The following is a 72,089-nucleotide window of genomic DNA, read 5'->3' on the forward strand; positions in this document are numbered from 1 at the left end:
CCAGCCCAACCGCCAAAGAGCATGAAAAGGCATAGCTGTAGAGCAACGATGGGACCAAGACTGTTCCCCTTGACCAGGCAACGCCCAAGCAAACGGTCATCATAAGCGAAGACCTTACTTCACATGACGAGGAGAGACTCCTCTCATGTCTGTCCAAAAATAAGGACGTCTTCGCCTGGTCCGCCCTTGACCTGGTCGGAGTCAGTCGCGCTATCATCGAGCACAGCTTGGGAATCGACCCTTCGGTGAGGCCGAAGAAGCAGCGGCTGCGCAAGATGTCTGATGAGAAGACAGAGGCCACCAAGGCCGAGGTACACCGCCTGCTTGAGGCCAACTTCATCGAGCCAGTCGCCTACCCTACGTGGCTCGCCAACGTAGTCATGGTGCAAAAGAAGAGCGACAAGTGGCGGATGTGCATTGATTTCACCAGCCTCAACAAGGCCTGCCCCAAGGATAATTTCCCACTACCTTGGATCGACAAGATCATCGATAGTGTGGCTGGGTGCGAAGTCATGTCACTCCTTGATTGCTTCTCCGGCTACCACCAAATATATATGAAGGAGGAAGACAAGGCCAGCACCAGTTTCATAACACCTTTCCACACGTATTGCTTCATCAGAATGCCGGAGGGACTTAAGAACACTGGGTCCACATTCTCTCACCTCACCAAAACGGTGCTCGAGGGCCAAGTCGGCAGAAACATATTTACGTATGTGGACGACATCGTCGTCGCCAGCAAAAGCAAAGAAGACCATCTGGCTGACCTCGCAGAAACGTTCGTGAACATGCGGGACGCACGACTTCGCCTAAACCCCGAAAAGTGTGTCTTCAGCGTTCGCTAGGGGAAGATACTTGGCTACCTGGTGTCGCACCGCGAGATCGAAGCCAACCCGACCAAAATCCAGACCATCATCAACATGACGCCCCTGCAGTCAGCCAGAGACGTCCAACGATTGACAGGCAGATTGGCCGCCCTTAACAGATTCATTTCCAAGTCCGCAGAGCGAAGCCTACCTTTCCTCAAAACGCTACGCGGCGCAAAAGACTTCGCATGGGGACCAGAGCAAGCGACGGCCTTCGCTTCACTAAAGCAGCACCTGTCAGAGCTGGCGATTCTTACAAGCCCCAACCCCTCGCTACCCCTGTTGCTCTACGTCGCAGCTTCGCCGCACGCGGTCAGCGCAGCGCTGGTTCAAGAGTAGGACAGAGAGGTAACGACCAGACAGTGTCCAGTTTATTACGTCTCCGAAGTGCTCACGACATCCAAATGCAACATGACAGAACTGGAAAAAATCGCCTACGCAGTTGTTATGGCTTCGCGCAAGTTGCGCCATTATTTTGAAGCGTTCAAGGTACGGGTCACCTCGGACAGGGGACTCGGCGAATTGTTCAGAAATCCGGGGGCATCTGTCCGGATCGCCAAATGGGCAGCCGAGCTTTCCAGCTACCATATCACCTTCTAGCCCAGGACAGCCATCAAGTCACAAGTCCTGGCAGACTTCATCGTCGATTGGACCAGGCCAATAACACAGCCGGACACGTCTGCAGAGAAGGTGTGGACCATCCACTGTGACGGCGCATGGTGCCATGCGGGGGCAGGCGTAGCTGCAGTCATTACTTCACCCACAGGGGTCAAGCACAGGTATGCAGCACGACTCAGCTTTGCTTTAGAGTCCGACAGATGCACCAACAATGTAGCAGAATACGAAGCTGTCATCCTCGGCCTTCGCAAGCTATGGGCACTTGGTGTCACCACCTGCATAATCAGAACAGACTCCAAAGTGGTTGTCGGCCAAGTCGAGAAAGATTACGCAGCAAAGGACCCCGCACTTATGCAGTATCTCGCGACTGTTCGTAGTCTCGAGAGACAATTCAAGGGCTTTACCTTGCAGCACGTGGACCGAGCCAAGAATGAGGAGGCCGACGCATTGGCCAAGGCAGCCTCCAGAGGCGAGGCCCTGCCCTCCGACATGTTCTTGAGAGCACCTAGAGGGGGGTGAATAGGTGATCCTGTGAAAACTTGAAACTTAAAGACACAAAGCTTGATTAAGTGTTAGCACAATTAGATCAAGTGACTAAGGAGAGCTCTTGTGAAACACAATTGACACAGTGAGAACAAGCACAAGAGACACAAGGATTTATCCTGTGGTTCGGCCAAGTATAACACTTGCCTAGTCCACGTTGTGGCGTCCCAATGGACGAGAGTTGCACTCAACTCCTCTCAAGTGATCCAATGATCAACTTGAATACCACGGTGTTCTTCTTTCTTTACTCTTTCCCGTTTGCGAGGAATCTCCACAACTTGGAGCCTCTCGCCCTTACAATGAGATGATCACAAAGAAGCACAAATGTAAGAGTGGGAAGAGCAACACACACAAATCCACAGCAATACGCACACACACAACCAAGACTTGAGCTCAAATGAATAACACAAGGTTCACCACTACCACGGAGCTCAAATCACTAAGAATGTCAATCGAGTGCGCAAAGACGGAGTGTGAATGATCAAGAATGCTTAGAGTGTGCTTGGTGTACTCCTTCATGCGCCTAGGGGTCCCTTTTATAGTCCCAAGGCAGCGAGCCATTGAGAGCAATCCAGGAAGGCAAATCTTGCCTTCTATCGACTGGTGCACCGGACAGTCCGGTGCAGATTTCTTTCCTGTTCTGGCGCAGCTGACCGTTGACGATTTGGAGCCGTTGGCGCACCGGACACTGTCCGGTGCACACCAGACAGTCTGGTGCCCCCATCAGACTGTTGGCCCGGCCACGCGTCACGCGCGGATTGCGCGACCGACCGTTGGCTCACCCGACAGTCCGGTGATTTATAGCCGTACGCCGCCGTCGAGTTCCCGAGAGCGGCTAGTTGACCAGCGCCAGCCTGGCGCACCGGACACTGTCTGGTGCACCACCGGACACTATCTGGTGCACCATCGGACAGTCCGGTGCACCCAGACTGAGCAGAGCCTTGGCTGCTCGAGCCAAGTCTTTTCCATTTGTCTTTTCTCTGATTCTAGCACTTAGACAAATATGTTAGTACACAAAAACCAATGTACTAAGTCTAGAATCATACCTTTGTATTGATTTGCACTTTGTCCACCATTTGGCATAGTTTAACACATAACCATTTGTGTTGGACACTTAATCACCAAAATACTTAGAAATGGCCCAAGGGCACATTTCCCTTTCAGTTCTACCATGTCATCGGCACGCCAGCCGTCCGCAGCCTAGAGGGCCTCCAAATCACCAACGACACCGAGGGCCACCGCATAGTCAACCTCATCATGACCAAAGACTGGCGGGCACCAATAACCCTGTTCCTGCAGGGATACTACCATCCAAGCGACATCAACGAGGCCAAACGCCACAAACACTGAAGCCGGGACTTCGCACTCATCGAGGGACAGCTTTACAAAAAGGGGGTCAGTCAACCCATGCTTAAATGTGTCACCGAGACCGAAAGCGTCCAGATCCTGCGCGAAGTCCACAGCGGAACTTGCGGCTCTCACGTAGGGCCTAGGGCCCTAGCCGCCAAGGTGATCCATCAAGGCTTCTACTGGCCTGCTATGATTTGCGCCGCGAATCGGGTGACGAGGTCCTGTGAAGCCTGCCAGAAATTTTCTCCACGCTCAGGAAACCCTTCGCAGTTCACAAAGCTAATCGCCCACACGTGGCCTCTTCAGCGCTGGGGCCTGGACATTGTCGGGCCGCTACCCACGACCCAAGGGAACCTCAAGTTCACCTTCGTCGCCATCGAGTATTTCACCAAGTGGATCGAGGCAAAAGCAGTATCCACGATAACATCGAAGACCGCCCAGAAATTCTTCTGGCAAAACATTGTTTGCCAATTCGGAGTCCCGTCCGAGCTCACAGTTGAAAATGGCAAACAATTTGACATCCAAGACTTCAGGGACTTCTGCTTCTCCATCGGCACCAAGCTTGCCTTCGCCTTAGTGTACCACCCGCAATCCAACGGCGTCATGGAGCGCGCCAATGGCAAGATTTTCACGGCGATCAAGAAAATGCTCCTCGACGACAAGAAGGGTAAATGGGCCGACCTGCTACCTGAAGCAGTCTGGGCACTGAACACGACCGAGTGTCGGGCGACCGGATTCACTCCATTTCGCCTGCTATAAGGATCGGAGGCCATGACCCCGCAGGAAATCAAACATGGGTCCCCGCGGACAAGCGCTTCAGCCGTACCCGACGTCGACCAGCCAACCTCCAAAGATCTCATTGACGGAGACCGTGTCTTCGCCTTGCAGGCCCTCAACAAATACCAAGCCCAAACGAAGGCCTGGCACGACCATGCAGTCGTCCCAAGATAATTCAACAAAGGGGACCTCGTACTTGTCCGCACAACCCGGACAGAGTCACGGGGTAAGCTGGAGCCAAAGTGGGAAGGACCATTTATCGTCAAGACGAAGTCGTCTCCCAGCGCGTACAGACTAACAACGCAATCTGGCAAAGACCTGGACATTCCTGGAATATAGATAATCTCCGCAAATTTTTTGTTTGAATCCTCAGGGTCATCATGCCCTTGTAATTCACCAAACATTATTATTCCGGCCCGCACTCTTTTCCTCCCGGGGGGTGAGGTTTTTAATGAGGCGGAGCCGCGCAATATACCCGTAAAACCCCCCGCAAAAATTAAGACACAATATGTCGAAAAAGACCGCATCGACAGTCTTCGGCATTCGACCACACCAAAGTCACCGCGAGGGGCAGCGCTAACTACCCTCGCGTGCGACACTCCGCGCAAAAGTCGCCTAAGGGTGCAGCCGGACTAGCACAACAAGTGCGTAAAATCGAAGTCTTCCTCAAAAGACTATCCGTGCAAAAGTCGCATAAGGGTGCAGTCGGACTAGCACAACAAGTGCGTAAAATCGAAGTCTTCCTCAAAAGACTATCCGTGCAAAAGTTGCCTAAGGGTGCAGCTGGACTAGCACAACAAGTGCGCAAAATCGAAGTCTTCCTCAAAAGACTATCCATGCAAAAGTCGCCCAAGGGTGCAGCCGGACTAGCACAACAAGTGCGCAAAATCGAAGTCTTCTTCAAAAGACCATCCGTGCAAAAGTCGCCTATGGGTGCAGTCGGATCCTCCGTGCAAAAATCGACTACGGGTGCAGCCGGACCAACACAATAAATGCGCAAGATCAAGTGCACAAGTCGCCTACGGGCGCGACCGGATCAGCGAAGGCACGCAACCTTATCATACAAATTATAGTTACATACATGCACCGAGGGCATCACACATTACATCGGCTCAACCTTCGGGATGATACCCATCTCCCTATAGTTGAACAGCATTATCCTCAATTCATCGCCCTCAAACAGACTTCGCAGCTCTCCCTCACCTACACTCGCCCCAGCCGGCGAGGCCAGCAATTCCCGCTTGCCAGTCCTGTCCACACGAAGACGACCACCCTCCACCTCAACATGATGATGCCTATCACTTCGCGACAACTCACTCACTCTCCGTTTCGCCACTGCCCTTCGCCGCCTATGCCCAGTACTCGCACTCGGAAGATCCTCATCACCCATTACACACGGAGAAGCCTCCGCCGCAGCCACATCCAATGCTGCAAAGTAATCCAAATCCTCATCCAAAGACTCCTCTGTCCACACAATCGAACTCCCAGAATCATCAGACTCAAAACACTAAACACAGAATCATCTGAATCATCTTCAGCAACCACGGTTGAAGCCGCCACAAAATTAGCAGTGTCGGTAGCGATTGCGTGCGCAGGCCCAAAATTCTGAACCTGCACAGCAACCAAGGTTCAGTAACACAGACAAAATTTACAAACTCCCCAACACCTACTAAGCCACCTGCGAAGGCCCAGTCGCGGCCATGGGGTCTTCGGCTGCCGGCTCCGCCACCACCTTCGGGGGATCTTCGGGCGTCGGCGCAGGGGCTGGCAAAGGGCCTTCACCGGCCACAGTAGGCATGGGTGCAGCAGAGGAGCCTTCACCGGCATCCGAGGGCAGCACCGGGTTGACCTCAGCCTCGGGCAGCGCACCTACCAGATCTCCAAGGTCCTCGACATCCTCGGCACGTGCCATCTGCAGCAACACCACACTCATTCAGGAAAACCACACATACCAACACATAACCACACAAAACAAAAGATAACCTTTACCTGCTCTCTCGCCCGGTCAGACCGCTCCCTAAACGCCTCCCGACCGTGCGGACCCCACATCCTATCGAAGAGTGCCCCCGCTGACTGCTTTACCATAGAGTCTTCGACCTTGAAAATTTCACGCTCAAAGTTCTCGTCTAATTGGTCGAAGACCTCGTAGTGTTTGCACCCCTCGCGGGACAACGCATTCATGGTCCCCTCGCAGGTGACGAGGGAGGCGAAGGACATGAAGCCCTTCACAATAGTCGGGAGCACCAGCAGCTCCTCCTGCAACCATTCGAGGAAGCAAAGGCCTGCCTCTTGGTCGGGTACTTCGAAGTCTGTAGTCCGCGCACCCAGATCGCGGTACGCTTCCACGAGCTGCGCATGCGTCCGCTTGACTTCCGAGCGCGCTGAGGCCTCGGCCTTGTCCACCCGACCGCGCAGGGCGTTGAACCTCGCCTCCCACTCCTCGGCGCGTTGGCTGGCGAAACTGTTCTCCGCCCGTGCCACTTTAGCCTTCGCTCGCACAGCCTACGCTTCAGCGACGGCCTGGTTAGCCTCCCTCCTCTCTTCCGCCAGCCGGTGCCGGAGGTCCGTCTTCTCGGCCTCCAAGGCGGCCACCTTCTCCGCTAGCCTGCGGTTTTTGCTTTCCACAGCCGACTTCTCCCGGACAGCATCTGCATGCTGCGCCCGAAGACTCTCGACTTCGGCAGCGACGTCCGCAGTCAGGACACCCGACGCAACACGATCGGTGAAGTCGGTCGCCTGACAAAAACACATGAGACCCAAACCTTCATGGAAACAACAAACATCGCAGTCCAGCACAACTTACTTGCTTCAGTTGCTGCGTCAGCTGCTTCGACAGCTGCTGCGACACCTCCCTCAGCCGCTGGGACATGGTACCCGCCACGTCCTTAGCGGCAGCGGCTGTCAGAATCTCGCCGCTCGCGCAGAAGGCGACCCACGGGTCCTGCGCGGCTCCCTTCGCCCTTACCATCGCCGATGGCGAAGTGGTTGCCACCGAAGGCGGGACAACAACCAGTTGTCCCTCACCCGACCCTGCAACATATCTCCGGTCAAAAAAAATTTACCAAGATAATCCTCGACACTGATATTCGTGTCGAAGTCAGCAACACGTCTACCCGTTGAAGGCAGCTTCGCGGGCGATGGCACCTCCCGTCCCTTCACGGGTCCGCCTGGGGGAGGCTTGGTTCCGCAAGAGGCTGCAGTCTTCGCGCCTGTCGACGCCTTGCTGGGCCCGGGGGTAGCCGGTTTCGCAGCCGGCACCGGCTTGCTACTGCCGGAGGCAGCAGCCTTTGCGCTCCCCCGCACCCTTTTCGCCTCGTGCATGGGATCTGCCATCCTGACGACCACTCAGCGCTTCTACGCAGCGTCTTGACGGTCCTTGTTCATCACTGCCGACACAACAGCAGCAATATTCCGTTCATAAGGAAACACCCTCAAGTCACGAGCCATGCGAGACCTAAAGAAGTCTTCGCCAGCCGCATGGGGGATCGGAACGTTCTTGGGCCACCGACCCCCGGTAACCTCCAGCATACGCGCCGAAGACTCCCGGAGCTCGGGCGAAGACATCCTTCCCCCGAGGGCTGCGCACGTCCCCATAAACTCCACAGCAAAACTATCGGAGACCCCTAGTTCCCCCACCGCAGTACCTAGTTTTCTTTTCTTAGTGGCTGGGGCGGCCTCCTGCGCAGGGTATTCTTCAATCATAGTCGCTGGCCCTTTCCCGCGGCGATCGACAGCGTCATCCCCGAGATAACCGCCGTACGGTAAGCGATTCAACTCGAAGACCCTATTCAGGCGATCGTTGGATCCGCGAATATCCCAGCTCCACAGGGCCTCCGTCCTCGGCACATAACGCCCCACAATTTGCACCGCCCCATCCTCCGCTTCACGCATGACCGTGGCAGGATCCCGGCCTCACACATCCAAAGCAAAAAGTGGACTTCGCACTTTCCGCCCACCCAGGGAGGGCATCTCGCGAGGGCATACTTTGCCCAACGCCCATCCATGCGCCAAGGGCCACACCCCATACCCGATGAATTACTCAACTAGATCGCGCCCACTACTCGTACGGGCAACGATCCAAAGGGCTCCTACATTCTCATCATCCTCCGCTACATCAAATGGCGGGTACATCACATAATAATGGGAGCACATAATGGCCGCGGGGAGCCCTGGGTGGTCTTCGACTTCGGCCTCTAAAACATAGAACCAGTAATCCCACCAGTTGCCCCATTTATTACGGGCACAGGGAACCAACTCCACGACTTCCATCGAAGTCTTCCCGGACTTCGGCGTGAAAGTGCACGATCCAAATTGTGCAATCTTATGTCCAATTTTTCTTTTCTGCCAGTGCGGACAGTATTGCTTGGCGAAGACTTCCACCAAAGGCTGACCTCCATACGAAGTCATCGTCAAGACGTACTTCGCTAGAGCCACCACGGCGTTAGGTGTCAACTGGTGGACTTGGACTTCGAATCTCTGCAGGACCTCCGACACAAACCGATGCGCAGGCAGACGAAGGCCGGCGGTGAAAAATGCCTCGAAAACAACCAACTCGCCCTCGGGCTCAGGAACCTCCTCTACCCCCGGGACACGCCCAACCCCGCTGCCAAAATATCCCAACTGTTGCATATCCTGCACGCGGACCGACGAAATCCACGAAACGCCGAACTCCACCGTATCACCCAGTCGTAACTCTGTCGCCGCCACATTGCTCGAGGTATCTTCGGACGACGCCTCGGCCGTCGGCGTGGTCGCAGCAGACGAGGAAGAAGACGGCATGGCTACGTACCGTCGGCGGCGGCGTGCGGTCTGCTTCACGCGGGCCAGATCTCCGACGAACAGGAGCAAGGAGGGCAGGCGAGCAAACGAGCAGTTTCAAAAGGAGGCTAGGGTTTTCGTGGCGCGCAGAAAGGTAAAACTCAACCTGCGCCGCCCCCACCCCCTTTTATACACAGGACGCGACGCTTCGGGAAACTCGTAATCCAACAGTACGGCGTCCATCAACGGTCACATCAAAAACCACCGCGGAACCACTTCGAGCGAGGGCAACGTCTCCACCATCTAGCGACGTCTTCGGCACCAGATGACTTAGTCGAACTGGTCCCTCGGAGGGCAAATGTTGGGGCGAAGGCGAAGACGCTACCCTTCACTCGATGCCTTCGCCAATCTCGCTGCATCAACGGAGGCGAAGCGACCGGTAGTTTCCACCCTCCGTCCAACACGCTACAAGATGAAGGCCTACGACGAGGTCGCCCCGTCCCGTGTCCTCGTCCAACACGAAGGCCCACGTGGAATTTGGCCCATTGTAACAGGCCCCGCGCGGCTGAGTGTATTACGGGCCCGATTTATAAAAGGCTTTTCTGTAATGACAGTCTGTAACCCTGCTTTATGGGAATATTCCGGGGATGACCTAGGCGCCTGAGGGCACATGTGTCCTTAATCCAAGATGCTGGGCACTCAGGCACCTATAAATACCCCCGCATAGTGCCCTTGAGAGGCTAGATTAACATAGCAATTGCCATCCCGAGCTAAAACCTTGTTTGTCCTCCACTTACTCCCCCGTTGGATCATCTTGCCCAGGAGAGCAAGTTCCAACAAATATGTTAGGCCGAAGGTCCTTGGTTTTTAGCTTCATCGCCCACTCTTAGTCTCCTGTCAGAAGAAGTTCTTCATCCCAAAGTCGAAGCTTCCTGTAACTATTCATAATCATGCTGAAAACATATGATTAGACCCATTTTTGAAGACCTTCGGAAGAGGAGGCCCCCAACAGTAGCCCCTCGCAGTATTAATTTGTTTCCTTGTAACAAATTTAGACTGCGACATGGACGAAGGCATTTAGCCGAAGGTCCGAAATAACACCTTCCCTTCGCTAGAATAGCAAACGACACTGACATGCTGGACCCACCAAGTCGTGGGGCGCTATGCATATAATTATGAGCTCGTATTGAAAGCGTTTCTTGTGCTATTTCAGTTGTTTGCATTGTGCTTGCCATTTTAAACTCTCTTGTTTTGTCGTGAATTTGAGCTTTGGCATTTCAACAAGTTTTGATTTGATCGCTGGTGAGAAGAAGATTGTCGATTCGGCTCTGTTCGAGTTTTACGAAGCTATGGAGAGGACCAATGCAGAAAAGATTGTGCATGAGACATTAGTTGGGATATCTGAGAGTTCTAGTGACAGTGAAGACTTTGACGCAGAAAGTGAAGATGATGGTGTCGAAGATCGGCCTTGGAGGCCAAGTCATGTTGTCTTCGGAAAGTTGACAATTAAACAAGGATAGATTCATGACATGAGGGGAAGGTATTTTCATGACATTTCTATTGTGCGAGTTGGGGAGAGAGTAATGTCCCTTTGCCTGAAGCTGACGAGGTGGTTGTCTATAGAAGCTTCATGAAAGCGGGGCTTCGGTTTCCTTTGAATAGTGTGCTGGTCGAAGTGCTGAAAACATTCGAAGTCTACCTTCATCAACTTACCCCTGAAGCCATCATTAGGATAGGGGTTTATATTTGGGCCATGAGGATCCAAGGAATAGAACCAAGTGTGAAATGCTTCTGCAACATGCATGAATTGTTCTATGAGACGAAGGCCACTGGGAAAGAGCAATATCATAATAACTTTGGTTGTTATGGCTTCATAACTCGTTCTGAAGTAAGCAATCCAGTGCCAACGTTTCGCAAGAGATGGCCAGGGGCCTAGATGCAAGAATGGTTTTATGTGAATAATGATTTGGTTGAAAGGGAAGACATCAAGGGAATTATTCAGTGCCCCATATGGCCTCACTCCGGCATTAGGAGGCCATCTCTTGCCCTTGGAAATGACATAGAAGCATGCCAAGCTGCTTATAATACGGTATGCACCTACATAGGCACTAGGGACTTAGTCTAGGAGCATATTGCCTACAAAGTGTGGTCGCTCGGGAGTGGGTGGGAGATGCCGAAGGAGGCTTCTGTTGGTTCTACCAAGTACACATTCAAATATAGAAGCCAATTTGATGAGCCAAACGACGACTGGCTAGACGCCATCGAAGCCACCAGTGATGAATTACTTGGTGCCTATTCAAGAGCCAAAGATGACGCTATGACCGTAGCCTTTGGAGGCCAAGAAAAAGAAAAGGATAAATAGGGTTTTTTATGTTATTGGTTTTGTAAACCTAGACTACTGCTACCCATCGCGAAAGCAAGGGAAGAAAAGAAGAGCCGTTGTTTCGGTGATGTCTATTACGCCGAAGCCAAAAAAGGTTAAAGTTTTAACACATTGTCCTAAGCGCATGGAAATAGCAGAAGAGCCGAGGCTTCCTGAAGGGTCCTCTGCTATTGAGTCAAGTCACCCCGCTACTGCCGAAGCCAGGGTGGAATTGGCCGAAGAGCCAAACCCGAAGATAGCAGCGAAGCAGCCAAAAACTTTGAGTTCATCGCAAGAAGCAGAACTACCGAAGGTTGAAAAGATTGCTTCAATAACTCCAAAGAGAAGGAGAATGGTCAGTGTATTGGATGCTGTTATAGAATCCACAAAGGCGTTAACTCCTGCATCTGCTGAAGCACCTAGCACGGAAGGCAGAAATACGAAGGAATCTGCCGAAGCTGGCATGTCACAGGTTGCAGCTGAGACTGGGCCCTCGGCTCCCGCCGAAGTAAAACCTTCGGAGGTTGTTGACAAGGGGGCTGAAACAAGACCTTCAGATGCCGCGAAGGCTCCGTTACTGTTAGAAAAAGAGAGGGCTATTGAAGAATTCGAGTCCCCTGCCCCTGAAGCATCTACTGAAGAATTGGAATTTATAGTGTGTCGTGCTTCAGGGAAAAATTATCAAAAGAGGAAATTGCCGAAGCTAGGCAATATGCCAAGGATCTGAAGTATCCCCCAGGATCCTTGGTATACAATGGAACTAACGAAGATGACTTTCTATATTGCCTACCAGACAACAAGGAGATATCTGTTTGTCGAGAAATGGCAAAGAATATGGGATTTTCGAAGCTAGAGCTCGGCTTATTTGCTATGTCAAAGGATGAACTTGCAGATAGCCTTGCTTATAATAGCTTGAAGGTATACATACTTTTGCTTGTAAAATAAGTTATGTTTGTTGGTTTTCTTACTGTTTTTATGTTCTCACACATATATTTTTGTTATTAGAGCTTAATTCTTAGTAAAGCTTTAAGGGCTCAAAAAGAAGCCAATGACGAAAGCTGTCAGATGGCACTTGGAAATCTTCGGTCAGAGGTCATCACACTGAGGAATGAAGCCCTTGAAAAATATAAGATTCTGCTCTCCTTAGTGGATAGGCTGAAAACCAGCGAAGCCAGGCTTAATGCCCAAGCCAAAACTCACAAAGCTGAAGTTGACGATTTAAAGAAAAAACTTGCCGACATGAATGAAAATTTTGAAGTTGTGAAGGCAAAGCAAGAAATAAGTGAGTGGACAAGTTCAAGGCTACAAAAGAATGTTGAAGAGCTTCGTGATTCTAGGGAGAGGTGCTATGAAAGATCCTTGGATTGCGCGAAGAAGCTAAAAGATAGCTTTGCGAAGGTGGGGCATATTCCTCAGATCAAAAAATTATTCGTGACGACCACAAAGGAGTTATCCAATGGATAGGTGAAGAAGCCGAAACTTTTGATGAGATACTTAGCGATCGCAGGGATTTTTGTGCTTTTTCTAGTGCCCGAGGGGTTGCGGCAATTGTAGAAAAAGCTAGATGTGAACATGTTAAGGCCGCGGCCCAACCAGAATTTATTCTTTCAGCCGACAATACTAAAGACCCTTCGGTTGAGGCTTCTACATTGGGTGGTAAATTCTACTCCGATGTGTGGATGAAGGGTGGTCGTGAGATGGCTGATGAAGCCATTAAAAAGAATGAGAAAGAATCTCACGATGTCCGTGAGAAAGCTAAGCAAGCTAAAGAAGTTGTCGAATGTGCTATGATTATAGGTACTTTTTATTTGAAACTTTTTGCCTTGTTGTTCATTTTTACCTTCGAAATTCACCATCATATATTTATTACAGCCGGCCTCTCTCCCCCACCGGAGCCATACAACCCCGAAGCTGATCCGGTTATGAAAGAAGATTTAGATGTTATGCAAATTGCTAACGAAGTTGTTGACGAAGTCATCGACAAACTTTTACATGAAGCCGCTAAAAGAATCCTGAAGGAAGACTAGATTCTTGTATAATAGGAAATGTAATATTTGTGTATGGGTCAAACACCAAATATTTGTATTTATATTAATGTAATCTTGTTTCTTTGTGATGCATGAAATTTGTGTACATACCATTTTTGAGCCTTCGGCGAAAAAACACCTTCCCTTCTTTTCATGCTTCGTAAAGAAAAATTGTCCCCTCTATTGTTTGAATACTTCATACTTTACAATGGTTGTTGTATAATAGTGTTGCTGCCGAAGATTGCCCTGTTGTGTAGGGTTATGACTGCCGAAGGTATAATCCATCAAATATCTTCAAAGAGGCATTTTTCCTTTTCCACAATTTTATCACCGATGCAATATGATGTAATGCTATGAAAAATGATGTGATGGTATGATGCAGTTTGATGTTTATGCCGAAGATGAGCACCCACAAAAATACACCTAGACTCTGTATTCCCTTAGGAATGACTTTGGAGTCTCTTCACCTTTTACTTAGGTGGTATTTTAGCTCTGCATCCCCTTAGGAATGACTTTGGAGCTTCTTCACCTCTGATTTAGGTGGTATTTAAGCTCTGCATTCCCTTAGGAATGACTTTGGAGCTTCTTCACCTTTGATTTAGGTGGTATTTTGGCTCTGCATTCCCTTAGGAACGACTTTTGAGCTTCAGAACTTACTCTGCGCTCCCTTAGGAACGACTTTGTAGCTTTGGAACTTACTATGCGCTCCCTTAGGAACGACTTTGTAGCTTCAGAACTTACTCTGCGCTCCCTTAGGAACGACTTTGTAGCTTCGGAACTCACTCTGTCATACTCGATGAGGTAACAACAATATTATTACATCAAGTTGAAAATTTATCCCTCCTGTATTGTTTTTCTTTCAAGAAAATATAAAAGGAAGAAAGAGTTAAGATACATCAAACCATCATATTCCTTGGTTGGAGCATTGTATTCTTTTTAGTAAATATGCTTCGACTCAGGCACAGTGTTGTTGACTGTGCGAGCTTCGGACTCCTCCCGAAGGTCGCGCTGTTGCTGAATATGATGGCGCCCTTCTGGCTGTTGATTGTGGATCAATGGTGGTGGTGACAACTGGGGCCAGGAGGCTAGGGAATGGCTTGCCGAAGCAACAGAAGTCGTAGGTTGTTGATTGCCTACGTATTCTGGGATGTATGGGGAATAACACGAAGCAGTGTGGAAGACTTGCTTCGGCTGACTCTGTCGCGCCTTAGCTTCGGCAATTTCCTTCTGCTTCTGAATTGTAACCTGGCATGTTCTTGTTGTGTGGCCCTTGTCCTCGCCACAAAAAAGACAGTACATCTTTCTGGGTTGATTGCCAAATCGTCCTCCACCAAAACTTCTTCCTCCCCTGCCCCTCGAAGCCGGTGGTCTGAAAGAAGTCTGTTGCATGCTTGAAGATTGACAACTGTGATGGCTATGCTAAACATTGCTTGCCCTTTCATCATTGGCATTGGAGTTGTGAATTGATCGTACATGCCTGGGATGAAGTCTCCCTCCGAAGCCCCTGGTCATCTCGGAAAACATGTAGGCTTCCTCCTTCTTTGGCAAAAATCATTATCGGCCCGGATGTACTCATCCATCTTCTGAAGAAGTTTCTCCAGGGTTTGTGGAGGTTTCCTAGCAAAATATTGAGTTGTGGGTCCTAGCCTAAGTCCCTTGATCATGGCCTCAATGACGATTTCATTGGGCATTGTGGGTGCTTGTGCTCTTAGACGCAAGAACCTTCAGACATACACCTGAAGGTATTCCTCCTGGTCTGGTGTTCATTGAAACAATGCCTGAGCAATAACTAGCTTTGTTTGAAAACCTTGGAAACTAGTGACCAGCATATCCTTGAGCTTCTACCATGATGTAATTGTTCCTAGTCGAAGAGAAGAGTACCATGTCTGGGCCACACTTCAGACTGCCATGACGAAGGACTTTGCCATGACAGCGGCATTGCCTCCATATGAGGATATTGTCGCCTCGTGGCTCATCAAGAATTGCTTTGGGTCCGAATGCCCATCATACATGGGCAACTGGGGTGGCTTGTAGGATTGTGGCCATGGGATGGCCTGCAGTTCTGCTTCTAGGGGAGAAGCATCATCAAAAGTAAAGTTACTATGATGAAAGTCATCGTACCATTCTTCTTCGTTGAATGAGCTCTCCTGACGAAGCTCTCTGTGCTGGGGCCTTCGGTCCTGGTCATCTTGAGTAAGATGACACATTTCTTCAGTGGCTTCGTCAATCTTCCTCTGAAGGTCGATCAGCCAGGCCATCTTCTCCTTTTTCCTTTGCACTTGTTGATGGATGGCCTCTAGGTCCCTGATTTCCTGATCAATTTGCTCTTCCTGTAGAGTTGGGCTGGTGGCCTTCCTCTTTTGGTTCCTAGCCTCTCACAAAGAGAGGGCATCTTGATTTGTGTCCAGTGGTTGGAGAGCAGCCCCTGGCACCGTTGCCTTCTTCGGCGGCATGTCGAAGGTAGATGTTCTTCCGAAGGTTGTGGAAGTGAGTTCACCGGAGGTGGGTGCCAATGTTGGTCACTTGTTCTCAAATGCTATTGATCAAGAACAAGGCAACACAATTGTTAATGGTTAAAGACCTTCATCCTTCGAAGCATTATTCCCTTTCGGATATAATGATCTTCAAACGAAGGTCATGAAGGACACACCTTCATAATTTCATAATATAAACATGAACATAATAAAATGAAGGGATACAGAGGAATGACAACAGTATATGTTATATATTTGTAATTCATTTATCCTCATTAAACATAAATAAGCATAAACAATATTCATATTACAATAGTACCTTCGGCTTGATGGAAGGTGAGAGAGCGAGAATGGCTCAAGAGCGATTACAATTCAGTGTGAACAGTACAGTGTTACTGTTCATCTATTTATAGGCACGAGACGCAGCCTGGATAAATGTACATTTATATCCCTGGTAACTGCTTATAACTCTAACATGGATTATTGAGGACTATAAGATCTTTAGCCTCTTTCAGTCATCATCATGCTTTGAGCTTCGTCAATATGTTAGGCCGAAGGTCCTTGGTTTTTAGCTTCATCGCCCACACTTAGTCTCCCGTCAGAAGAAGTTCTTCATCTCAAAGCCGAAGCTTCCTGTAACTATTCATAATCATGCTGAAAACATATGGTTAGACACATTTTTGAGGACCTTCGGAAGAGGAAGGCCCCCAACACAGGTGTTCGGCCTAGATATTCTGCTTGAAGCTGAAGAGAACATCAGAATGGTTCAAGAGAATCTGAGGACAGCAAAGCTATGCTGACATGCGAAGGAGAGAACTGAGTTTTGAAGTGGGAGATTATGTCTACTTGAAGGTGTCACCGATCAGAGGAATCAAAAGATTCAGAGTCAAGGGAAAGCTAGCGCCTCGATACATCGGACTGTACCAGATTCAAGCAAGACGTGGAGAAGTGGCATATCAACTCAGCTTACTAGAGAGTCTGTCAGCTGTGCATGACGTGTTCCATGTGTCTCAACTGAAGAAATGCTTGTGAGTACCAGAGGAGTAGTTGTCAACAAAGGACCTTGAGGTTCAAGAAGATCTGACATATATTGAGAAGCCAACTCAGATTCTGGAGATAGCCGATCGGGTCACTCGAAGAAGCACCATCAGGATGTGCAAAGTCAAATAGGGCCATCACTCAGAAGAAGAAGCAACCTGGGAAAGAGAAGATGATTTGAAAGCCAACCCTGAACTCTTTGCTAGTCAACCCTGAATTTCGAGGACGAGATTCTTTTTAAGGGGGATAGGTCTGTAACACCCTGAATTTGGGGGTATAAAATTTCTTTCTAACTATCTACCGAATTCAAGTGTTACTCTTGTATCTCTCTCTAGTTCCCCTCTCTCTCTCTCTTTTTGGATAGATTTAGCTTAATTAGTGAGGGATTAGTTATTTATTTTGTCAAAACAATATGAGTCATGAAATGTTGCATCATGCTGAGCTTAAACATTCTTTGGGTTGTTGCACATGTTTGAATTAGTTTGAATTTGAATTGAAAACCGTAGAGAAAATAAAAAAAGAAAAGCAATTATAAATTCCTTCAAAAAAGAGAAAACCAATTCAGCCCAAACCGGTCCAGCTCGGCCTAGCCAGGCCGCGCGCCCGCGCGCGCTTGAGAGGTGGGTTCCACCTGTCAGCGGCAGTTTTCTCTCCGCGCGCGCTCCCTCCCCCTCTCCCTCTGCCCAGTGGGGCCGTTCTATCGGCACCAATCGCCCTTGCTCGCGCGCCCTTTCCCTCTCTGCCTCGCGGGCCCGTCCTGTCAGCACGCTGAACGGTTTCACCGCGCGCCCGCTCTCCCCCTCGCTGCGCCATGGGACCGCCCTTTCAGCTCAGCCTTCCCCGCGAACCGCCATGGACCGATGTGCACGCACGCCGAGATCCCTGGCCACGTCGCCTGCACACGCACCCTAGCTTTCTTTTGAGCCTCGCCCGCACCCACACTCGCTCCCGTGCCCTATTTCGTGCAAGCTTACCCTCTCTCGCGCTCTGCCCTCGCTGCTCGACCTCGCCGGAGACCTGCGCCCGCCGTGCCGGTCACCCAGCCCGCTAGAAGCCGCCTCGAGCTCCGTTCCGAGGTGAGACGTTCATTCTCGTGTTTGGTTTTCCTTATTCATGCCTACCCGTAGCCAATTTGGCCTCGCCAGAGTTCAGTCGCGGCGGTCCGCCCTGCCCGCACGGTGACTGGCCAAATTAGCCCGGCCCTGTGCCCCGGCATTGGTCCGTTATGTCCCCCTCAGCGTGTTCGTCGAGCCCTCCTCGACAATTCTGGCCAACCCCGATGACCTCGGAACCGTCGTAGCCCGCACCCGCCCTGGCTCCGGCAACCTCACCGCCGTGAGCAAGAGTGGCGCCGCCCGTGGCCGTTAACCCCTCATGTGCTTGATTTCGGCTGCCCGATCTCTATCGTGCGGTCCGGATCACCGGATACCGCTTCGTGCACACGCACCCTATGCCTGGACCCACCTGTCGGCCGCTTGTGCCCCTGACACTGGGCCTGACCGATCCGTCCGCTTCCCGCCCCCCGTCGCTGACTGCTCTGGCGCGCTGGTCAGTGCACGCCTGCGCCCGCGTCCGCGCGCTTGCTCGTGGATCTAATCTCGGTCGTAGATCGTGGATCCGACGGCTGAGGAGACCCTGTACCCCTTCGCGCGGCAGTTTTGCTAAAGAACCCCTCGAGTTTCCAGGAATCAATCCGACATCCCTTGAATTTGTGCGCAGGCCCCTGGAATCTTATAAATGGACCCCTGGCCTTTTAAATAATGACAGATTTGGACTTAATTTTGTATTTCAAACTTCAAAACTTGTTTATTTCATATCTTTTTCATATGAACTCCAAATTGAGTGGTTCAAATTGCAAAATGTTCATAAGAATATTCTCTGTTCAAATAAATTATGTTCATCCAGTGTCTGTGCACTCTAATTCTATGTCTAAACTATAGGTTAGTGTATGTGTTGAATTATTCACTTAATAAAATGAATAAAAAGGAAACCCTAGTGGTAAATAGATGTTTAATATTGTGAAGATAATAATATGTGATGTATGAACTTATCTCTAGTTTAAATTTGATATCTCATTAAAATAAGTAGAATTAGATTATGTAACCATGGGGATAGACAACACTTAAAGAATAATCAACTAATAGATGTGATTAGTTTTCCCCATAATTTAAACTCCCTTTTGAGTTTATACTTTTCCTTTTGAGATGTGTTCTATTGTTCGTACATGATTGATGTGTTGTTCATTTTTTTCATTTACCAAATGTATTGAATGTATGATCGCTTTATATAGACGAGCAGCCCGTGGTTCCTGAGTGTGTTGCCTAAGATCTCCCTGAGCACAACCTGGTGAAGGCAAGTGTCCTCTGACCCATTATGTCCTATTTACTTTATAATTCGCTATCCCGCATTACTCAATTGAAACCTAAGGATTGACTAGCTTTGTATTTACCTTGTCCTTGATTACCTTTTGGGTTACTATGGTTAGCTTCATGCTATTGCTTTACTTTAATCAATGAACATGATGTGAATATTTATGATACGATGATGTTATCTCGATGATGATATTGTGATACTTTAGGGGATTCAGGCCATTTTCCTGAGTACCTCTCCATAAGGACCTGTTCGTGGAGTGACCACCCGGGATAACAGTGCAACCATGAGGGTGGAATGGGATGCCCTTAGCTGATTGATTAGATGAACCTGAGGGTGTAGTTGGCTTTGCCTGAGGGCCATCAATGGGGGCTGGGGCATAGTGCTCGCTCTGCCAAGGGGGTGCAGAGGTTCATTTGATTTGGTTTTGTTAGTCACCCACCTTGGGGAGGTGTACTGCGTTTGTACGACTGGCAAAACCTAACGAGCAACTATATACCAGGGGAGTCTTTGTAAAGGCTACGTAGTGTATCCCTGGCCATTCACCTCGGTAATGAAGATCAGGTCTGTACAACCCAGGCTAGAAAGGGATCACGACTCATGGGTAAAGTGTGCAACCTCTGCAAAGTGTTAGAAACTGGTATATCAGCCGAGCTCACGGTTAAGAGCCGCCTTAGGATCCTCTTTGATTAGAAGAACTTTGGATACTTTTATGATGATGGTTATAATTTTGATCTCTGGTATTTCCTCTTGGAGGGAGTACTTTTGGGTAATAACTGGGTTTATTACTAAAACATGGCTCTACTAATAGTAATAAATACTTGACCAACTAAATGCAACTGCTTAGCCTTAACTCTACATATAGCTAGTCCACCTTAGCCAAACAGAACATTTGCTGAGTACATTGATATGTGGAGTTAAGGTTAAGTAGTAGCTTTTAGTTAGTCAAGTATTTATTACTAATAATGGAGCCAAATTTTAGTAATAAACCCAGTTATTACCCAAATGTACTCCCTCCAAGAGGAAATACCAGAGATCAGAGTTATATCCATCATCATTAGCCATCATCATAAAAGTATCCAAAGTTCTTCTAATCAAAGAGGATCCCAAGGCTGCTCTTAACCGTGAGCACAACTGATATACCAGTTTCTAACACTCTGCAGAGGTTGCACACTTTACCCACGAGTCGTGATTCCCTTTTTGCCCGGAGAGCGCTACTCCCCATTGATCACTAGGTTGTTGCTCAAGAAGGGCTTCGGCAACACACTCAGGAACCATGGGTTGCTTGTCGTCTAAATAAAGCAATCATGCATTCAATACATTTGGATAAAGACAAATGAACAGCACACCAATCATAAATACAAGTGAACACATCTCATAAGAACAACAAAAACTTAAGAGATAGTTTAGGTTATAGGGTGAAATAACACATTTAGAAGTTTGTTACTCTCTAAGTGTTGTCTATCTCCATGATTACATAGTTTCAATTCCACTTATTTTAATGAGACACAAAAGTAATACCATGGATTAATCCATACACTACATATTATTAATCTCACAAGATTAAACATCTAATTACCACTAGGGTTTCCTTTTTATTTATCTTATTAATTAAATAAACTATAACATAAACTAACATATAGCCTAGGCATAAAATTAGGATATGCAGACAGTGAAAGATCATAATTTATTTGGACAGAGAAAAATTCTATGAACATTTTGCAATTTGAATCACTCAATTTGAAGTTTATATGCAAAAGACATGAAATAAACAAGTTTTGAAGTTTAAAATACAAAATTAGGTCCAATTATGTGACTAAATAAAAGTCCAGGGTTCAATCTGCAAGATTACAGGGGCTTGCGCGTGAAAACCAGGGATGGCGGGTTGATTTCTAAAAAGTCGGGGGTCTCTTTAACAATTTTACCACCTGAAGGGGTATCGGGCTTTCTCGGCCATCGGATCTCATATCAACGGCCGAGAACAGATCTAGTGGGCAAGCGCGCGAGCGCGGGCGCACACTGACCAGTGGGCCAGGGCTGTTAGTGACCGAGGGCAGGGAGGCAGACTGACCGGTCGGGACCAGTGCCAGGGGCAGAGGCGGCCGATAGATGGGCCCAGACGCTAAGCCAGCGAGCGCGAAGCGGTATCCGGAGATCTAGACAGCGTGATCGAGATCGAACGGTTGAGATCAACGTCGGGGGGGGGGGGTTATGGCTACGGGCAGCGTCGCCCCTGCTCCTCGGCAGTGAAGTCGCTGGAGCTGGGGCGGGTGTGGGCTACAGGGGCTCCGAGGTCACCAGGGTTGCCCAGGACTGGCGAGAAGAACCCGATGAACTCACTGGTTGGATTCCGACCATGAGATCGAGGCCAGAGATGGGAGAACGGCAGAAGGGGAGCTCCGGGTTGATCGGGGTTACTCCAATGAGGAATCCCGACGGCGGGGTAGGGCAATCGAGTGCGCTAAGACTCAGACTAGTTCCGGCGAGGGTAGGGGAGTGCTATGGGCCAACACAGAGGCACGGGATGCGGGCCAATTTGGCCGGCCATCGTGCGGAGGCGGCGAGCAAGCGCGGCCGAGCTCCGACAGGGACGAATTGGCCATGGCGAGGCAGAATTAAAGGAAACAGAGCACGGGAGCGAGTTCCTCACCTCAGGATGGCGCTCGGGGAGGCTTGGCGCAGCTTCTGACAGGCTGGATGGCCGGTACGACGGGCGCGGAACTCTGGCGAGCATGAGCGGCGAGGGCAGAGCGCGAGAGAGGGTGGGCTTGCGTGAAATGAGGCAGGGGAGAGAGAGTGAGTGTGGGCGGTGCTCTAAAGGGAGTTGGGGCGCGTGGGCAGGCGATGTGGCCGGGGTTCTCGGCGTGCGTGCGCGCTGGTCCACGACGGTTCGCGGGGAAGGCAGAGCTGACAGGAAGGTCCCACAGTGCAGAGAGAGGGAGTGGGGTGCGCGGGGGAACGACTCGTTGCGCTGACGAGGCGGGCCCACGATGCAGAGAGGGAACGGGGGCGCGTAGGCGAAGGCGGCTGGTGCCGACAAACCGGCCCCACTAGGAAGAGGGAGGGGTAAGAGAGCGTGCGGGGGAGGAAACCGTCGCTGACAGGTGGAGCCCACCTGTCTGGCGGCGCAGGCACGCGCGCGGCCCCACTGGCTGGACTGGGCTGGTTGGCTGAAAGTGGATTTTCCTTTTTCCAGGGATTTTCTAAAAGCTTTTCTTTTTATTTTCTCTAGTGAACTCAATTCAAATTCAAACACAAACCCAAATTCAAATAATTCAACCATGTGCATCAAATCAAAGAATAATTTAGGCTCAGCAAGATGCAGCAATTCATGACTCACATAGTTTTGACAAAGTAAATAATTAATCCCTCACTAAATTAAGGTAATTCTACTCAAAAGAAAAAGGGAGAGAGAGACTAAAGAGAGAGACAAAGGGTAACACCTGAATTTGATAGGCATTTAGAGAAGAAATTTTATACCCCAAATTTAGGGTGTTACATAGCAACATTTAGACAAAACCTAGATTGCACTCTTATTGCTTAGTTATTTTTATATGTTTTGTTTAGGAGAATTATTTGTAGCCTATATTAGCGATATTTTTAGAATCCTAAATTCACCCCCTCTTAGGCGTCCGTACTCCTTTCAAAAATGAAGTATAAATTAATTAATCCAATTATCCATATTATGTTGCATGGTGTGAATAATATTGGATGCCTAATACATGTTTATGAGGAATGATACACAAAACTAAGGTTGATGCTACAAGTGTACCACATTTCCAGAATATTAACACGAATAGTTATGCACAAAAAGGTTAATTATTTTAGGAGAAATAGCTTACCACATGATGTCGAAATGGTTCCCCGCCTTGTCATGGCGTCCTCTTATTAGCTTTTGTCAGTGCTTGTATAGTACTTTTATGAAAGATTTTTCTACGAGGTGTGCCACGTTTGTTTTGGGTTGTAGCGTCATGTAGGTGGTCCAAATAATATAGCTACAAAAAATAAAATGCATTATGTGAGTCGTCTGCACAAGTTGTATAACTTAAAATATCAAAACAATGTTAGATATATATGTATAATCTGAATTTCCAAAGGAAGTTCCAAAAATATGAACATGCCAACATGATAGACTTACAAGTAGGACGATTGAGCATCCATATATCGTCATGGAAATGTTCGTAGTGCTTCTTGTGTGCCACTCCTGAGCTATGGCTTACGAAGCAGAGACGAAGATAAAAATCATGGAAGACTTGATCTGCAAGATATGTAGTTGGAAAAGTACACTATTTTCCTCATAATGTTTGTAGTAACTATGTATAGGATTTGGGGACATATTTGTAATTTCATCTGAAGCTATACCCCACGACTATAAATAGAGGAACAATGATATACATAAATTAAGTTTTTGAGTCCTGAGCACTGGATCGCTCAGCCTTCAAAGATACCTTCGGGCTCTAGCTTGTGTGAAGCTAAAGGTACACTTGTAATCATTTCGTATTTGCAAGGAATGAAATAAATGCAAGTGTGCATATCCAGATGAGTGATGTGTTTTGCTCTTCTTGATTTACATACTATTTTCATTACTTTATTGTCATATCCTTTTATATTATCCCTTTCATTAACCTTCAAAGAAGAGTTAGTTGAAGGGAGAAGCTTCTAATTTAATAACTTGTGTTGCCTTGTTTTTATATCTTTTAGAAATAAAAAACGAGTGACTAACATAAACAATTTCTTTGGTAATTTTTAGCTCCTTGCCTAGACCGGGTCAAATTGTTATGTCCTTGTGGTTAAGCTTATCCATCAACCACCGGAGATGTGATTGGCTACCAAGAGCATCAAGGGTCATATCAAGGATGTTGGAAAAGCCTTTCCTCGTGATGGCTTGTCGTTGCCTTTCATTCAATATCTGAATGCTTAGAAGAACATCGTGGGGGTTAAAAAACATTAACATACTATAGTATACATTGATACAATACATTGATAAAAACATTAACATCTAGTTTCTATCTTCAGTCTGTATAAACATGTGAGAAGATTGACAGAGCTAACTTGTGAGACCGAGCTCACTTCTGAGACGAAGCTATCTTCTTTCTGTGTGGCAGGGCAGTGCACCCACCTATCTCTTCCTCTATCCAAATGATCCACCTGATTGGTCCTTTCGGGCATATAAAGTCAGTCTCATCCAGAGCATCACGAGCTTCACCACTACAACCATCTGACATTCATGCGCGGATCCATCCCTCTATCTTTGTTTCGCTAGCTGCCCTACCTCATAATGGTGCCCGTGCCGGCTCGATGGTGGACTCGGGAATGGTTAATCCAGATGTAGAGAGCTCCCTAAAAGGAAACCTGTTTTCATCAAAGACAACATGTCTGGAAATACAAATTCTGTTAGTTGGTATATGAAAAAAAAACTGGTTAATAATGTTTGGAAACATCTTAATTTCTATAAACTAGTTTTAGCTAGGGGAGCTAACTTCTTAATTGTTAAGAAACTAATAATCCAATTTTTATAAATTAAGATATAAATTGGTGTGTTTGAAATTATCTTAAACTTCCAAATACGATGTAGCACATATGAGGAATTGAAATTGTGAGAAAACCTAACAAAAAAGTACGGAACGGAGGGGAGAGACGGAGATAGTAGTGTCATCCCGTCTTCCCTCACCCAGTCACCCTGACGGGACGGCAAGCGGCGGAGGCGCTGTCATCCGCTGGTCCCTTTCCTTTCCGCGCGCATGGCGAGAATCTTGGCCGCCGTCTGGCCGATCGTTAAAGGCTGCATCACCGGCGGCGTGTTCGGCATCACCATCGCCGACTGGAGCGCCTCCTACGTCACCTTGCACGGCGCCTCCATGCACCCCACCTTCGACCCGCAGCAGGCCGAACGCGCTCTGGTAGATAAGCGCTGCCTCCACCGCTACCACTTCTCCCGCGGCGACGTCGTCGTCTTCAGGTAAGTTAAGTCGTCGCCGCTGGCCTCCCGGTCCGTGGCCGTTTCTTAATTGGTTGTTGATGTAGCCGCTGTTGCTCGACGCAGGTCGCCGAGGGACCATCGTGAACTGGTGGTGAAGAGGCTGATTGCGCTGCCTGGGGATTGGATCCAGATCCCGGAGAAGCAGGAGATCCAGCAGATCCCGCAGGGGCGCTGCTGGGTTGAAGGTGACAATGCCGCCACCAGCTTTGACTCGAGATCCTATGGCCCTGTAAGTTATTCATGTTGTTATTGGACACAACTGCGTTATTGGCCTAGGATAAATTGCTTGTGAATTGCAAAATGGAAGTCCTGACTGTGTAGCTGTGTTACGCATAAAAGCCAGTTGCTTACTTCACCTGGTTACCGAAGTGATAGTTTTAGTCCTTTATTCCTAGTGATGTTTTTAATCATGATGAATGCATCTTCATCTTGAATTGGCACCTTGGTCACTGGAGGATCTAATTGTATGCTTTGCAAATCCAAGCCATTGACATGCTATTTCATTGCTCATATTTGTATCCCCCTATTTTTGTTGTGCTATGCAAATTTGTGTAAGGGTTGGGGAACTCATGGCTCATGGTGGTATTTGAGCCAACTTTGGTGCTTTAATGGCATGCCCACCATTAGACTTGTGTCACTGTCATCATTGATGAACTACAACTGATGCAGCTTTAAACTTGTTAAGAAGTTCAAAGTACCAATTTCATTCTTTGTTTGGTGGATAAAAACTAGCTTGAAGCCTTAAATATCTCACTCCTGTTCATTTTCTCTGGTGGTATTGTCCTCAAGATTTAATAAGACATGGTATCTTACAAGCCTTTTATTCTAATTCTAAGAGCAACTCCAAAAGAAACCTTAAACTAACCCCAAAATCAATATTAGGGAAACAATCACTTTTTTGTAGCTCTAACAGGTCCCTTTTCCTTCCCCCAAAAGCTTCGCGTCCCTCATTTGTGGCCTCCCTTCCCTCATATTTGCGCGTCATTATTCCTTCCCCAATCTAGACGCACATGGACCTGGACCACTGTTTACTATCCCACACCGGAATCACCGAATCTCGGTAATTTTTCCCGTTTCCGCTACTAACCGAAAAACGAATTTTGGTCTGAATTTAGATGGATTTCGGTTCAAAATATAAAAACACAAAAGTCAAAATTTAGTCAATAAAACAAAATTCGGATGGTTCAAAACGAAATTGTTACACCTAACATAGACTGGACGGGTGTGCTGGAGCGGCTGTGGGACCAGAGGCGAAGCCAGCTGCCCAACTGAAGAAACCAACGGTGTTAGTTCTACTAGACACTGATGTCAGCTCTATAGATGATTAGTACATATCAAAGATTTTCCATTGATTTTTTAAAAAGTCACCGGTGTCAGCTGACACCGGCAAACTGGCCTAGCTCCGTCCCTGTGTGGGACCACCTCCGCACACGGCTCATCATCGCCAACATCAAGGCCATCGCGACGGACTATGGTCGGAGCTGCGCCGACTTCCTCCTCAGCTCAGTTGTGCCTTAGTGCACTAGCTGCCGCCGCCGTACCACCGACCCCACCTCTTATGTTAGCTTTCTCCAAATGACTTTAGCATTAGATACGGTTGCATGCATGCGTAGAAACTATCAGTTTGATAGATTGTTCTTTCATCCTGCTACATGTTTTGTTTAGAATCGTAGATGTCATTTTAGTTTGTTCAGAATGCTCGAGGCAGGGGTTGTTCCAAATTTTTTAGAGAGCAGTTATTAGCAGTCTGGTGTGGATTAAGATTTTTTTGGGATAATTATTTTAACAATAGCCCCCAATAAGAGGTTTTGGGGAAGAATTTTTTAGTACTCTATTGGAGTTTGTCAAGGACCTCCCGACCTAGTGAAGGATCTAGGACACCGGCTAGAGGGGGGGTGAATAGACGGTTTTGACTAAAATCAACAATACTAAATAAATTTAATCAATACAACAAAAGGAATAAATTATCTAGTGTCAATAAGTAAACAATGTATGAAAAACAACTACGGAGATTGAATACTTGAAGAACAATAAGCAAATCACTAATCAATTGCAAAGCAATAAGTAATGCTAAAAGGAATAGACACCGAAATTTATCCCGTGGTATCGGTGATTTGCCGATCACCCCTAATCCACGTTGAGGTGGACTTCAAGCTCTCACTTGCTCCTCTATCAAGACACGACTTGATCTTTGAGCCAAGTGGACAAGAAATCACTCAATACCTCGATTCCACTAATGTCACCTTTGCCGCTCCGGCGAGGTAGGCGCGAACCCCTCACAATCCACACCGCGGCTTCTCCACAATCTTCTTGGAGAGCTCGACGGAGACAATCACCCGAGCCGTCTAGGAGGCGGCAACCTCCAAGAGTAACAAGCCAACGACGCTTGCTCGGTGTACCACCTAGTGCCTCAAGAATCACCAAATGATGCAAATGCACTAGGAACCCTCAATCTCTCACTAGAATGCAATCTCAAGCAAAGAGTGTGAGAGAGTGAGTTGGAGGATCACAAATGAGCTCAATGTGTGCAAGGAATGGCCAAGAGCACTCTCTCACACGAGCTACCCTTCTATTTATAGCCCCCCATCTAAAACCAACCGTTATGTGCAAAAGGGGGCAATTCTGCGCACACGCGGACCGTCCGCGCCCTAGGGCCGGACGGTCCGCCGTACATCATAACGGCTATAATGACCGTTGAACCATGTCAGAGCTGACTCAAAAGGTGGGTCCGGACAGTCCGCCCTTCAAGGCCGGACCGTCCGCGACCTGGCAAATTCAAACACCCGAGCCTCGGATCAAACAGAGTTAACACACGCGGACCGTCCGGCTATAAATCCCGGACGGTCCGTGACCTGAGACTGTACTGTCCGGACTGGTCCCCCGGACAGTCCGTAGTACAAATCTATAAAAACACACAGTCCCTGTCCAAAAACGATTTTGACACTTGCGGACCGTCCGCCCCTCACAGGCGGACCGTCCGCCTATAATTCAGGGACTGGCCCGAAGCCACCCTTCTCTGGTCATGACTGCGGACGGTCCGGCCCTAAGGCCCGGACGGTCCGCAGTGCCATAGAACACAATGTCAATATAAATGGTCAGACTTCGGACCCCTCTGGTGGACCGCGGACGGTCCGCCCCTAAGGCCCGGACAGTCCGCGCGTCCATGACTTCGCAATTTTTCAAACATGCTTTTGAAGGAACTTTTGACTCGCGAAATGAAGCGCTGTTAGTCCTCATGCAAATGCAACTACTTGATGCTCTATGAGGCACTAAGTTTTACACAGATCGAAGTCATTGACCCCTCTTAATAGTACGGCTATCTAGCCTACTAATCCGGTCAGGTATCTTCTCTAAACTCCTCAAGACCGGCAAAAGTAAAACATATATTATACCTTTCCGTTCATCTGATCCACAACTAATGCGGATGATTCTTCAACATTTCCTGTTCTATGTGGTCCAACCCTGCATTCTTATTTCTTCAAGAATCGTTAGTCCACAAACAGTTGTCATTAATTACCAAAACATTACCAAAGGGGCCTAGATGATTCACAATCTCCCCCTTTTTGGTAATTGATGACAACAACACATAGTATATTAAAGAGAAGTTTAGTTTCTCCAAATCTCTCTCATACCTAAGGATAAGATAGATCTTGGAGATAAGTTTCATAGGACTTATCTTGATTTGAAATTCTGTCCGAGAGATAGATAAATCCCAATAAGAAACTCAGTATGTAAGAAAGGCTCCCCCTAAGTGTGTGCAGGATTGTTTGAAGTTGAAGATATAACACACATAATATATTGGAGCTTGATGGAGACTTTCCTACAATCATGGTTATCGAGGCATACAAGATATGATCCGTAGAGTGAGCGCAGCAATTATAATCACACCTCGATTAACCACACACAGAGTAATTTGAACTAAAACATAGTTCATCCCACAGAATATTACAGATAATAGTCCACAGACATACGACATAGAGTTAATAGATCAAACCAGTTCCAAGTGCGTAAGACATAAACTAATGCAAGCGGCATGAAAAAAGGTAAAATGCATATGCATGGTCTTAATGTCCACATAGAACCACCAACTCCCCCTGAAGGAGACGCCAGACAACTTCTCTTCCACTTCTCTCCCCCTTTGGCATCAATTGCCAGAAAGGAGAGGCCTCACTGATCACTCGGCGGAGGATGCATGTTGTAGTAATGAGTGCTGAAGGTGTCAAACAGGGAGGAGAACTGGCCAAAGTCCTGCTGGAGCTGCTGCTGCCTCTGACTTATATCATGCATGTTGTCATTTGTAGAAAGATTGTCAAATTGACTGGAGAGAGCACCCATGTTATCTTGAAAACTTTGTTGCATATTATTCAGCCTTGACATGATGGGATCAGTGACATTAGTGTGAATTTGATCACGAAACTCAGAAAATTCAGAGTTGAGTGCATCCCAGTTACTGTCAAAGCGAGACTGCATGTCATCGAGGCGGTGATCCACATGTGACATCAACCCCTCAAAGCGAGTATCAATATGAGTCTCCAGCCCTTGCTGCATATTGTGAAAATAAGGATCAAAATATCCTGGAGCAGGCTCCCAATAGTGCTGAGGCTGAGGAGGAGGTGGAGGAGGAGGCATCTGCTGTCCCTCAACATTAGGAGCTGCTCCACCCTCATAGCCAGGGTCTTCCTCATCATCTGGGAAGGGAGTGAGTGGCCTGGTGAGAAACCCTATCTCATTCTTAAAAGGCCTGAATGGGGTGTGAACAATCTCGCAAGGGCCCTCAAATCTTGTCTTGGATTTGATGAGTGCCATAATGTAAGGAGCATATGCCAGATTTTGATTCTTGTCCATTTTCAAATCATTAAGCCGCCTCATCATGAAAAGAACAATATTCATGACTTCACCATTCATGATGTGCTGGATGATATTCCAGAACTTATCCCGTATTTTACTCTTATCACCACTCTTGGGAAGAATGGTGACTCTGGCAATCTTGTTGATGACAGCAGGATGATGTCTGAGTCCTGCTGTCTCTCCAAACCTCCTGGGTATACCAAGCCTGGCTGGCTCATAAAACTGCACAAAATCCTCAAAATTATCTTCAGTATAAAGATCCAGCCCAGCAGAAATGGTACCATAGTCCAGACTGTTGGCAGCGGCAAAGTCAGCAAAAGAAGCAGAGTAGCGCTTGAAGCCAGTCATCCAGGTGATAGATTCTTCTTCAATATCTATCTCTGAGGTAGCCAGGAATTGCTTAACAGCCATTTCATTGAAATCTGTGCGTTGTCCCATAAACTGATATAATCCACATGTTTCAAACTTAGGGATGAGACCCTCCATGACTGATTGACTGAGCAAGAAGGACCAATCAATCACCTGATGCTTATGAAAATTAGTATCCACCAGGGTGCCCCAAAAGACATCAAACTGCAGCTGAGTGTGAAAAAACTGGATATTTGTATCAGATGGCAGAGTATACTGGTTCACAGTCCGTTTAGAGCAGTACTCAGCCATGGAAAATCTCCGCTTTGGATAAGTCCATCATTGGGTATCAATGGGATAATCAGGATGAACATGAGGAAAATCTTCAGCATCCATGGATTCAGTGCCCCCAGCTGAGGATTGGGCCTCTGAATCAGTGGTTGGTGTATAGTCATTATCATTTCCACGAGGGCGCTTGGATTTAAAGCGACCTGCAAGTTTCTTACGGAGACCACCAAAACCACTGCAACAATGTGACAGACATCCATGGATAAATAATTGATACCAATCACCACTATAAAGAGGAATGGAACTGTAATGCTCTGCCAGGGTCCGGACGGTCCGCTCTAGGGGGGCCGGACTGTCCGCGCCAGAGGCCCGGACAGTCCGCGTCCACCAGGCGGACGGTCCGCGACCGACCAGGGGCGACTCCAAAGAACCCTAGCCGCCACAAAAGTTTAATTTGATGATTTTGCAGAGAATACCCATCCAAACAAGTTCAAAATTTTGCATAGCATTGACATTGAGGAGAACTATCAATCCCACCAATCAGATTTTGAAACCCACTGCTCAATTTCAGATCAGAGAGGAAACCCAAATAATCTCAAAATGGAAGAAATTTGATGAAATTCACAAGATTGAAGATACCGTGATGAAGACATGTTGATGAAATGTTGCCACAAGCTGTCGGACTGTCCGCACGCAACTTCACTTCACCGTCCGCGCACACTCAACACAAGAGAGTATTTGGCGAGTGGAGAGCAAGAGAGGAAGAGCGAGTGAGCACAAATGACAAGTCTGCGGCCACTGGTCGACTTTACTGCCCTGTCGCGGACGGTCCGCGCTGGGGCGGCGGACGGTCCGCGCCCTGATGTGTGCAAACGGTCTGCGAGGCTGAACGGACTGTCCATTTCCTGATGCTGCGGACGGTCCGCGGTCCATGGGCGGACGGTCCGCGGCCTGATACTCATTTTTCCAATTGCTGTCCACTTTCTGATTTTGAATTTCGAATCCGAATTGGTGCTCATATATGGACATTTTGACCAATCCAAGAGTTGGTATGCATGCATATACATATGATGTAATTGAGTAATGCAAAATTTTTGAATTAAACTATCTAGAGCAATTAGAAATGAAAAATCCACAAATAATACCAAATAAATAGCATAAAGAGCATACTTAGACCCGAGATGCAAGACGACACATGTGTGATCAACTTCAAGCCACATTTGAGATATCGATCACATTCATTTCACTTCTTAGAGAACAAAATCTTGTTTCATCCAAAGGTTTTGTAAAAATATCTGCTAATTGATCATCGGTGCCAATGGAATAAATAGAGATATCTCCCTTGCCAACATGATCCCTTAAGAAGTGATGCCGTATATCAATATGCTTGGTTCTTGAGTGTTGGACCGGATTGGTAGCCAATTTTACCGCACTCTCATTATCACACATGAGAGGCACATTCTTGAAAATAATTCCATAGTCCAATAAGGTTTGTTTCATCCATAATAGTTGAGCACAACAATTTCCGGCCGATATATATTCCGCCTCGGCGGTAGATAGAGCAACCGAATTTTGTTTCTTAGAAGACCATGAAACAAGAGATCTACCAATAAATTGACAACAACCGGAGGTGCTTTTTCTATCAACTTTGCACCCCGCATAGTCCGAATCCGAATATCCAATTAATTCAAATTGAGCACCTTTAGGATACCATAGACCAATATTGGGAGTATACTTCAAATATCTTAGAATTCTTTTAGCGGCCTTCAAGTGAATCTCTCTAGGAGAAGCTTGAAATCGAGCACACATGCATACACTAAACATAACATCGGGCCTAGATGCGGTAATATAAAGCAAAATACCAATTATTGAACGATAAAGTTTTTGATCAACCATAGTACCTCCTTCATCTAAGTCTAGATGACCATTTGTTGCCATTGGAGTCTTGATAGGCTTAGCATTTTCTAAACCAAACTTCTTGAGCATGTCCTTCAAATATTTTGATTGACTTATAAAAATTCCATCTTTCAATTGTTTGATTTGAAGGCCAAGAAAGAAGCTCAATTCTCCTATCATAGACATTTCAAACTCTTTTGACATCATTTTTCCGAACTCCTCACAAAATAATTCATTAGTAGATCCAAAAATAATATCATCAACGTAGATTTGACAAACAAATAAATCTTTGCCAATTCTTTTAGTGAATAGAGTAGTGTCAACCTTCCCAATTTTGAAGTCTTTGGAAAGCAAGAAATCCCTAAGCCTTTCATACCAAGCGCGTGGAGCTTGCTTAAGCCCATAGAGAGCTTTAGAAAGCTTGAACACATGGTTAGGTCTTTTGGGGTCCTCAAAACCGGGAGGTTGTTCAACATACACTAGTTCACTAATCTTACCATTTAGGAAGGCACTCTTTACATCCATTTGGTAGAGCTTGATATTATTTGCACAAGCATAAGCAAGTAGAATCCGGATTGCTTCTAATCTTGCTACGGGAGCGAATGTCTCCCCAAAATCCAAACCTTCAATTTGAGTATATCCTTGTGCAACTAATCTTGCCTTGTTTCTTACTACCACACCATCTTCATTGTGCTTGTTGCGAAACACCCATTTTGTACCAATAACATTGTGGTTCTTTGGTCTCTCAACAAGCTCCCAAACTTCATTTCGAGCGAAGTTATTTAATTCTTCATGCATTGCATTCACCCAATCAACATCAAGTAGAGCTTCATCTACACGGTTAGGTTCCATACAAGATACAAAAGAGAAATGTTCACAAAACGAAGCTATGCGAGAGCGAGTTTGAACACCCTTACTAATATCACCCACAATTTGATCAACCGGGTGATCCTTCACAATGGAATGATGAATTCTTGATACCGTTTGATAATTGCTTGTTGAAGCATTAGGAGGAATTGAAGGTCTTGAAGTACCTTGATCATGAGTATCCATGGTTTCATTGAGTTGTTGGCTTTGGTGATCTTCCTCATTTATAGTTGAGGATGAGGGAATGACAACCACACTATTTTCATCATCATCTTCCTTTGGTTTTATTTCACCAATGACCATTGTTTTCATTGCATTTATCAATTGAGTTCCCCCAACATCATCGAGATTATCACTCTCATCTTGAGACCCATTTGTTTCATCGAATTCAACATCATATGCTTCCTCAATAATACCATGAGTTTTGTTGAAGACTCTATAAGCCTTACTATTTGATGAATATCCAAGAAGAAAACCCTCATCACATTTCTTCTCAAATTTAGAAAGCCGGCTTCCCTTTCTCAAAATATAACATTTGCAACCGAATACCCTAAAATATGAGATATTTGGCTTTCTACCAATGAGCAATTCATATGAAGTTTTCTTCAAGAGCTTGTGACAATATAGTCTATTTGATGAATGACAAGCGGTATTTATTGCCTCGGCCCAATAAGAATCCGATATATTATATTCCGCTAACATAGACCTTGCCATATCAATAAGAGTTCTATTCTTTCTTTCAACAATACCGTTTTGTTCCGGGTTATATTTGGAAGAGAATTCATGTTTGATACCCTTGTCATCACAATATTGATCAATTCTTGCATTTTTGAATTCCGACCCATTATCACTTCTAACCTTTTTGATGTCAAAATCAAATTGATTTTGAGCCAATATAGCAAATGACTTGAATGTTTCAAACACATTGGATTTGTCTCGTAGAAAATAAACCCAAGTAAATCTTGAATAGTCATCCACAATCACAAGACAATAAGAATTACCACCAATACTTACAAAAGATGTGGGCCCAAATAAATCCATGTGAAGTAATTCCAAAGGTCGATGAGTGGACATTTGACTTTTATTTGGATGAGTGTTTGCCACTTGCTTACCGGCTTGACAAGAGCTACACAATTTGTTCTTTTCAAACTTCACATCTTTTAAGCATCGAACTAAGTCATGCTTGATTAGCCGATTGAGTTGCTTCATCCCAACATGACCAAGTCTTCTATGCCATAACCAACCTAGTGAAGCTTTTGAAAATAAGCAAGTTGTGAGCTTTGCCTCATTAGATGAGAAATCAACAAGATAAAGATTTTCATGTCTAAAACCTTTAAACTTAAGATTGCTACCATCAACACTAGAGATAATAACATCTTCAACCGTGAAATTGCAACAAAATCCTAAATCACATAATTGAGCTACGGAAAGTAAATTAAAATTCAAAGACTCAACCAATAGCACATTTGATATAGAATGATCATTTGAGATAGCAATTTTACCCAAACCTTTAACCTTTCCTTTACGATTATCTCCAAATGTGATACTATCATAATTTGAGCAATCTTCCTCACTCATTTGGGTAAACATTTTCATATCCCCGGTCATGTGTTGAGTACATCCACTATCCAACACCCAATGATTCCCTCCCGCCTTGTAGTTTACCTACAAAAGGAAATCAATCTCTTTTAGGTACCCAAACTTGCTTGGGTCCTTGGATGTTAGTGACCAAGGTCTTCGGTACCCAAATAGCTTTCTTTTTGTTTCCAACAATTGAAGTACCAACAAATTTAGCATGAACACCTTTTGCATTATGAGAAAGAACATAACAATGCTCAAAACAAGTGGAGGATACATTTTTGAACTTGGGACAATTTTTCTTAATATGTCCCTTTTTGTGACACTTGTGACACACTTTGTCACATTCTTTCACAAACAATGTCTTTTGCTTTACAAAAGCATTCTTTCCTTTCTTGGGAACATATTCAAGACCTTCACTGTTAAGAGAGCATCGTTGACTTCCCAATATGAAATCCAATTTAGTCTTACCACCATATGCCTTTTCTAAGTCATGAGTTAGAGTATTTATTCTATCTACTAACACTTCATTCTCAACAATAATTTTTGATTCATCAAGAGCAATGTTATCATTGAGAGAAATTTTGCATTTATCACAAATAGAGTTAGTAGGTAGTGGTTCACTTGTAAGACTATCAAGTAAGTCACAAGTGACTCCAACATCCTTAGTGACCACCTCAACTTCATGCACAATAGATAATTTTTGAGCATCCGCAAGCTTCTCACAATTTTCTTTGAGGTCATTGTGAGAGGTCTTGAGCTCCTCAAAAGACACTTGGAGGTTTTTATACAATTCCTTCAAGGTCTTAAATTTTTCTTTTTCTTTGTGCATGTAGTCATCGGCCTCACCTAACATTCTAACAAGATCATCATATGAATAGCCATCATCATCAACATCATCAATATCATCATCATCTTTTATATCATTTAAATCGGTGATGATTTTTACCTTAGCATCTCCCTTTGCCATGAGACAATGGGGGGATGAGAAGAGTGAAGGAGCTTCCTTGATGGCAATTCCGGCATTAAGCTTGGATGAGGTGTCATCATCATCATCATCCGAGCTATCATCCGAGTCCCATTCAACTAAGTAGGCTTTGCCATCTTTCTTCTTGTTATAGTATTTCTTTTTCTTCTTGTCACTTTCATCTTTGCCCTTCTTCTTCTTGCTTGGGCAATTCATGGCAATGTGACCGGGTTCCCCACACTCAAAACATTTTCTATCATTGAAAGCATTTCTTCTAGATGTTTGACCTCTTCTAGGTTGACCTCTTTTCATCTTCATGAATTTATTGAATTTCCTTACAAATAAAGCCATGTCACCATCACTCTCACTTTCATTTTCTTCATCATTGCTATCTTCTTTTTCAATTGCCTTTGAGGCCTTGGCTTTGAGAGCAATAGATTCATTTTTCACCTTCTTTGCCAAACTTAAAGCATCGGCTTGTGACTTCTTAAATATATCTTGAGTGAGAATTTCTCCCAATACTTCGGTTGGAGAAGTTGTAGATAGATCACTCCTTACTAGCATTGTCACAATAGTCTCATATTTCTCCGGAAGTGATCTAAGGAACTTGTGTGTGAAATCCACATCCGGTACATTAAAACCAAGTCCTTTGAGTTCATTTACTATCTCATTCAACCGATTGAACATATCGGATACACTCTCATCTTCTTTCATAATAAATTGCTCAAACTTCCCTTTTCACACATATAGTTTGGCACTCTTCACAATTGTAGTTCCTTCATGAATTTCCATTAGTTTTATCCAAATCTCATGAGCGGTTGTGAGATTTTTGATACGATTGAACTCATTTATATCAAGAGCATCATAAAAGACATTCATGGCTTGATCATTTGTGAGGATATTCTCATTATCACTAACGGATGGTTCATCTTCCTTCAATACAACAAATCCATCCCTAACAATTGGCCAAATTTTTCCACCCATTTCTCTAAGATGCATTGACATTCTTATTTTCCAATAATCATAATTGTTTCCATCAAAGTGCGGTGGCTTCCCAATATGCACATTGTTGTTACTAGCCATTATGTCCCACTCCGGGATGATTAGATCCACAAATAATGGAGTCCTCGGCTCTGATACCACTTGAAGGATCTAGGACACTGGCTAGAGGGGGGGTGAATAGACGGTTTTGACTAAAATCAACAATACTAAATAAATTTAATCAATACAACAAGAGGAATAAATTATCTAGTGTCAATAAGTAAACAATGTATGAAAAACAACTACGGAGATTGAATACTTGAAGAACAATAAGCAAATCACTAATCAATTGCAAAGCAATAAGTAATGCTAAAAGGAATAGACACCGAAATTTATCCCGTGGTATCGGTGATTTGCCGATCACCCCTAATCCACGTTGAGGTGGACTTCAAGCTCTCACTTGCTCCTCTATCAAGACACGACTTGATCTTTGAGCCAAGTGGACAAGAAATCACTCAATACCTCGATTCCACTAATGTCACCTTTGCCGCTCCGGCGAGGTAGGCGCGAACCCCTCACAATCCACACCGCGGCTTCTCCACAATCTTCTTGGAGAGCTCGACGGAGACAATCACCCGAGCCGTCTAGGAGGCGGCAACCTCCAAGAGTAACAAGCCAACGACGCTTGCTCGGTGTACCACCTAGTGCCTCAAGAATCACCAAATGATGCAAATGCACTAGGAACCCTCAATCTCTCACTAGAATGCAATCTCAAGCAAAGAGTGTGAGAGAGTGAGTTGGAGGATCACAAATGAGCTCAATGTGTGCAAGGAATGGCCAAGAGCACTCTCTCACACGAGCTACCCTTCTATTTATAGCCCCCCATCTAAAACCAACCGTTATGTGCAAAAGGGGGCAATTCTGCGCACACGCGGACCGTCCGCGCCCTAGGGCCGGACGGTCCGCCGTACATCATAACGGCTATAATGACCGTTGAACCATGTCAGAGCTGACTCAAAAGGTGGGTCCGGACAGTCCGCCCTTCAAGGCCGGACCGTCCGCGACCTGGCAAATTCAAACACCCGAGCCTCGGATCAAACAGAGTTAACACACGCGGACCGTCCGGCTATAAATCCCGGACGGTCCGTGACCTGAGACTGTACTGTCCGGACTGGTCCCCCGGACAGTCCGTAGTACAAATCTATAAAAACACACAGTCCCTGTCCAAAAACGATTTTGACACTTGCGGACCGTCCGCCCCTCACAGGCGGACCGTCCGCCTATAATTCAGGGACTGGCCCGAAGCCACCCTTCTCTGGTCATGACTGCGGACGGTCCGGCCCTAAGGCCCGGACGGTCCGCAGTGCCATAGAACACAATGTCAATATAAATGGTCAGACTTCGGACCCCTCTGGTGGACCGCGGACGGTCCGCCCCTAAGGCCCGGACAGTCCGCGCGTCCATGACTTCGCAATTTTTCAAACATGCTTTTGAAGGAACTTTTGACTCGCGAAATGAAGCGCTGTTAGTCCTCATGCAAATGCAACTACTTGATGCTCTATGAGGCACTAAGTTTTACACAGATCGAAGTCATTGACCCCTCTTAATAGTACGGCTATCTAGCCTACTAATCCGGTCAGGTATCTTCTCTAAACTCCTCAAGACCGGCAAAAGTAAAACATATATTATACCTTTCCGTTCATCTGATCCACAACTAATGCGGATGATTCTTCAACATTTCCTGTTCTATGTGGTCCAACCCTGCATTCTTATTTCTTCAAGAATCGTTAGTCCACAAACAGTTGTCATTAATTACCAAAACATTACCAAAGGGGCCTAGATGATTCACAATCTCCCCCTTTTTGGTAATTGATGACAACAACACATAGTATATTAAAGAGAAGTTTAGTTTCTCCAAATCTCTCTCATACCTAAGGATAAGATAGATCTTGGAGATAAGTTTCATAGGACTTATCTTGATTTGAAATTCTGTCCGAGAGATAGATAAATCCCAATAAGAAACTCAGTATGTAAGAAAGGCTCCCCCTAAGTGTGTGCAGGATTGTTTGAAGTTGAAGATATAACACACATAATATATTGGAGCTTGATGGAGACTTTCCTACAATCATGGTTATCGAGGCATACAAGATATGATCCGTAGAGTGAGCGCAGCAATTATAATCACACCTCGATTAACCACACACAGAGTAATTTGAACTAAAACATAGTTCATCCCACAGAATATTACAGATAATAGTCCACAGACATACGACATAGAGTTAATAGATCAAACCAGTTCCAAGTGCGTAAGACATAAACTAATGCAAGCGGCATGAAAAAAGGTAAAATGCATATGCATGGTCTTAATGTCCACATAGAACCACCAACTCCCCCTGAAGGAGACGCCAGACAACTTCTCTTCCACTTCTCTCCCCCTTTGGCATCAATTGCCAGAAAGGAGAGGCCTCACTGATCACTCGGCGGAGGATGCATGTTGTAGTAATGAGTGCTGAAGGTGTCAAACAGGGAGGAGAACTGGCCAAAGTCCTGCTGGAGCTGCTGCTGCCTCTGACTTATATCATGCATGTTGTCATTTGTAGAAAGATTGTCAAATTGACTGGAGAGAGCACCCATGTTATCTTGAAAACTTTGTTGCATATTATTCAGCCTTGACATGATGGGATCAGTGACATTAGTGTGAATTTGATCACGAAACTCAGAAAATTCAGAGTTGAGTGCATCCCAGTTACTGTCAAAGCGAGACTGCATGTCATCGAGGCGGTGATCCACATGTGACATCAACCCCTCAAAGCGAGTATCAATATGAGTCTCCAGCCCTTGCTGCATATTGTGAAAATAAGGATCAAAATATCCTGGAGCAGGCTCCCAATAGTGCTGAGGCTGAGGAGGAGGTGGAGGAGGAGGCATCTGCTGTCCCTCAACATTAGGAGCTGCTCCACCCTCATAGCCAGGGTCTTCCTCATCATCTGGGAAGGGAGTGAGTGGCCTGGTGAGAAACCCTATCTCATTCTTAAAAGGCCTGAATGGGGTGTGAACAATCTCGCAAGGGCCCTCAAATCTTGTCTTGGATTTGATGAGTGCCATAATGTAAGGAGCATATGCCAGATTTTGATTCTTGTCCATTTTCAAATCATTAAGCCGCCTCATCATGAAAAGAACAATATTCATGACTTCACCATTCATGATGTGCTGGATGATATTCCAGAACTTATCCCGTATTTTACTCTTATCACCACTCTTGGGAAGAATGGTGACTCTGGCAATCTTGTTGATGACAGCAGGATGATGTCTGAGTCCTACTGTCTCTCCAAACCTCCTGGGTATACCAAGCCTGTCTGGCTCATAAAACTGCACAAAATCCTCAAAATTATCTTCAGTATAAAGATCCAGCCCAGCAGAAATGGTACCATAGTCCAGACTGTTGGCAGCGGCAAAGTCAGCAAAAGAAGCAGAGTAGCGCTTGAAGCCAGTCATCCAGGTGATAGATTCTTCTTCAATATCTATCTCTGAGGTAGCCAGGAATTGCTTAACAGCCATTTCATTGAAATCTGTGCGTTGTCCCATAAACTGATATAATCCACATGTTTCAAACTTAGGGATGAGACCCTCCATGACTGATTGACTGAGCAAGAAGGACCAATCAATCACCTGATGCTTATGAAAATTAGTATCCACCAGGGTGCCCCAAAAGACATCAAACTGCAGCTGAGTGTGAAAAAACTGGATATTTGTATCAGATGGCAGAGTATACTGGTTCACAGTCCGTTTAGAGCAGTACTCAGCCATGGAAAATCTCCGCTTTGGATAAGTCCATCATTGGGTATCAATGGGATAATCAGGATGAACATGAGGAAAATCTTCAGCATCCATGGATTCAGTGCCCCCAGCTGAGGATTGGGCCTCTGAATCAGTGGTTGGTGTATAGTCATTATCATTTCCACGAGGGCGCTTGGATTTAAAGCGACCTGCAAGTTTCTTACGGAGACCACCAAAACCACTGCAACAATGTGACAGACATCCATGGATAAATAATTGATACCAATCACCACTATAAAGAGGAATGGAACTGTAATGCTCTGCCAGGGTCCGGACGGTCCGCTCTAGGGGGGCCGGACTGTCCGCGCCAGAGGCCCGGACAGTCCGCGTCCACCAGGCGGACGGTCCGCGACCGACCAGGGGCGACTCCAAAGAACCCTAGCCGCCACAAAAGTTTAATTTGATGATTTTGCAGAGAATACCCATCCAAACAAGTTCAAAATTTTGCATAGCATTGACATTGAGGAGAACTATCAATCCCACCAATCAGATTTTGAAACCCACTGCTCAATTTCAGATCAGAGAGGAAACCCAAATAATCTCAAAATGGAAGAAATTTGATGAAATTCACAAGATTGAAGATACCGTGATGAAGACATGTTGATGAAATGTTGCCACAAGCTGTCGGACTGTCCGCACGCAACTTCACTTCACCGTCCGCGCACACTCAACACAAGAGAGTATTTGGCGAGTGGAGAGCAAGAGAGGAAGAGCGAGTGAGCACAAATGACAAGTCTGCGGCCACTGGTCGACTTTACTGCCCTGTCGCGGACGGTCCGCGCTGGGGCGGCGGACGGTCCGCGCCCTGATGTGTGCAGACGGTCTGCGAGGCTGAACGGACTGTCCATTTCCTGATGCTGCGGACGGTCCGCGGTCCATGGGCGGACGGTCCGCGGCCTGATACTCATTTTTCCAATTGCTGTCCACTTTCTGATTTTGAATTTCGAATCCGAATTGGTGCTCATATATGGACATTTTGACCAATCCAAGAGTTGGTATGCATGCATATACATATGATGTAATTGAGTAATGCAAAATTTTTGAATTAAACTATCTAGAGCAATTAGAAATGAAAAATCCACAAATAATACCAAATAAATAGCATAAAGAGCATACTTAGACCCGAGATGCAAGACGACACATGTGTGATCAACTTCAAGCCACATTTGAGATATCGATCACATTCATTTCACTTCTTAGAGAACAAAATCTTGTTTCATCCAAAGGTTTTGTAAAAATATCTGCTAATTGATCATCGGTGCCAATGGAATAAATAGAGATATCTCCCTTGCCAACATGATCCCTTAAGAAGTGATGCCGTATATCAATATGCTTGGTTCTTGAGTGTTGGACCGGATTGGTAGCCAATTTTACCGCACTCTCATTATCACACATGAGAGGCACATTCTTGAAAATAATTCCATAGTCCAATAAGGTTTGTTTCATCCATAATAGTTGAGCACAACAATTTCCGGCCGATATATATTCCGCCTCGGCGGTAGATAGAGCAACCGAATTTTGTTTCTTAGAAGACCATGAAACAAGAGATCTACCAATAAATTGACAACAACCGGAGGTGCTTTTTCTATCAACTTTGCACCCCGCATAGTCCGAATCCGAATATCCAATTAATTCAAATTGAGCACCTTTAGGATACCATAGACCAATATTGGGAGTATACTTCAAATATCTTAGAATTCTTTTAGCGGCCTTCAAGTGAATCTCTCTAGGAGAAGCTTGAAATCGAGCACACATGCATACACTAAACATAACATCGGGCCTAGATGCGGTAATATAAAGCAAAATACCAATTATTGAACGATAAAGTTTTTGATCAACCATAGTACCTCCTTCATCTAAGTCTAGATGACCATTTGTTGCCATTGGAGTCTTGATAGGCTTAGCATTTTCTAAACCAAACTTCTTGAGCATGTCCTTCAAATATTTTGATTGACTTATAAAAATTCCATCTTTCAATTGTTTGATTTGAAGGCCAAGAAAGAAGCTCAATTCTCCTATCATAGACATTTCAAACTCTTTTGACATCATTTTTCCGAACTCCTCACAAAATAATTCATTAGTAGATCCAAAAATAATATCATCAACGTAGATTTGACAAACAAATAAATCTTTGCCAATTCTTTTAGTGAATAGAGTAGTGTCAACCTTCCCAATTTTGAAGTCTTTGGAAAGCAAGAAATCCCTAAGCCTTTCATACCAAGCGCGTGGAGCTTGCTTAAGCCCATAGAGAGCTTTAGAAAGCTTGAACACATGGTTAGGTCTTTTGGGGTCCTCAAAACCGGGAGGTTGTTCAACATACACTAGTTCACTAATCTTACCATTTAGGAAGGCACTCTTTACATCCATTTGGTAGAGCTTGATATTATGTGCACAAGCATAAGCAAGTAGAATCCGGATTGCTTCTAATCTTGCTACGGGAGCGAATGTCTCCCCAAAATCCAAACCTTCAATTTGAGTATATCCTTGTGCAACTAATCTTGCCTTGTTTCTTACTACCACACCATCTTCATTGTGCTTGTTGCGAAACACCCATTTTGTACCAATAACATTGTGGTTCTTTGGTCTCTCAACAAGCTCCCAAACTTCATTTCGAGCGAAGTTATTTAATTCTTCATGCATTGCATTCACCCAATCAACATCAAGTAGAGCTTCATCTACACGGTTAGGTTCCATACAAGATACAAAAGAGAAATGTTCACAAAACGAAGCTATGCGAGAGCGAGTTTGAACACCCTTACTAATATCACCCACAATTTGATCAACCGGGTGATCCTTCACAATGGAATGATGAATTCTTGATACCGTTTGATAATTGCTTGTTGAAGCATTAGGAGGAATTGAAGGTCTTGAAGTACCTTGATCATGAGTATCCATGGTTTCATTGAGTTGTTGGCTTTGGTGATCTTCCTCATTTATAGTTGAGGATGAGGGAATGACAACCACACTATTTTCATCATCATCTTCCTTTGGTTTTATTTCACCAATGACCATTGTTTTCATTGCATTTATCAATTGAGTTCCCCCAACATCATCGAGATTATCACTCTCATCTTGAGACCCATTTGTTTCATCGAATTCAACATCATATGCTTTCTCAATAATACCATGAGTTTTGTTGAAGACTCTATAAGCCTTACTATTTGATGAATATCCAAGAAGAAAACCCTCATCACATTTCTTCTCAAATTTAGAAAGCCGGCTTCCCTTTCTCAAAATATAACATTTGCAACCGAATACCCTAAAATATGAGATATTTGGCTTTCTACCAATGAGCAATTCATATGAAGTTTTCTTCAAGAGCTTGTGACAATATAGTCTATTTGATGAATGACAAGCGGTATTTATTGCCTCGGCCCAATAAGAATCCGATATATTATATTCCGCTAACATAGACCTTGCCATATCAATAAGAGTTCTATTCTTTCTTTCAACAATACCGTTTTGTTCCGGGTTATATTTGGAAGAGAATTCATGTTTGATACCCTTGTCATCACAATATTGATCAATTCTTGCATTTTTGAATTCCGACCCATTATCACTTCTAACCTTTTTGATGTCAAAATCAAATTGATTTTGAGCCAATATAGCAAATGACTTGAATGTTTCAAACACATTGGATTTGTCTCGTAGAAAATAAACCCAAGTAAATCTTGAATAGTCATCCACAATCACAAGACAATAAGAATTACCACCAATACTTACAAAAGATGTGGGCCCAAATAAATCCATGTGAAGTAATTCCAAAGGTCGATGAGTGGACATTTGACTTTTATTTGGATGAGTGTTTGCCACTTGCTTACCGGCTTGACAAGAGCTACACAATTTGTTCTTTTCAAACTTCACATCTTTTAAGCATCGAACTAAGTCATGCTTGATTAGCCGATTGAGTTGCTTCATCCCAACATGACCAAGTCTTCTATGCCATAACCAACCTAGTGAAGCTTTTGAAAATAAGCAAGTTGTGAGCTTTGCCTCATTAGATGAGAAATCAACAAGATAAAGATTTTCATGTCTAAAACCTTTAAACTTAAGATTGCTACCATCAACACTAGAGATAATAACATCTTCAACCGTGAAATTGCAACAAAATCCTAAATCACATAATTGAGCTACGGAAAGTAAATTAAAATTCAAAGACTCAACCAATAGCACATTTGATATAGAATGATCATTTGAGATAGCAATTTTACCCAAACCTTTAACCTTTCCTTTACGATTATCTCCAAATGTGATACTATCATAATTTGAGCAATCTTCCTCACTCATTTGGGTAAACATTTTCATATCCCCGGTCATGTGTTGAGTACATCCACTATCCAACACCCAATGATTCCCTCCCGCCTTGTAGTTTACCTACAAAAGGAAATCAATCTCTTTTAGGTACCCAAACTTGCTTGGGTCCTTGGATGTTAGTGACCAAGGTCTTCGGTACCCAAATAGCTTTCTTTTTGTTTCCAACAATTGAAGTACCAACAAATTTAGCATGAACACCTTTTGCATTATGAGAAAGAACATAACAATGCTCAAAACAAGTGGAGGATACATTTTTGAACTTGGGACAATTTTTCTTAATATGTCCCTTTTTGTGACACTTGTGACACACTTTGTCACATTCTTTCACAAACAATGTCTTTTGCTTTACAAAAGCATTCTTTCCTTTCTTGGGAACATATTCAAGACCTTCACTGTTAAGAGAGCATCGTTGACTTCCCAATATGAAATCCAATTTAGTCTTACCACCATATGCCTTTTCTAAGTCATGAGTTAGAGTATTTATTCTATCTACTAACACTTCATTCTCAACAATAATTTTTGATTCATCAAGAGCAATGTTATCATTGAGAGAAATTTTGCATTTATCACAAATAGAGTTAGTAGGTAGTGGTTCACTTGTAAGACTATCAAGTAAGTCACAAGTGACTCCAACATCCTTAGTGACCACCTCAACTTCATGCACAATAGATAATTTTTGAGCATCCGCAAGCTTCTCACAATTTTCTTTGAGGTCATTGTGAGAGGTCTTGAGCTCCTCAAAAGACACTTGGAGGTTTTTATACAATTCCTTCAAGGTCTTAAATTTTTCTTTTTCTTTGTGCATGTAGTCATCGGCCTCACCTAACATTCTAACAAGATCATCATATGAATAGCCATCATCATCAACATCATCAATATCATCATCATCTTTTATATCATTTAAATCGGTGATGATTTTTACCTTAGCATCTCCCTTTGCCATGAGACAATGGGGGGATGAGAAGAGTGAAGGAGCTTCCTTGATGGCAATTCCGGCATTAAGCTTGGATGAGGTGTCATCATCATCATCATCCGAGCTATCATCCGAGTCCCATTCAACTAAGTAGGCTTTGCCATCTTTCTTCTTGTTATAGTATTTCTTTTTCTTCTTGTCACTTTCATCTTTGCCCTTCTTCTTCTTGCTTGGGCAATTCATGGCAATGTGACCGGGTTCCCCACACTCAAAACATTTTCTATCATTGAAAGCATTTCTTCTAGATGTTTGACCTCTTCTAGGTTGACCTCTTTTCATCTTCATGAATTTATTGAATTTCCTTACAAATAAAGCCATGTCACCATCACTCTCACTTTCATTTTCTTCATCATTGCTATCTTCTTTTTCAATTGCCTTTGAGGCCTTGGCTTTGAGAGCAATAGATTCATTTTTCACCTTCTTTGCCAAACTTAAAGCATCGGCTTGTGACTTCTTAAATATATCTTGAGTGAGAATTTCTCCCAATACTTCGGTTGGAGAAGTTGTAGATAGATCACTCCTTACTAGCATTGTCACAATAGTCTCATATTTCTCCGGAAGTGATCTAAGGAACTTGTGTGTGAAATCCACATCCGGTACATTAAAACCAAGTCCTTTGAGTTCATTTACTATCTCATTCAACCGATTGAACATATCGGATACACTCTCATCTTCTTTCATAATAAATTGCTCAAACTTCCCTTTTCACACATATAGTTTGGCACTCTTCACAATTGTAGTTCCTTCATGAATTTCCATTAGTTTTATCCAAATCTCATGAGCGGTTGTGAGATTTTTGATACGATTGAACTCATTTATATCAAGAGCATCATAAAAGACATTCATGGCTTGATCATTTGTGAGGATATTCTCATTATCACTAACGGATGGTTCATCTTCCTTCAATACAACAAATCCATCCCTAACAATTGGCCAAATTTTTCCACCCATTTCTCTAAGATGCATTGACATTCTTATTTTCCAATAATCATAATTGTTTCCATCAAAGTGCGGTGGCTTCCCAATATGCACATTGTTGTTACTAGCCATTATGTCCCACTCCGGGATGATTAGATCCACAAATAATGGAGTCCTCGGCTCTGATACCACTTGAAGGATCTAGGACACTGGCTAGAGGGGGGGTGAATAGACGGTTTTGACTAAAATCAACAATACTAAATAAATTTAATCAATACAACAAGAGGAATAAATTATCTAGTGTCAATAAGTAAACAATGTATGAAAAACAACTACGGAGATTGAATACTTGAAGAACAATAAGCAAATCACTAATCAATTGCAAAGCAATAAGTAATGCTAAAAGGAATAGACACCGAAATTTATCCCGTGGTATCGGTGATTTGCCGATCACCCCTAATCCACGTTGAGGTGGACTTCAAGCTCTCACTTGCTCCTCTATCAAGACACGACTTGATCTTTGAGCCAAGTGGACAAGAAATCACTCAATACCTCGATTCCACTAATGTCACCTTTGCCGCTCCGGCGAGGTAGGCGCGAACCCCTCACAATCCACACCGCGGCTTCTCCACAATCTTCTTGGAGAGCTCGACGGAGACAATCACCCGAGCCGTCTAGGAGGCGGCAACCTCCAAGAGTAACAAGCCAACGACGCTTGCTCGGTGTACCACCTAGTGCCTCAAGAATCACCAAATGATGCAAATGCACTAGGAACCCTCAATCTCTCACTAGAATGCAATCTCAAGCAAAGAGTGTGAGAGAGTGAGTTGGAGGATCACAAATGAGCTCAATGTGTGCAAGGAATGGCCAAGAGCACTCTCTCACACGAGCTACCCTTCTATTTATAGCCCCCCATCTAAAACCAACCGTTATGTGCAAAAGGGGGCAATTCTGCGCACACGCGGACCGTCCGCGCCCTAGGGCCGGACGGTCCGCCGTACATCATAACGGCTATAATGACCGTTGAACCATGTCAGAGCTGACTCAAAAGGTGGGTCCGGACAGTCCGCCCTTCAAGGCCGGACCGTCCGCGACCTGGCAAATTCAAACACCCGAGCCTCGGATCAAACGGAGTTAACACACGCGGACCGTCCGGCTATAAATCCCGGACGGTCCGTGACCTGAGACTGTAATGTCCGGACTGGTCCCCCGGACAGTCCGTAGTACAAATCTATAAAAACACACAGTCCCTGTCCAAAAACGATTTTGACACTTGCGGACCGTCCGCCCCTCACAGGCGGACCGTCCGCCTATAATTCAGGGACTGGCCCGAAGCCACCCTTCTCTGGTCATGACTGCGGACGGTCCACAGTGCCATAGAACACAATGTCAATACAAATGGTCAGACTTCGGACCCCTCTGGTGGACCGCGGACGGTCCGCCCCTAAGGCCCGGACAGTCCGCGCGTCCATGACTTCGCAATTTTTCAAACATGCTTTTGAAGGAACTTTTGACTCGCGAAATGAAGCGCTGTTAGTCCTCATGCAAATGCAACTACTTGATGCTCTATGAGGCACTAAGTTTTACACAGATCGAAGTCATTGACCCCTCTTAATAGTACGGCTATCTAGCCTACTAATCCGGTCAGGTATCTTCTCTAAACTCCTCAAGACCGGCAAAAGTAAAACCTATATTATACCTTTCCGTTCATCTGATCCACAACTAATGCGGATGATTCTTCAACATTTCCTGTTCTATGTGGTCCAACCCTGCATTCTTATTTCTTCAAGAATCGTTAGTCCACAAACAGTTGTCATTAATTACCAAAACACTACCAAAGGGGCCTAGATGATTCACACCTAGGGTAGCTGGCCCCTGACTACGGAGTTCGTAGCCACGGTCCGTCGTCGCCGGTGAGGTTTTTCCCCTCAACCGTCGGCTTGTTTAGAGAGAGATTAGGAAATAATAATCTTGCTTGCTTTATTCCCTGCTGCCATGTGGCTTATAAATAGCCCTATGGCTAACCAACTTCTCCTATAGACTCTCAACTAACTCCTATTTTCTTGGACTTATCTGCTGCCAACTAACTCTCCACAATTCTCTCATCTCAATCTTATTCTCTAACCTTATCTTTATTTCTAAATCTATCCACTGGTTGTGGCCTCCTCCTGTGCGCGTTCAGCGCGCTCTGCAGCGCGGCGTGCGTCACGACGTCGCCTATATGTGCGCCCGCACATGACATCTCTCCCCCCCTCGAGACCCAGCTCGTCCTCGAGCTGAAAGTCTGGGTACTTGCTGCGGAATTCGTCGAGGTCTTCCCAGGAAGCAGACTCGGCCGGTTCGCCCCTCCAGTGGACGAGAACTTGACGCACGCCTCGCGCCAAGCGTGCCTGAGTAACCTGCAGCGGCTCAGGGACCACGACGCCGTTGTGGATGATTGGTAAGGCAGGCGGGGATGCTGGTGGAACGCCGACAAACTTCTTGAGGACACCCACGTGGAACACATCATGGAGGCGCGCCCCTGGCGGCAAGGCCAGGCGAACGGCGACGTCGTTGATGAGCTCGACGACGCGGTAGGGCCCCACAAAGCGAGGCTTGAGCTTGCCCGTGGTGGTCCTGGGCATTGAAGAAGCTGCCCGCTGCCGAAGACGAAGGAGGGCCCAATCCCCTGGCTGGTAGGAGACTTGACGGTGGTGCCGATCGTAGTAAAGCTTCTGGGTCGCCTGGGCCTGCTCTAGGCGGTACCGGACCTCCTCCAGGAAGGCCTCCCGAGCCTCCATGTCCCGGGCGACGGCTGCCACCCTCGTCTCCCCCGGCTCATAAGAGCGGATGGAAGGTGGCTCTCGGCCATACACCACCCGAAACGGTGTGTCCCGAAGCGAAGTCTGGTACGCGGTGTTGTAGGTGTACTGAGCCCACGGCAACCAGCGCAGCCATTGGCGGGGGCGATCTACAGTGAAGCAGCGCAGGTACATCACTATGACTCGGTTGGCGGCTTCCGTCTGGCCGTCCGACTGGGGATGAAAAGCGGACGTCATGTGAAGCTTAGTACCCATAAGCCTCATGAGCTCCTGCCAGAACGTCGAGGTGAACACGGGGTCGCGGTCGGAGACGATGGACTGCGGAACACCGTGGAGGCGCACAATGTCGGTGAAGAATGCCTGTGCCACCGTCTCTGCCGTGTACGGGTGCACGAGTGGAATGAAGTGGCAGTACTTGCTGAAGCGGTCAACCACGGACAGGATCACCGTCTTCCCATTCACGCGGGGTAGCGCCTCCACAAAGTCCAGCGCGATGTCGGCCCAGACCGTCGAGGGCGCGGGTAGAGGCAAGAGCAACCCTGCTGGATGGAGATGCTCGGACTTGTACCGCTGACAAGTGGAGCACGCCCGCACAAATTCCAGCACCAAACGTCGCATGTTGGGGAAATGGAAATCACGGCGGAGCCGGTGCAGTGTACGGTGGACGCCCTCATGCCCGTCGCCGTGGACGGACTCCAAAATTTCTTGCAGTAGTGGAGAGGCGGGGGGAATGTATAGGCGCCTCTCGTAGGCGACCATGTCGTCGACGACCGACCAGGGCGCGGTGCGGGTGCCTCGGCGCACCTCGTCGTGGATGGCCACCAGTGCCGGATCGATAGCCTGGGCGTGACGCAGGCGGCCGATGAAGTCAAAGCGCGGCGCAGAAATGGCCAACACGGCGCCCTCCTCAGCGTCGCGGCGGGAGAGGGCGTCGGCCACCGTGTTCGTGGAGCCTGACCGGTACTCGACGGAGAAGTCGAACCCCAGCAACTTGCCGACCCAATGGTGCTGCGGAATCGTGGCGAGGCGCTGGTCGAGCAAGTACTTGAGACTATAGTGGTCCGTCTTGATGGTGAAACGCCGCCCCCAAAGGTATGGCCGCCAGTGGCGAACGGCCTGGACCAGGCCGATGAGCTCCCGCTCATAAGCTGCGAGGGAGCGGTGACGTGGAGCCACTGGCTGACTGAAGAAAGCAATGGGGTGGCCCTCCTGGACGAGCACCGCGCCGAAGCCGTACGTCGAAGCGTCGCACTCTACGACGAACTGCTTGGTGAAGTCAGGGAGCGACAGTACGGGTGCGGATGTCACGGCCTCCTTGATAGTACTGAAGGCCCCCGCTGCGTCGTCGTTCCATCGGAACCCCTCCTTTTTAAGGAGAGCGGTGAGGGGGGCTGCGATGATGCCGTAGTTGTGGACGAATTTCCTGTAGTAGCCTGCGAGCTCGAGGAATCCACGCACCGCCTTGGCCGAGCGCGGTTGCGGCCAATCACGGATGGCCTGCACCTTGGTCGGATCCATGGCCACGCCCGACGCCGAGATGGTGTGGCCGAGGTAGGCGACGGTGTCCACGCCAAAAGCGCACTTGGAACGCTTAACGAAGAGACGGTGCTGTCGGAGCACCGAGAGGACGACGCGGAGGTGGCGCAGGTGGTCCGCCCAGGATGAGCTGTAGATCAGAATGTCGTCAAAGAAGACAAGCACAAACCGGCGGAGGTAAGCGCGCAACACGTCGTTCATGAGAGCTTGGAAGGTGGCTGGCGCGTTGCAGAGTCCGAACGGCATGACCAAAAATTCGAAGAAGGCGTCATGCGTCCGAAATGCTGTCTTGTCGATGTCAGTCGGTCTCATGCGGACTTGGTGGTATCCGGATCGGAGGTCGAGCTTGGTGAAGAAGCTGGCGCCATGGAGCTCGTCCAGCAGCTCGTCGACGACCGGGATGGGGAACGCATCCTTGATGGTTATGGCGTTCAGCGCGCGGTAGTCGACGCAGAACCGCCACGAGCCGTCCGGTTTCTTGACCAAGAGCACCGGGGACGAAAACGCGGAGCTGCTGCGCCGAATGAGCCCCTGGTCCAGCATAGCTGTGCACTGACGCTCCAGTTCATCCTTGTGCAGGGCAGGGTAGCGATACGGGCGTACTGCCACTGGCGGCGCCCCCGGCACCAGGGTGATGCTGTGGTCCCGACTGCGTGGGGGAGGTAGGCCGCGAGGCTCGCTGAAAACGTCGTCGAAGTCCGCCAAGAGCTCGTCGAGGAGCGTACTGGTGGCGGTGGTTGTGCTGACAGCAGCCGGTCGGCAGGCCGCGAGCCCCTGCCAGCAGAACGCCCTGCCCTGGAAGGTGAAGGAGATCGCGTGGTTGCTGAAATCCCACATGATCGGTCCCAGCGCTGCCAGCCATCGGGTGCCCAGGACCACGTCGTAGCCCGCCAAAGGCATGACGTATAGGTCCGCAGGGAAGCAGTGGCCGCCGATGTCCAGTGGTGCGTTGCGGATGACGCCCACACACGCGACGCGCTCCCCATTCGCGACCATGGCCGTGAGGCGTGGCCGGTGTTCGAGGGGCAGGCCCGTGCGTGCAGCCGCGACTTCTGATATGAAGTTGTGGGTGCTGCCCGAATCCAGCATGGCGACGAGGGAGGTGGTCCCCAGCGTGACCTGCAGCTGCATCGTGTCGGTGAGCGCCACGCCCGCAAGAGCTTGGAGGGAGAATACCGGGGTCTCCTCAGTCCCGGCATCCTCGACAGCCTCATCTTCCTCCTCAAGGCCCTCCAGTAAGAACAACCGCTTACAGATGCGATTGTGGCCCCTTGTGAATTTGTCGTCACAATTGTAGCAGAGGCCAAGGCGGCGGCGCTCTTCTTGTTCTGCCTGCGAGAGGCGCTTGATGGTGCGGCCTTCGACAGTAATGGTCCCCGGCGCGACCGGTTTGGCTCCTGGCGGCGCGGGTAGGGCCAGCCGGGCGGCAGGGGCCGGCAGTAGAGGACGCCCAGGAGCGCGCGCGGCCGGGGCGACGAATTGCTCGCGCAACTCGAATTGGCGCGCCAGACTCATGGCGGCGGCCAGCGTCTGAGGATTCTGGATCCTGACGTCGATGCTGAGTGGCGGCTGCAGTCCGCCGACGAAGAGCTGTACCCGCTGTGCCTCCTGGAGTGGTCCCGCGCGAGGAAGCAGGGCCTGGAACCGGTCCTGGTACTCGGCAACCGTACCGGTACACTTCGCTAGTTTGACCAACGGTGCGGAACGCAGGGGCGGCCCGTACCGAAGGTGCAGCAGCTCCGTGAAGCGGCGCCAGGATGGCGTGCCCTCGTCCTCCTGGACCATAAGGTACCAACACCTGTGCGCCCTCCTCAAGGTTGTAGGAGACCATCCATACCTTCTCCTCCTCCACGATGCGCTGCTGATGGAAATACGATTCGCACCTGCTGGTGAAAATCAGTGGATCAGATTTCCCATCATAGCGGGGGAAATCCATCTTTTGAAAGCGAGGCGGTCGATCATTGTGGTGCTGCCCATCATTGGTCCCATGGCCGCCCGACGAGGAGGTCTTTCCCCTCTGGAGCTCGGCGACAGAGGATTGGAGGGCGGCGACCGTTGATGTCAGGGTCTCGGTTATCTTGGCCAAATCAGAGGTGGTTGGCTCGGCCATGGTAGAGGTGGTGTCGGCGTAAGGCGGCGAGGTTGGTGGGCTTGGCTGGGATTGCGGCTGGGTGGAAGAAGAAGTCGAGGAACGACTGGATCGCGATACCAGGTTGTCAAGGACCTCCCGACCTAGGGTAGCTGGCCCCTGACTACGGAGTTCGTAGCCACGGTCCGTCGTCGCCGGTGAGGTTTTTTCCCTCAACTGTCGGCTTGTTTAGAGAGAGAGAGAGATTAGGAAATAATAATCTTGCTTGCTTTATTCCCTGCTGCCATGTGGCTTATAAATAGCCCTATGGCTAACCAACTTCTCCTATAGACTCTCAACTAACTCCTATTTTCTTGGACTTATCTGCTGCCAACTAACTCTCCACAATTCTCTCATCTCAATCTTATTCTCTAGCCTTATCTTTATTTCTAAATCTATCCACTGGTTGTGGCCTCCTCCTGTGCGCGTTCAGCGCGCTCTGCAGCGCGGCGTGCGTCACGGCGGCGCCTATATGTGCGCCCGCACATGACAGAGTTGCTCTAATAGCATAGGAGGGCAAGTATAAAAGAGTAGGCCAGTGCCTCGTTGAGCTTCTTTTTTTTCTGTTCTGACTATGTTCATATCTCTCTGTCCTTTAAAAGACAAACAAATGGCTCCCAGGCTCCAGCAGCACTCATTATGAAGTACTTGTTTACACAGTGTAGCAGATTGAGTTTCTAGGCATTTGTGAGCTTTTGTTACTAAACGTCTGAAACACTTTATACCTGCAGGTTCCTATGGGTCTGTTACGGGGCAGGGTCACACACATAATCTGGCCACCCCACAGAATTGGCCGAGTTGACAGGAAAATGCCCGAAGGAAGGATTGTGCCACTGTGACCTGATAGGTTGGTTATCCTGCATTCCTTTTCCATTGTAGGGTTAGGATAGCAATATGAAACTGGACTGGCTGAAGCCTCAAGATGGACTCCACTGTTACGTGTGGGAGGGCAGTGAAACTGATGATAATTTTATATCTGATAATCATTCTCCCTGTCAGAAACAATTGTAGGATTGTTTGAGAAAAGAACCAATTATAGGGAATGTCTGGTGAGAACCTTTGCTGCTTGCAGTTTTTTGAATCCTTTATGTTATCGAGATGTATGATGCAGCACTGGAATTTTCCATTCCAGCAAGAGAAGCATTCCTCGCCCCCTATGCAAATGCCGTGGTTTTCTGATCTCACCTGTGTGCAGGAAAAAAAAGTAGGCATGAACATTTTCTTGTGCTTCTTGTGCTTTGTCACGGGGTCAATGACCATGTTCTTACTGCTGCCAGTGGTAGCGGCGTTATTCTGGATGCACCGTCGTTTTGTTTTGGATGCACCGTCGGTTCTAAATCATGCCGCTTCCAACAAGAGGATCTGGCCATGAAAATCTTCGTTGCTAGCTCCAAATACAAGTTGGTAGCGATAATTTTTTATTCACTGAGAGCTAGTTTGGGAGCCTCCAGAATTGGCCATGAAAATCTCTTCTTTATTAAATAAACTAGCCCTGAAGTTAACTCTCACATCTCCCCCTCCGCTTCCTCACTTCCCTGTCCACCCCCTCTTCTCTTCCTCCCTGTCTGCCCATAGATCTAATTTTTTTTCAATGGGTATCTAGAAGGTTGTTGAGTTTTTTTCCTTGACCTCCAAAATCGTCTGTGAAGTAAGTTCGGATGCAGGTGGTGGTTGCATGCACGCTGTTTTCCTCCCCAACAGAAAAAGTCATTCGCTCCAGTCCAGTGTAGTAATAACCCTCCTCCGATTCATCCGTCATATCATATTCCTTCGCCGCACATATGCTTCTCCACCTGCCTCATCGTCGGGCGATCCTTGCTCACGAAAAGTAAATGTCGTTCCGCTAATTTATTAGATTAATTAAAACGTATGTTCTGTATCCCCTACAGTACTCTCAGAAGTCGGTTCCTCTTGATTATTTTTTCCCCTGTCATGATGTCAAGGCATTGTACCAGGCAAATCCCAAAAACTTTCTGAACCGAAGAAAATGTTGTTGTTGAACACAAATTATGATTCTGTAAACTTGAAGAAACAAGCCTTGGGCCAGGCACATCGAACTTACATTACATAACCCTGATTCCGTTCTCTAATCCCTGCTCGATCTGGGCTCACCTATTCTCCAGCGTGAATCTTCGTAATTTGACTGCGCATTATAAGAAAGGAAATATACCAGATGCATTTTACTCCGCATGTATGGCTCGGTAAATCAGGGATGCGTTACCGATAGATTAGCTTACAGCCTAAGCTGTATATTTATATGCATGTGTACTGGCTCTTTTCTCTCTTATTTTCTTGAAAAATAATGTCACATGTTCAGTATATATCAAATAACGTGTGTACATGTACATGTTTTTTTTTATCTGCAGAGATCTGTGCCACTATATAACCATGGAGATCCCTTTTTGCAAAAGCTAGATGTGCAAGTCCGAATGCTGGCTCCAGAAGAAGCTACGTGGAGTCATCACACTCAGGCAATACAGGTGTGTGAAAGGAGGAGGGATCACGGGCCGGTGTCACTGTCTTGTTTGTAAAGATGTGCCTCCAAATTAATCCGCAAAACTGGAGGGGCAAAGGCATGATCGCAAAGGGGGAAAAATGAATCGGTGTAGTTAATTGTCATGTCTTTGCTAGCGTTGCCTTGGAAATTTAAGATAACAGTCAATTTAAGTCTTGAGAGTTGTCTCTGTTTGCTTTTATCTTTTATCAAGCCGTAGTGTCAAGTGCTGCTCCGAAAATCTTTGGTTCAAGTTCAATAATACTATTGGTAACTAGTTTTTTTATTTGCCCATATCATATTGATCATGTAAGGCCGTGCCCTGCATAGCGTGCGCGTAAAACACTGTTTTGTATTATAAAGTGCATTATGCGTGCATGTAAAACACTGTTTTATATTGTAGAGTGCATTATTTATGGTGTGGAGTTTCAAATATGGAGTAAGATAGATAAGAGATGAGATAGAGAGACTGCTGAAGATAGCGTAACAATTCTACTTAACGTGGACTTTTTAGATTGTTATTGTGCCATTTTCTTATAATAAAAAAAAGATGTTGTATTCCTCGACATCATGTCGATTCTTGTGAAATTAATTCCTACATTCTAAAGGAGAGTTATACATCACTACATCATGTAAAACATTTGGAATGAATCGAAGAAAAATAGGTTGAACCTTATCATTTTTTTGATAATTTTGTAAAATTGAAGAAGCAATTCTTCAGTCCCGAACGTTTGGAACTCGAACTTGTATCTCCAACATATTTGCTCAAATAATCTTGAAGATTCAACTTCCTGTTCAATTAGGGACGGGGTTTGGGCAAAATAGAGCAACCGAGAAATAACATGTTAGCACCCTGACTGGAGGAAGAGAGAGCTTGGGGAAGAAGAAGAAGGACGGAGAATTTAGTTAACTGGAATTTAGCATTCGTTTTCCATAACTCTTACAACATCCCTTGGTAAGTTTAATACTCGCCACCCTTTACACTGTCCATTCCGGACCCGAATATAGAGTATTTAGCCTTTTGGTACTACGACCCACCAAGCGTAGAGGTTCTAGGTTCGTGCTGTCGGCAGTGTTGTGGACCAGCAACGGTGTGTTGCTAACATCCCCTCCCGCTTGCGATGCTGCTTGCCGCCAAGTAGCTGATCGAAAAAAACTGCTGTTGGATGGCGTTGTAGTCCTCCCATGTTGACAAGGCGTCGTTGAACCCTGACCAGCTAACCAGCACCTGGGCGACTGAGGTGCCCCCGCGGGAGATTGTCCAGGTCGAAAGAACCTTGAATGGAATCTGCATGGCAATGGACGAGCCAGGTAGGGTCGCGCTCACATGATGTTTGGGCGATATTGCCCATTAGTAAAGCACATAAATAGAGTAAAGATCTTATCATCAACTGGTGTACCTTTTGATCTACGGAATTACATCCCGTGTCGAGGTCGAGATGCCCATTAGTACCCATGGGAGTCTTGATGGGTTTGGCATTCTTTATTCCAAACTTCTTGAGTATGTCTTGAATGTACTTAGTTTGGCAGATGAAGGTGCCCTCTTGGAGTTGTTTGATTTGAAATCCAAGGAAATACTTCAACTCTCCCATCATAGACATCTCGAATTTCTATATCATAATCCTACTAAACTCTTCACAAGATGACTTGTTAGTAGACCCAAAGATAATATCATCAACATAAATTTGGCATATAAACAAGTCTTTAGAAATTGTTTTAGTGAAGAGAGTAGGGTCAGCTTTTCCAACTTTGAAGCCATTAGTGATAAGAAAGTCTCTTAGGCATTCATACCATGCTCTTGGGGCTTGCTTGAGCCCATAAAGCGCCTTTGAGAGCTTATAAACATGAGAAGGATACTCACTATCTTCAAAGACAGGAGGTTGTTGAAAGTCACCTAGAGGGGGGTGAATAGGCGAAACCTGAAATTTATAAACTTAAACACACACTAAGGTCGGGGTTAACGTTAGAATTAAATCCGAGATGGAAGATTGTTTCTCTTGCCACGAGTTGCTCAAATGATGCGGATGACGTTTGGGAGCAAACTCAATCCAATATTGGCAAGGAAACTTTAGAGAGAGGAAAGAGGGCAAACAAATCAAATGGAAATCAACACAAGTGGACACGATGATTTGTTTTACCGAGGTTTGGTTCCAACGAACCTAATCCCCGTTGAGGAGGCCACAAAGGTCGGGTCTATTTCAACCCTTTCCCTCTCTCTCAAACGGTCACTTAGACCGAGTGAGCCTTCTCCTTAATCACACGGGTCACTAAGACCCCGCAAGGATCACCACACACTTAGGTGTCTCTTGCTAGCTTTACAAAGCACTTAAGAATAAGAATGTGAAGGAGAGAAGGCAATCCAAGCAACAAGAGCGCAAATGAACACAAATGATCCTCTCTCAAGTTTCTAAGCACTAGAGTTGATTTTGGAAACATGGAGTGGATTGAATGCTTTTGAATGTGTCTTTGAGTGGTTGGCTTTGCTCTTGTATTGAATGGGAAGTTCAGAATACTTGGATGGCTTTGAATGAGGTGGTTGGGGGGGTATTTATAGCCCCCAACCACTTCCTAGCCGTTGGCTGTTTTTGCTGGCGATGGGCGCACCGGACAGTCTGGTGGCGCACCGGACATTCACTGTTCACTGTCCGGTGCGCGCCACGTCAGCGCGCTCGTTGGGGTCTGGAGCTGTTGACCGTTGGAGCCCTTTGTCCTTTTGTTGCACCGGACAGTCCAGTGGCACACCGGACATGTCCGGTGACCTCTGACTTCGCTGCTCTGATTTCTGCGCGGCACTGTTCATTTGTGCAGTCGACCGTTGATGCGCAGAGAGTCGTTGCTCCGCTGGCTCACCGGATAGTCCGGTGCACACCGGACAATCCGGTGATTTATAGCGGAGCGTGTCCAAAGAATTCCCGAGAGGGGCGGGTTTGATTGTGTACAGGCCTGGTGGCAGCACACTCTCATGTCTTGCTCCCAATTTTGATTGTGTCCCCAACTAAATTTATTTCTTGGTTTGTGTTGAACCTTATGCACCTGAGATAAATGATATCTAGACAAACTAGTTAGTCCATATGGTTTGTGTTGGATGTCAACCACCAAAATCGATTATAAGAAATGATTAAGTCCATTATCCTTTCAGTTGCTCAACATATCCCTCTTCCTTGATAGGGCCATTGAGGAAGGCACCCTTCACGTCCATTTGATATAACTTAAAGCCATGGTAAGTAGTATAGGCAAGTAATATACGAATTGACTCAAGCCTAGCTACGGGTGCATAGGTTTCATCAAAATCCAAACCTTCGACTTGTGAATAACCTTTGGCAACAAGCCGGGCTTTGTTTCTAGTCACCACACCATGCTCATCTTGTTTTGTGCGGAATACCCACTTGGTACCTACAACATTTTGGTTAGGACGTGGAACTAAATGGCATACCTCATTACTCGTGAAGTTGTTGAGCTCCTCTTGCATTGCCACCACCCAGTCCGGATCTCTTAGTGCATCCTCTATCCTATATGGCTCAATAGAAGACATAAAAGAGTAATTTTCACAAAAATGAGCAACTCGAGATCTAGTGGTTACCCCCTTGTGGATGTCACCAAGTATGGAGTTGACAGGGTGATCTCTTTGAATTGTTTGGTGGACTCTTGGGTGCGGTGGTCTTTGGTCTTGAATTTCTTGATCATCTTCCTTGTCTTGATCATCTTCATCTCCCCCTTGATCAATGTCCTCCTCTTGAGGTGGCTCATCTTCTTAATCTTCATCCTCTTCTTCTTGTGCCATTTCCTCATCTTGAGTTGGTGGAGATGCTTGAGTGAAAGATGATGGTTGATCTTGTGCTTTTGGAGGCTCTTCGGATTCTTTTGGACACACATCCACAATGGACATGTTCCTTAGTGCGACGCACGAAGCCTCTTCATCATCTAGTTCATCAAGATTAACTTGCTCCACTTGGGAGCCATTAGTCTCATCAAACACAATGTCACAAGAAACTTCAACTAATCCAGTGGACTTGTTGAAGACTCTATATGCCCTTGTGTTTGAGTCATAACCAAGTAAAAAGCCTTCTACTGCTTTAGGAGCAAATTTAGAATTTCTACCTCTCTTAATAAGAATAAAGCATTTGCTCCCAAAAACTATAAAATAAGAAACATTGGGCTTTTTACCGGTGAGGAGTTCATATGATGTTTTCTTGAGGATTCGGTGAAGGTATAGTCGGTTGATGGAGTAGCAGGCGGTGTTAATCGCCTCCGCCCAAAACCGATCCGGTGTCTTGTACTCATCAAGCATGGTCCTTGACATATCCAAAAGAGTTCTATTCTTCCTCTCCACTACACCATTTTGTTGAGGTGTGTAAGGAGAAGAGAACTCATGCTTGATGCCCTCCTCGTCAAGAAATCCTTCAATTTGAGAGTTCTTGAACTCCGTTCCATTGTCGCTTCTAATCTTCTTGATTCTTAATCCGAACTCATTTTGAGCCCGCTTAAGAATCTCTATAAGGTCTCTTGGGTTTGAGTTTTTTTCTGCAAAAAGAACACCCAAGTGAAGCGAGAATAATCATCCACAATCAGAAGACAATACTTACTCCCGCTGATGCTTATGTAAGCGTTCGGGCTGAATAGATCCATGTGGAGTAGCTCAAGCGGCCTGTCGGTCTTCATGACGTTCTTGTGTTGATGATGAGCTCCAACTTGCTTCCCTGCTTGACACGAGCTACAAATCCTGTATTTCTCAAAAAATCCTGTATTTCTCAAAATAAACATTTGTTAGTCCTAAAATGTGTTCTCCCTTTAGAAGCTTGTGAAGATTCTTCATCCCAACATGGGCAATTCGGCGATGCCAGAGCCAGCCCATATTAGTCTTAGCAATTAAGCAAGTGTCTAGTTCATCATTGTTATCATTGAAATCAACTAAGTATAGCTGACTATCTAACGCTCCTTTAAAAGCTATTGAATCATCACTTCTTCTAAAGACAGTAACACCAACATCAATAAAGAGACAGTTGTAGCCCATTTTACATAATTGAGAAATTGAAAGTAAGTTGTAATCTAATTAAAGAATCGACAAGAAAAACATTGGAAATGGAATGGTCAGGAGATATAGCAATTTTACCCAAACCTTTGACCAAACCTTGATTTCCATCCTCGAATGTAATCGCTCTTTGGGGATCATCATTTTTCTCATATGAGGAGAACATCCTTTTCTCCCCGTCATGAGGTTGTGCATCCGCTATCGATTATCCAACTTGACCTGCGGATGCATAAACCTACAAAACAAATTTAGACCTTATTCTTAGGTACCCAAATGGTCTTGGGTCCTTTGATATTAGAAACAAGCACCTTGGATCCCCAAACACAAGTCTTGGGACTCTTGTGTTTGCCCCTAACATATTTTGGCAACTACTTTGCCTGATTTGTTAGTTAGCACAAAAGATGCATCAAAAGTCTTAAATGAAGTGAAATGTTCATTTGATGCATTGACAAATTTCTTTTTAGGCATTTTGATATGAGTTGAATGCCTAGAGTTAGAAGCCTCATTACTATACATAAGCATGATGAGAAACAATATGAGACTTTCTAGCATGAATTTTCCTAATTTTGTGCTCAGGATAGTTCTCAGTATATAAAATGTAACCCTCTCTATCCTGAACTATGGGAGCCTTACCCTTAACAAAATTTGACAATCTGTTCTTGAGGCATTAAGTTTGATGTTGCTTTGGCTCCCTTGTTGAAAGCCAATGTCATCCTTAATGCGAGGGCATCTCCCATTATAAAACATGCTTCGAGCGAATTTAAAATTTTCATTTTCCAACTCACGCTCGGCAATTTTAGCATTTAATTTAGCTATGTGATCATTTTGTTCTTTAATCATCGCAAGGTGATCATCCATAGCATCAATATTAACATCTCTACATCGAGTACAAATGGTGACATGCTCAACAGTAGATGTAGAAATATTGCAAGCATTCAATTCTTCTATCTTAGCATTTAAACTAGCATTTTCAGTTCTAAGATAGGAAAATCATTGCAAATATCAAGCTCTTTAGATAAATTTTCACATTTTTCTACTTCAAGAGCATAAGCATTTTTAGCTTAACAAATTTCTTGTTTTCTTTAACGAGTAGGTCCTCTTGGCATTCCAAGAGATCGTCCTTCTCGTTAATGGTTTTTATCAATTCATTTATCTTTTTCTTTTGATCCTTGGTAAGGTTTGCAAAAAGAGAAGTTAAATCATCATTATCATCACAAGAGCTACCCTCATCATTAGAAGTAGTGTATTTGGGGGTATCCCTAGAATGTACCTTCTTCTTTTTTCTCTTCTTAGCCATGATGCATTTGTGGCCGATGTTGGGGAAGAGAAGGCCCTTGTTGACGGTGATGTTGGCGGCGTCCTCGTCGTCTGAGGAGTCGGTGGAGCTCTCGTCGGAGTCCCATTCCCGCCCCATGTGCGCCTCGCCACCCTTCTTTTTGTAGTATCTCTTCTTCTCCATCTTCTTCTTCCCTTTCTTGTCGTTGTCCGTGTCACTGTCACTTGTATATGGACATTTTGCAATAAAGTGACCAGACTTACCACACCTGTAGCAAACCCTCTTGGAACGGGGTTTGTAGTCCTTCCCCTTCCTTTGCTTGAGGATTTGCCGGAAGCTCTTGATGATAAGAGCCATCTCCTCGTTGTCGAGCTTAGAGGCGTCGATTGGTAGTCTACTTGGTGTAGATTCTTCCTTCTTTTCTTCCGTTGCTTTGAATGCAATGGGTTGCACCTCAGGTGTAGAGGTGGCGCCTTGCTCCAAGTTGACAATGTGTTTGTAGTCTTTGATCATAAGTTCAAAGCTCACAAACTTGCCAATGACCTCCTTGGAGGACATCTGTTTGTATCTAGGATCTCCACGAATTAATTGAACTTGAGTAGGATTACGAAAAACAAGAGATCTTAGAATAACCTTGACCATTTCATGGTCATCCCATTTGGTGCTCCCAAGGTTGCGCACTTGGTTGACCATTGTTTTGAGCCGGTTGTACATTGCTTGTGGCTCTTCTCTTTTGTTGAGGACGAACCGACCGAGCTCTCCCTCGATCGTCTCGTGCTTGGTGATTTTGGTCACCTCGTCCCCTTCATGCGCCGTTTTGAGGACATCCCAAATTTCTTTGGCATTTTTCAACCCTTGCACCTTATTATACTCCTCTCAACATAAGGAGGCGAGAAGTATAGAAGTTGCTTGGGAATTAAAATGCCTTATTTGGGCGGCCTCATCGGAGTCGTAGTCCTCGTTGCCCACCTATGATGCCTGCGCTCCAAACTCAACAATATCACATATGCTTTCGTGGAGTGAGGTTAGATGGTGCCTCATTTTTATCACTCCACATACAATAATCTTCACCATCAAAATATGGTGGTTTGCCTAGGGGTACAGAAAGTAGAGGAGCATGTTTGGGAATGCGAGGATAGCGTAGAGGCATCTTAATATACTTCTTGCGCTCTTGGCACTTCGAAGTGGTAGACTCGGCGCCGGATGTGGAAGATGATGAAGAGTCGGTCTCGTAGTAGACCACCTTCTTCATTTTCTTTTTCTTCTTGTCACCCTTCCTATGTGACTTGATGGAGGAAGCAGATTCCTCCTTGTGTTTGTTGTCGGCCTCCTTTGATGGAGTCCGTTCCTCGTTCTTCCTTCCCGAGCCTTCAGGCTTTTCGCCGGTGGCCATCTCCCTCTTGGCGTGTTCTCCCAGCATCACTTCGAGTTGTTAGACACTAATGAAGCACTGGCTCCGATACCAATTTAAAGTCGCCTAGAGGGGGGGTGAATAAGCTAAATCTGAAATTTACAAACTTTGAACACACACTATCCCGAGGTTAGTGTTAGAAATGAATTCGGAGTGCGAAATATAGTTCTCCTTGCTATGAGTTTCTCAGTTAATGCGGTTGACCTTGGGAGCAAACTCAAATCAATATGAGCAAGGGAACTTTTAGAGAGAGGAAAGAAAGGGAAACAAATCAAGTGGAGATCAACACAAATGAACACGGTGATTTGTTTACCGAGGTTCGGTTCCAAAGAACCTAGTCCCGTTGAGGAGGCCACAAAGGTCGGGTCTATTCCAACCCTTTCCCTCTCTCAATCGGTCACTTAGACCGGTTGAGTGCTTCTTCTTAATCACATGGGTCACTAAGACCCCACAAAGATCACCACACAATTAGGTGTCTCTTGCTTGCTTTACAACACACTTGGAAGGTTTAGAAGGTGAAGAAGCAAGCATGATTATGAAACCAAGCAACAAGAGCAACAAATGAAACATGGATCACACTCTCTCAAGTCACTAATCACTAATGATCACTTGTCTTAATTTGGAAACTTGGAGAGATTGGAAGCTTTGAATGTGTCTTGGAATGGATTGCTAGCTCTTGTATTGAATGTGTATGAGTGGAGTGCTTGGATTGTTTTAATGGAGGTGGTTGGGGTTGTATTTATAGCCTTCAACCACTTCTTAGCCGTTGCTCCTTTTCTGCCGACCGCGGACGGTCCGCGCCCCTTGTCCGGACAGTCCGCCCCTGCACATCAACAGTTGTGAAAGTCGCAACGGTCAGCAGTAACGGCTATATCAATGACTATAGTGCTTTAATGTGTCGTCAGATGTCAGATAAAGCAGTCGCGGACGGTCCGGCCATGCACCCCGGATGGTCCACAAGGACGCTAAAAATGCATTTTACCGAACCCATCACCTTCGAGTTTTTCTAGTTTTTGAACGACCGGACGGTCCGAGCCTGAGGCCGGACGGTCCGCGCTTGGTCTCGGACGGTGCTCGCTTCTCCTTCAGACGGTATATAGTGTTAACTTGTGTTTTTGCAGTGTTCCTGTCCGAGGCTCACCCTGGTGTCGCGGACGGTCCGCGCATAGGTGTTTTTTTCCAAAAAGCTTCTCGTGTCTAGAATAATCTACGGTATTCCGAACAGTCGACTTAGAATAGTTGTAGATGAACTAATCCACCTGACAAATGATCAATCTGGGCAAACTAGTTAGTCCATAAAGTTTGTGATGGTCGTCAAACACCAAAAATTGATTATAGGAAATGTTGAGGCCATTTCTGAAAGGGAATTAGGCTTACACCTAGTCCCTAATTAATTTTGGTGGTTGAATTGCCCAACACAAATAATTGGACTAACTAGTTTGCCCAAGTGTATAGATTATACAGGTGCAAAAGGTTCACACTCAGCCAATAAAAAGACCAAGTTTTGGATTCAACAAAGGAGCAAAGAGGCAACCGAAGGCACCTCTGGTCTGGAGGCACCGGACTGTCCGGTGTATACCGGACAGTGTCCGGTGCGCCACCGGACAGTGTCCGGTGCACCAGAGGACTCCAACTCGAACTCGCCACCTTCGGGAATTTCCAAGGCCGGCGCGCTATAATTCACCGGACTGTCCGGTGTACACCGGACAGTGTCCGGTGCGCCAAGGAGGAGCGGCCTCAGGAACTCGCCAGCTTCGGGAATCTCCAACGGCTAGTCCGCTATAATTCACCGGACATGTCCGGTGCAACTCCGAAGCAACGGCTATCTCCGCGCCAACGGCTACCTGCAGCGCATTAAATGCGCGCGCAGCGCGCGCAGGAGTCAGGCGCGCCCATACTGGCACACCGGACAGCAAACAGTACCTGTCCGGTGTGCACCGGACACCCAGGCGGGCCCACAAGACAGAAGCTCCAACGGTCAGAATCCAACGACAGTGATGACGTGGCGGGGGCACCGGACATGTCCGGTGTGCACCGGACTGTCCGGTGCGCCATCGAGCAGACAGCCTCCCAACGGCCACTTTTGGTGGTTGGGGCTATAAATACCCCAACCACCCCACCATTCATTGCATCCAAGTTTTTCACTTCTCAACCACTTACAAGAGCTAGGCATTCAATTCTAGACACACCAAAAGAGATAAAATCCTCTCCAACTCCACACAAGTCTCTAGTGATTAGCGAGAGAGATTTGTCGTGTTCTTTTGAGCTCTTGCGCTTGGATTGCTTCTTTTCTTTCTCACTTGTTCTTGAGATCATAACTCCATTGTAATCAAGGCAAGAGGCACCAATTGTGTGGTGGCCCTTGCGGGAAGTTTTGTTCCCGGCTTTGATTTGAGAAGAGAAGCTCACTCGGTCCGAGGGACCGTTTGAGAGAGGGAAGGGTTGAAAGAGACCCGGCCTTTGTGGCCTCCTCAACGGGGAGTAGGTTTGAGAGAACCGAACCTCGGTAAAACAAATCTCCGTGTCTCACTTGCTTATTCGCTTGGGATTTGTTTTTCACCCTCTCTCGCGGACTCGTTTCTTTGTTACTAACGCTAACCCGGCTTGTAGTTGTGTTTATATTTGTAAATTTCAGTTTCGCCCTATTCACCCCCCCTCTAGGCGACTTTCAATTGGTATCAGAGGCGGTGCTTCATTAGAGCCTAACCGCTCGAAGTAATGTCGGGAGATCACGCCAAGAAGGAGATGGAGACCGGCGAAAAGCCCACTACAAGCCATGGGAGCACTTCATCGGAAGAGTCCCGCACCAAAAGGAGGGAGAAGAAGAAGAGCTCCTCCAACAAAGGGAAGGAGAAGAAATCTTCTTCTCACCACAAAGAGAAGAAGGAAAAATCTTCTTCCCACAAGCCGCATCGGAGTGGGGACAAGCAAAAGAGGATGAGGAAAGTGGTCTACTACGAGACCGACACTTCATCAACATCGACCTCCGACTCCGATGCGCCCTCCGTAACTTCTAAACGCCAAGAGCGTAAGAAGTTTAGTAAGATCCCCTTACACTATTCTCGCATTTCTAAACATGCACCTCTACTTTCCGTCCCATTAGGCAAACCACCAACTTTTGATGGTGAAGATTATGCTAGGTGGAGTGATTTAATGCGATTTCATCTAACCTCACTCCACAAAATTATATGGGATGTTGTTGAGTTTGGTGCACAGGTACCATCCGTAGGGGATAAAGACTATGATGAGGATGAGGTGGCCCAAATCGAGCACTTCAACTCTCAAGCAACAACAATACTCCTCGCCTCACTAAGTAGAGAGGAGTATAACAAAGTACAAGGGTTGAAGAGTGCCAAGGAGGTTTGGGATGTGCTCAAAACCGCGCACGAGGGAGACGAGCTCACCAAGATCACCAAGTGGGAAACGATCGAGGGGGAGCTCGGTCGGTTCCGGCTTCGCAAAGGGGAGGAGCCACAACACATGTACAACCGGCTCAAGACCTTGGTAAACCAAGTGCGCAACCTTGGGAGCGTAAAGTGGGATGACCATGAGGTGGTTAAGGTTATTCTAAGATCTCTTATTTTCCTTAACCCTACTCAAGTTCAATTAATTCGTGGTAATCCTAGATATACTAAAATGACCCCCGAGGAAGTAATCGGGCATTTTGTAAGTTTTGAGTGCATGATCGAAGGCTCGAGGAAGATCAACGAGCTTGATGATCCATCTACATCCGAGGCTCAACCCGTCGCATTCAAGGCGACGGAAGAAAAGAAGGAGGAGTCTACCCCAAGTCGACAACCAATAGACGCCTCCAAGCTTGACAATGAGGAAATGGCGCTCGTCATCAAGAACTTCCGCCAAATCCTCAAACAAAGGAGAGGGAAAGATTACAAGTCCCGCTCCAAGAAGGTTTGCTACAAGTGTGGTAAGCCCGGTCACTTCATTGCTAAATGTCCATTATCAAGTGACAGTGACAGGGGCGACGACAAGAAAGGGAGAAGAAAGGAGAAGAAGAGGTACTACAAAAAGAAGGGCGGCGATGCCCATGTTTGTCGGGAGTGGGACTCCGACGAAAGCTCTAGCGACTCCTCCGACGACGAGGACACCGTCAACATCGCCGTCACCAAGGGACTTCTCTTCCCCAACGTCGGCCACAAGTGCCTCATGGCAAAGGACGGCAAAAGGAAGAAGGTAAAATCAAGATCCTCCAGTAAATATGAAACCTCTAGTGATGAAAATGCTAGTGATGAGGAGGATAACTTGCGTACCCTTTTTGCCAATCTTAACATGGAACAAAAAGAAAAATTAAATGAATTAATTAGTGCTATTCATGAAAAGGATGACCTTTTGGATTCCCAAGAGGACTGTCTAATTAAAGAAAACAAGAAACATGTTAAGATTAAAAATGCTTATGCTCTAGAAGTAGAAAAATGTGAAAAATTATCTAGTGAGCTAAGCACTTGCCGTAAGATGATTGACAACCTTAGGAATGAAAATGCTAGTTTAAATGCTAAGGTTGATTCACATGTTTGCAATGTTTCAACTTCAAATCCTAGAGATGATAATGTTGATTTACTTGCTAGGATTGATGAGTTAAATGCTTCCCTAGCTAGCCTTAGAATCGAAAATGAAAAATTGCTTGCTAAGGCTAAAGATTTTGATGTTTGCAATGCTACTATTTCCGACCTTAGAACCAAGAATGACATGTTACATGCTAAGGTTGTAGAATTAAAATCTTGCAAACCCTCTACATCTATCGTTGAGCATGTATCTATTTGCACTAGATGTAGAGATGTTAACATTGATGCTATTCATGATCATATGGCTTTAATTAAACAACAAAATGATCATATAGCAAAATTAGATGCTAAAATTGCCGAGCATAACTTAGAAAATGAAAAATTTAAATTTGCTAGAAGTATGCTCTATAGTGGGAGACGCCCGGGCATCAAGGATGGCATTGGCTTCCAAAGGGGAGACAATGTCAAACTTAGTGCCCCTCCTAAAAGATTGTCTAATTTTGTTAAGGGCAAGGCTCCCATGCCTCAGGATAACGAGGGTTACATTTTATACCCTGCCGGTTATCCCGAGAGCAAAATAAGGAGAATTCATTCTAGGAAGTCTCACTCTGGCCCTAATCATGCTTTCATGTATAAGGGTGAGACATCTAGCTCTAGGCAACCAACCCATGCTAAGTTGCCTAGAAAGAAAACTCCTAGTGCATCAAATGATCAAAACATTTCCTTTAAAACTTTTGATGCATCTTATGTTTTAACTAACAAATCCGGCAAGGTAGTTGCCAAATATGTTGGGAGCAAGCACAAGGGGTCAAAGACTTGTGTTTGGGTACCCAAAGTTCTTGTGTCTAATGCCAAAGGACCCAAAACCATTTGGGTACCTAAAGTCAAGAACTAAACTTGTTTTGTAGGTTTATGCATCCGGGGGCTCAAGTTGGATACTCGACAGCGGGTGCACAAACCACATGACAGGGGAGAAGAAGATGTTCTCCTCCTACGAGAAAAACCAAGATCCCCAACGAGCTATCACATTCGGGGATGGAAATCAAGGGTTGGTCAAAGGTCTTGGTAAAATAGCTATATCTCCTGACCATTCCATTTCTAATGTTTTTCTTGTAGATTCTTTAGATTACAACTTGCTTTCTGTATCTCAATTATGTCAAATGGGCTACAACTGTCTATTCACTGATATTGGTGTCACTGTCTTTAGAAGAAGTGATGATTCAATAGCATTTAAGGGAGTGTTAGAGGGTCAGCTATACTTGGTAGATTTTGATAGAGCTGAACTCGACACTTGCTTAATTGCTAAGACTAACATGGGTTGGCTCTGGCACCGCCGACTAGCCCATGTTGGGATGAAGAATCTTCACAAGCTTCTAAAGGGAGAACACATTTTAGGATTAACAAATGTTCATTTTGAGAAAGACAGGATTTGTAGCGCATGCCAAGCAGGGAAGCAAGTTGGCACTCATCATCCGCATAAAAACATAATGACGACCGACAGGCCACTGGAGCTCCTACACATGGATCTATTCGGCCCGATCGCTTACATAAGCATCGGCGGGAGTAAGTACTGTCTAGTTATTGTGGATGATTATTCTCGCTTCACTTGGGTATTCTTTTTACAGGAAAAAATCTCAAACCCAAGAGACCTTAAAGGGATTCTTGAGACGGGCTCAAAATGAGTTCGGCTTAAGGATCAAGAAAATAAGAAGCGACAACGGAACGGAGTTCAAGAACTCTCAAATCGAAGGCTTCCTTGAGGAGGAGGGCATCAAGCATGAGTTCTCTTCTCCCTACACGCCACAGCAAAATGGTGTAGTGGAGAGGAAGAATAGAACTCTATTGGACATGGCAAGGACCATGCTTGATGAGTACAAGACTTCGGATCGGTTTTGGGCCAAGGCGGTCAACACCGCTTGCTACGCCATCAACCGGTTATATCTACACCGAATCCTCAAGAAGACATCATACGAACTCCTAACCGGTAAAAAGCCCAATATTTCATATTTTAGAGTCTTTGGTAGCAAATGCTTTATACTTGTTAAAAGAGGTAGAAAATCTAAATTTGCTCCTAAGACTGTAGAAGGCTTTTTACTAGGATATGATTCAAACACAAGGGCATATAGAGTCTTTAACAAGTCCTCGGGACTAGTTGAAGTTTCTTGTGACGTTGTGTTTGATGAGACTAACGGCTCTCAAGTAGAGCAAGTTGATCTTGATGAGATAGGTGAAGAAGAGGCTCCATGCATCGCACTAAGGAACATGTCCATTGGGGATGTGTGTCCTAAGGAATCCGAAGAGCCTCCAAATGCACAAGATCAACCTTCCTCCTCCACGCAAGCATCTCCACCAACTCAAAATGAGGATGAAGCTCAAGTTGATGAAGTAGAAGATCAAGCAAATGAGCCACCTCAAGATATTGGCAATGATCAAGGGGGAGATGCAAATGAGGAAGACAAGGAGGAAGAGGAACAAAGACCGTCACACCCAAGAGTCCATCAAGCAATTCAACGAGATCACCCCGTCGACACCATCCTTGGCGACATTCATAAGGGGGTAACTACTCGATCTCGTGTTGCCCATTTTTGTGAACATTACTCGTTTGTTTCCTCTATTGAGCCACACAGGGTAGAGGAAGCACTCCAAGATTCGGATTGGGTGGTGGCGATGCAAGAGGAGCTCAACAACTTCACTAGGAATGAGGTATGGCATTTAGTTCCACATCCTAATCAAAATGTTGTAGGAACCAAATGGGTCTTCCGCAACAAGCAAGACGAGCATGGTGTGGTGACAAGGAACAAAGCTCGACTTGTGGCCAAAGGATACTCCCAAGTCGAAGGTTTGGATTTCGGTGAAACCTATGCACCCGTAGCTAGGCTTGAGTCAATTCGCATATTATTAGCCTATGCTACTTACCATGGCTTTAAGCTTTATCAAATGGGCGTGAAAAGTGCCTTCCTCAATGGACCAATCAAGGAAGAGGTCTATGTTGAGCAACCTCCCGGCTTTGAAGACAGTGAGTATCCTAACCATGTCTATAAGCTCTCTAAGGCGCTTTATGGGCTCAAGCAAGCCCCAAGAGCATGGTATGAATGCCTTAGAGATTTCCTTATTGCTAATGGCTTCAAAGTCGGTAAAGCCGATCCTACTCTATTCACGAAAACTCTTGAAAATGATTTGTTTGTATGCCAAATTTATGTTGATGATATCATATTTGGGTCTACTAACGAATCTACTTGTGAGGAATTTAGTAGGATCATGACACAGAAATTCGAGATGTCAATGATGGGGGAGTTGAAGTATTTTCTAGGATTTCAAGTGAAGCAACTCCAAGAGGGCACCTTCATTAGCCAAACGAAGTATACACAAGACATTCTCAACAAGTTTGGGATGAAGGATGCCAAGCCCATCAAGACACCCATGGGAACTAATGGGCATCTCGACCTCGACACGGGAGGTAAGTCCGTGGATAAAAAGGTATACCAGTCGATGATAGGTTCTTTACTCTATTTATGTGCATCTCGACCGGATATTATGCTTTCCGTATGCATGTGTGCAAGATTCCAAGTCGACCCTAAGGAAGCTCACCTTACGGCCGTAAAACGAATCTTGAGATATTTGGCTTATACTCCTAAGTTTGGGCTTTGGTATCCTAGGGGATCCACATTTGATTTAATTGGTTATTCCGATGCCGATTGGGAGGGGTGCAAAATCAATAGGAAGAGCACATCGGGGACTTGCCAGTTCTTGGGAAGATCCTTGGTGTCTTGGGCTTCAAAGAAGCAAAATTCGGTCGCTCTTTCCACCGCCGAAGCCGAGTACATTGCCGCAGGTCATTGTTGCGCGCAATTGCTTTGGATGAGGCAAACCCTGCGGGACTACGGTTACAAATTAACCAAAGTCCCTTTGCTATGTGATA

General features: G+C 46.1%; 1 protein-coding gene across 2 annotated transcripts; it reads left to right on the plus strand.

Moving 5' to 3' along the window:
- The first annotated feature begins 24,714 nt into the window (after positions 1–24,714).
- Positions 24,715–56,367, plus strand: LOC118473566 (mitochondrial inner membrane protease subunit 2). Of its 2 annotated transcripts, XM_035963413.1 has the most exons (4): positions 24,715–25,139; positions 25,224–25,389; positions 54,172–54,287; positions 55,807–56,367. In XM_035963413.1, the coding sequence occupies exons 1-3, from the start codon at positions 24,922–24,924 to the stop codon at positions 54,277–54,279; spliced, it is 492 nt and encodes a 163-aa protein (XP_035819306.1). In that variant the 5' UTR covers positions 24,715–24,921; the 3' UTR covers positions 54,280–54,287; positions 55,807–56,367. The 2 variants fall into 2 exon arrangements, with proteins under 2 accessions (XP_035819306.1, XP_035819305.1); XM_035963412.1 differs by having other exon boundaries at positions 24,735–25,139; positions 54,172–56,336.
- The last annotated feature ends 15,722 nt before the right edge of the window (positions 56,368–72,089 follow it).

Source organism: Zea mays, chromosome 10 (genome assembly GCF_902167145.1).
Source record: "Zea mays cultivar B73 chromosome 10, Zm-B73-REFERENCE-NAM-5.0, whole genome shotgun sequence".
Classification (NCBI taxonomy): Eukaryota; Viridiplantae; Streptophyta; class Magnoliopsida; order Poales; family Poaceae; genus Zea; species Zea mays.

What these genes read in the sequence shown, in the direction of transcription:
- LOC118473566 (XM_035963413.1), top strand. Translation starts at nt 24,922, where the DNA reads ATGGCGAGAATCTTGGCCGCCGTCTGGCCGATCGTTAAAGGCTGCATC. An exon ending in GGCGACGTCGTCGTCTTCAG is followed by an intron (nt 25,140 to 25,223) that starts GTAAGTTAAGTC and finishes TGCTCGACGCAG; the next exon opens with GTCGCCGAGGGACCATCGTG. An exon ending in ACTCGAGATCCTATGGCCCT is followed by an intron (nt 25,390 to 54,171) that starts GTAAGTTATTCA and finishes TTATACCTGCAG; the next exon opens with GTTCCTATGGGTCTGTTACG.